Here is a 72089-nt window from a genome sequence, read left to right on the forward strand (position 1 = left end):
CTCAGCCTAAAGCTTAACCTCCCCAAAGCTTGAATCGAAGAAGAGAATTCCAAAGCCAAAATCAGTCACTGCTGATTACATACATTCTCTTAGACCTTAGGCAAACCACTGTTTACCCAGAAGCCAAGGTCAAACTTGCTACAAAGAACTTGTTCTTTGCAGTATAGTTGGCACTCGTTCAAACCTCCTTTTCCAAAAGAAAGATTTGAGTGTTTTGAGTGATTCAGAGGTCAGAAGGGTTTTCTATCTCTGAGAGTCTTAGTGCGGGTTGTGCTAAGCAAGAGAAATCCGACACGAGTGAAGCGTGGGTACTGAAGAAGGGTTTTCTTCAGTGGTACGGTTGTGTGCACCCGGCAAGCACACGGTTTGGTTTGCAGTGCACCTGTTAAGCACTTACGGAGTGGATTGTTGGTCTAATCAACCGACTGTGGATGTAGGAAAGGGTTTTTCCGAACCACGTAAAAGTCTATGTGTTGTTTACTGCTTTCAGTTTTACATTCCTACTTGTGTTAATTCAATTGATAAACTGAATACTGATTAACGGCAAAGAGAAACCTAAGACCAACAACGTGCTCTACCGAAGCTATTGCGAAACTAAGTTTAATTTCCACTGCGTATGATATCAGTCTGACTGATCTATCTTTTGATAGTCAGGAAGAGTGTTATCATCTCTGTTTTAGCAAACTCGACTGAAGCCCATAAGTGCATCAGTTAAGTTACAGAAGCTTAACTGATAACTCCTTACTGAAGAGCGTTCAGTATCAGTCGTCAACCCTGTTTGGTCAAAACTGTTTTCAGTCAACATGTGTCTTTGTTTGCGTGCAAAGTTTCGTTTAGATCTCTATCTTGAGATCCCACTGATTGAGGATTTTGTGAAAATAGCCCATAGGTGTATTCCCCCCCCCATACACCTATTCGAGACCCCCCGGGACCTAACACCCCTTATTGCCCCAGGTCGCCGATAAGTACCGGGGACGTACTGTCGCGGTGCTCCCCAAAAATCGCATCGATCTGGCCCTTATTCATCCGCGCTGCGGATGCTCTAATTGGAGTATCATGTAGCGAGTGATTTCTCGTTTAAGATTGGTATATGTATAAATTATCTAGTTATAACACATTAACAAAAGAGCTGGTCTTGGGTACAATCGGTTGTACCGTATAATCGGGTTGCACCCTGACTCAAACTTGCATCTTGATTCGAATCGTGTAAATGCACTATTCGGTTATACAAATAACACTGCCTGTAATTGACACTATTCGGTTATACAAATGACATTGCGTATAAATGACATTATAACATTGTAAATGACACTGTGTATAATTGAAACTATTTGGTTATACAAATGACACTATTTGATTATACAAATGGCATTACCTATGTTAACACTATTCGGTTATACAAATGACACTATAACATTTTAAAATATCTTAGTGTCATTTTTATAACCGAATATTGTCAATTATAGACAATATCATTTGTATAACCGAATTGTGTCAATTAAAGACAATGTCATTTGTATAACCGAATAGTGTCATTTACACGATTTGAGTCATGATGTGGGCTCGGGTCAGAATGTAGGGTGCAATCCAGTTGTACTCAAGTTTTTGTGTTAACGGGAAAGAATTGTAAAATACCACTTTAAATCTCAATATTTGAACATTTCTACAAACGAGGAGGTTAAAATAAAAATGTAGTTTAAATTATAAAGTAATCATTTTTAACTTTTAAATTATAAAAATTTATATTAAATTCATCACTTTGATGAATAAATTCGTATCCTAAATTTAAATTTTATATAAAATAAATTTTTATTCTTTTAAGTTCATCATAATCTCATCATTCGTGAGTTCTTATTTTAAAATAAACTTGTAATCTATAACCACCTCTAAGGTTGTCTAATTGGTTATCGGGTTTTGGATAAACCATTAACCGAACCGAAATTCTCAGGTTCCGGTATCCAATTTTGGTTATTGGATAGGTTTCGATTATCACTTTTTTTAAAAATTCGGGTATCGGTTAACCCGATAACCGATTTGGGTTAACCGAATAACCAAAAATTATTTAATAAATTATTTATATATATTATATATATTTTAATTATTAATTAAAAAAAATGGTTTTTAGATAAAATAAAATTATGTTATATTTAAAGTACAAGAATGAGCTTTTGTTTAATGGATAAGTTGCTCTGTGTATTTTTTTGAGACCAAGGTTCAAATCCTCTTACTAGAATTATTGTGAGTTTTAATTTTTTAAATGGGTATACGGATACCCAAATAACCGAATTGGTTAATCGAAGCGGTTATTGGGTAACCGAACAGCTAAAACGGTTCGGGAACAGTTAGTGAAATATGACATATTTCGGGTTCGGGTAATCGAAAATTTGAGTATGGGTAACCGAACCCGAACCGATCGGCAGCCCTAACCACCTCATATATCCTAATATATTCAAAATTACAAATTCATAGACATGCGTGTCTATGATTAAATGATTTTTTCAGCCCTTATATCCTAACCGTAGATCTTGATTAAATGTATTTTTTTTGTTAATTGAGATTTGGGATTTGGGGGAGTTCGATGAACACCCGGCGGAGTTTCGGTGTATGTATGTGTGTCTTTTTTTTTTCTTCAAGAAATCAAAAAACCATTGCACAAAACTTGGATTTCGGCGCTATCTGACGGAGTGACGAATATTTGTGCAAACCTTCGATTTTCGGTGCTATCCGGTGTGTATGTATGTCTCTTTTAAAGGTTTACTTTTTGACAATCAACGGATTTGGTGCGTGTATCTGTATTTATTCTATATTTTTTTTTTCACAAATCGATAAAATTGCTTGAATGTACAATGTTTGTGTCATCATCATTTTAAGTTATACAAGAAGGTTCATGGATTATGAATGTATGTGAAGTTGGTGTTATTCAACGATTTTATTATGTTGTTCATAGGGCTGCCAATGGCCAACCGGAACTGACGGTTCGACCCTAAACCGGCGCTGTGGTCAACGGTTTCGGCCCAGACCGTTGACCACCGGGTCGGTTCGGGGCCGAACCGCCGGTAGTTAAGGGCCGGTTTAGGTTCAAGCATTTGTCGACCCTGAACCGCCGGTTCGGGCTCGTAGGCCACTCAATTTTAATATTTATATTAAAATTGAGCTCAAGCCCTTAATTATTACTCCCTTCGTCCACTAATTCAAGGACTTCTTTCCTTTTTGGGATGTCCACCACCTTAAGGCCTACCTATTTTTAGTAAAAAATTATTTATATTTTAATTCAAAAAAGTCAAGCTGTCTTTTAATCAAACAACTTAATTAATCTAATTAAACCCACCGAAATCCATTAAACCCACCTGATGAGGACTGTAATACTCATCAGCGCTGTGCTTAGCAATACCAGAGCAGACCCCAGCTCTGCCGGGGAGCCAGAGCAGAGCTAACCGCCCTGCCAGAGCAGAGCTCAACCCGCCTCGCCAGAGCAGAGTTGCCTGCCCTGCCAGAGTTACCAAAGAAAGTCTACCAGAATGCCTTCGCAAGGCCTAAGACCAGCAACGAAGGGACTTGGCAGCGCAGACGAAGGGACTTGGCAGCGCAGACTGCCCAAGCTACTTGCTAGCACAGACCCGTCTGCACAGCTCAAAGGAACTACTCAACATGGGCAACGAAGTACAGCGCAGATAGGTCAAATTAAGACTAAAGTTAAGTGTATTAAGGCATTAAAGGGCCTAAATCCAATTATTAGAGTTCATGGGCCTAAGGCCTTTAGAGCTCACTCTCACATCTATAAATAGAAGGTTTAGCATTAGCATTAGGGGATCATGGTTTATTTGGGAGCAACACACTTGTAAAATGTGATGATCTCAAAGCATAGTGGAAGAACTCGAAAACACCCGTGGATGTAGGTCTTGATGCCGAACCACGTAAATCCTGTCTCGATTATTGCTTTTTAGATTAGGTGTTGGTTTCATGATTCACCAACTGGCGCCGTCTGTGGGAAATGGGGGCTACGTCGTGAGTTCCAACGAGCCTCGAAAAATGGGAATTTGGGGATGCTGGGTGACAGTTCATCGGGAGTTACTATTCATCGGAGGAAGTTAATGTTCATCGGGGGTTACTGTTCACCGGAGGAGATTACTGTTCATCCAAAAAAAATGAAGGGGATTTTGGGTCTTGGTTTTTCCAGATTCCGGCGAAGGGAGGTTTCTTGGGAGAGATCAACTTCTTCACAATTTTGGCTTCATGTCTAAAGAATTACACACGGCCACTACAATCGCCACAACAGTTGTCACTTTCACCGTTTTTTGCCTTTCTCGATGGCTCTACCATCCGCGACTGCATAACTGGACGCCGTTCCTCCACTACCGGCGAATGGCCGCTCCTCTGCAGCCACGCAGAGCTCGATCTGACCTCCTACTCCACTATCGATTAAAATAACCGTCGCCTTTCTAAGATCCAGAATCCACCGCCGTGTTTCAGAGGCCCCCCATTCAGCTGGGTTCGCACCTCACGAACAAAGTCGGGGTCGATTGTTCCAATTTGGGGCAAAGGAGTACCTGGGTCTCATGGAGAAACTACAACAAAAGCTAAGTCCCTCTGAATTTGCAATTATTTCTTTGAACGCATTTGGGATTGGGTGAATTTTGTGATTCGTTCCCTCAATCTTCAACGAACCTAGAATCACCTTAAATTTGTCTCTCTTAAATTCCAGAAAATTCGCAGATCTCAATCGCTACTATGCTTAGCCCCATCTCCAATGGAAGATATCAAATTTAAATAACAAAAATATCCACCCTCTTTCCGACGAAGGGGATGGCCGCACGAGCTCTTTCAATCAGGATAGTTCTGATTCAAAATCTTGGTTTACTCAAGCTCTCGTGAAACTTGCATCCATGCCGACGACGGTATGCCTAATTCATCTGCTAAAAATTGTCGCAGCCCAATTCCCGACACTAGTGATAGTGGGGTACGAGTATCGATACGACTATTTTTAAAAGAATAAAAGATAAGAAGAATAGGTCGAACATCAAGCGGAAGCTCGCATCAAAAGGTGTCAAGGAAATTGTCATAAATGCACCCAAGGGTAAGATCGTCTATGTCGTTATAACTTTTTAATTATCAGGAATTTCACGAACAAGGAATCATAATATGCAGAGTATCGCAGCAAAAGGCGAACCGATTATATGTATGAAGACATATAACCGTGAGTACATTGCTTAAATTCAAAAGAAAATCAAAGTATATCAATCATCAAGACTTTATCGTCAAAATGGAAATACGATAAAGTAAATACATCCTTCAACAATTTCCCCACCAGCACCAGACCAATCTCGCTCCTCGCTTAGCCTGCACATTTAGAAATACATGCAGGGCGTGAGTACATCATACTCAGTGGGCAAACGCCGAAAAACAAGAATGGTGCTCTTAGAGCTATAGGTTTGAAACTTGCCACATCTCAGCAATACACAGAAATAAAGTTAGCGTAAATGAATCTGTGCATGCAGTTTTCATAATCATGATATCATAAAGAAACGATAGCGCTATCAAAGTACTCATCATGCATGTACCACATCTACAACTCATCATCATCAAAGGTACTGAGAAGTAGGCCTCCCTCTCAAGTACCATGACCGGCCGACCCGAAGACGGCTCGCAGTCACCTCTGTGCACAAAATCTCGCTTGTGGCAGGACCCAATTCGTCTCATCTCATCAGTAGAGGGTAACATACAAGCTCAACCTCAAAATTTGGCAAGTCAAACAGTTCTCAAATATCATTTATCTCGAAACATTTGTTAAACTCATAACATCATTAAACAATTTTAGAAAGCTCGAATGATATACGTATACTCAAAATATTGCCCACCTGAAGTCCTTTGCTAATCCTGGAAAGAAATCAGGCAACTTACTTCTTTGTCTCGCTCGGGCCTTCATATGTCATCATCACATCGTCATCGTCATCGAAGGTTCATGTGATAAAACAAACCTTAGTCAGAACTCAATTCTAAATCCAATCTCATCTTAACTATAACTTCTCACTCAACGTCTATTTACCCGTTAAAACTCGATCCCTAGGTATACTCGGCTTCTAAGGATTCACACGTCCTATTATCGACTTAACTCTCAACTCGGCTCAAATTCATAGCAATCAAGCATATAAACAAGTATAAACACTTAAGCATATTAAAAACACACATAAACAAGTCAAAAACAAACTTTACTCTGCACTGACTCAACTTTAAAATCTCACCAGACTCTATACAGAACTCTCCTGGGGTCGTAACTTATACCAAAAGAAACCTCTTCGAGTCTAGTTTCATTTAAAAAAACGTAGGATCAAAAACTCCAAGTATTTTAGGAGATATGACTGTTTTACTACAGTCTACCATATTCGGCAGTTTTTAGCAACCGAAAAGTTTGATTTTTGAAAAATAGTAAACGTTGTCAAAACGGTCTGAAATTTTGTGGGTACTTAGCTAAGACACTCAGGTATCAACCATAAAAATTTGGGTTCCAGAATGCTAAGGAAAGATACTGTAAACGATGACTCTATTAGCTACTCACCGAACAATTCGGCAGAACGTAGCAGTTTTAGTTTTACATTTTATAAAAATAGCAAACGAAGTCCAAATGACTTGATATTTTACCGGTGTGCTCAAGACTCTCAAATATACTTATCATACAATTTTCAGAGTGTTTGGGTATCAAGAACCCCTCGAAAACAGTAAGTCAGTGCGTCGTGAAAAACGACTCCGAAACATACACACAAGCAAACATGCTCAACTCAACATTTATACAAAGCAAACTCATCAAAGCTCATTTTAAGCACTTATAGCACTTAAAAACATTCAAATACAACAAAATACTCATAATACTCAATCTCAACTCTTTTCTTTCATCATCAACTCAAATCTCATAGAAAACACTTCAACGAATTCATCAAACAAATTCTCTTTTCAATCTCATGCTCGAAATTACTCAAATATGATCATTTACATCATATAACTCCTTATTCACATATTCATTCTCTTTTTATCATAAAAACTATATTTTAATAAAAATCCATGTATCAACATAAAACTCTTAGCAAAACATGGATAAAATTCTCATAAGGATCATAGAGCAAATTGACCTCATTTTATCAAGCATCAAACTCACATCATACAAAACTCAAAACTCATACAAACTAAACTAATCCAAAATTTTATTTAGCCTACAATAGACTTAATCAAACATGCAAAGACACTACTATCATGCTTAAAGACATATATTTTAAGCAAAATCACTTAAATAACACATAGATCAAAAAGTCCTAATTTTTACTAAACTAACTCCTTGAAATTTATAAACACATATGAATCTTTAATCTATTCATATATCTTTCATTTTTAACCAATTAATCTCACAAAAAAAAACCATCAATTTACATATAAGGGCATATATACACATATCCCTAATTTTAGTAAACTAACTCACATCAAAAACTCCAATGGACATCATATACTCAAATTACTCCATCAATCATCATCATATACATCTCATAGACTCATTTACACCATCAATTTATCTATTAACTCATTGACTCAAAATTTCCCATTTTTGGGTAAACTAACTTCCATCGAAATTTGAATCTCAAAGCATAGCTTTTCAAAACACACATCAATCATCACCAAACATATCATAGATCACTTTTCTCACCCCAATTCAAGGAAAGAAAAAGAAAAATTTTTGAAGGGTATGAGACCCATATTTTCGAAAATTGTGAAGAATAAGAGAGGGGGTGATTTCTTGCTTCAATCCTTCAAATATACTCATATATACCATCATACAAGTTATATCTATGAATTTAAAGCTCACTTACCCAAACTTACACCCAAAACCAAACTTTCTCTTTCTAACTTTGAAGATCAAACTCCAAAGATCTTCTTGGATTCAAGGAGGTGGAAGTGTTTAGTGTAAGATTTAGAGGGTGATTTGAGTTTTGGTATGAATTTGTGAAGCTCCCAAGGTCTCGTTAATGGTTGTCAATGGTGGAAATGTGAGAGAGAGGAGAGAGAGGTGGTGGTCGAAAGTTTGGAGTGAAGGAGAGAGAGAATTTCTCTAGCAAGATATGAATTGATCTTGGAAATCTTAGGATAGATTTGTGATCTTTAAAGAGGATTAATCTTGAGAATATTTGGAAAGATTTGAAAATCTTTAAAGAATATTGGCAATTAATGTCTTGCTCTCTCTCTCTCTAATCTCTACACTCTCAATCTCTACTCTCTCAATCTCTACACTTGGCAATATGTGGGAATTAATCATATGGTAGAGAAATTAAAATAAAGTGTGAGAAGGGTGATCAATTAATAATCACAATAATTATGGAAAAATTACTCATTAATAAAATACCATATCATAATTATTCATGTGATCAAATAAAATAATTATAGCACTAATATTAGTGCACTCACTCAATTATAATATTCCTCATCATAGGAAAAATAATTTAAAAATATTATGCTTGGAAAAATTTTCCATAAACCGGCATCATTCGATTTCCCGGTAAAAATAAACTGCACTTGCTTTGCAAACTTAATAAAAATTCCAAGTGCTAAAGTCTCAAATAAAAATCATAATAACTTGGTTAAAATGACTCACGTAACAAAATCACATAATCAATCAGTCACGTAAATTCACATATCATCACATCAAAGTAGTCGGCAAACACAAACAGACTAAACGTCTCTCAGACCGACTCTATTTATCAAGGTTTCTCACTCTTTCTTCCTCGACTCTATTTCCAACTCATTATTCCCATTTTCTTAATAGGACAGTCAATCTCTGATAACTCGGTATCCGGTAACTCTATTCCCGGTAGTTGGAAATAAAATAAAATCTCAGCTCAATTCAATCAGCATCTCTATCTCAACTCATTTCTCAAATCTCATCACTCTAATTCCATCATTGGTTTATTCACTCGTATTTCTATTTAAAAGACAATCTGTCTTATCTGCTCATAAAAAAAAAATAGTCTCGTATTTCGACATCTCAGTACTCTCAATAGTGTTAAGACACTATCTCACAACATGAGGAAAAGTACGGGGTGTTACAAAAATTCAGTTAAAGGATCTATAGGTGGGGCTCTGGTCGTATTCTGACTTCGGGGACGACAACCTCCATTCCCTCGTGTGTTTCACATCTGAATCCTCAATCGGGTGGACAAGCTGCTCTGTCGCGCTTAATTTATGTACATTTGGGAAGATGGTCGAGCCAGGGAGTGGATACTTTTCCAAGGGAGAATACTTTTTAGAGAGCAGCGCAAGAAGGTGATCGGGGAGAAGGAAGATTCAGTATTGCTGCTTAGCCCGGGAAGAAACTCTAAATATTCAGCGCGGGTTCATGGGTTCATGGAGACGCACGAGAGGGCAGCCTATGAAAAGCTGCGCAGCCAGCTCTGGCCCGCCCTTCTCCTCTATTGTTGCTCAGTTGCACGGATCTCCCTGATCAAGTTCAAGCGATCTGCGTAGCCACCCTGACTAAGTTCTCGGTGAAGACACCAAGGCAGCACAGGTACTTCATGCGGGTGGAGTACTCCTTCTCGTCTTCAGGGTCGACATGGAAGCTGACTGCAGCGCAGTTGCGAGATATACTTCTGCATGGAACATGAAGGCATTGGGGAGTGACGAGAGAAAGAAACACCATTAATTTCTTTGAATATCCGATATGATTGGAAGACCTACAGGTTGCGCTGATCATGTACATTGAACTCAATTCATGATTCGGGTACTGTTGTATCACTCTTTAACTTCCTGAGTTGTTTTTACTTTTATTGGGAATATCATCTTTTGCATGTGCAACCACAATGGGGGATTGAATAAAACGGGTTCTGAACTTTAATGACTGTATTGGGGATTGTGCTATTAAGTTTAAGAAGCTTTGATAACCTTTATTTGAAAATATTGATCGGACGAAATGTTTGGGAACCGATTGATAATCTAGTTCGCTTGACTAATCTCATCCACGAATTCAATCAGACAATGTGTATATAAAATATATATTTGAAACATGAATTAAAGCATGATATGCTATTTGATGAAAATGATTTCCTTGTTCATAAATATGAATTCTTGGCCAAGTATGACGTTGAGAAATGAGTTCTTTAGTCTTGTATGATTTACTTGGCGGAATAAATGCCTAGGGCAGCGCCGTCGTTCGGGGAAAATAAAGTATATAACTTTTTCAGTAATGTGATTATAGCCCTGTTTCAAGGGGCTCTCATGTTGTACTAATCTTTTTGCTCAAGAGTTCCTACAGCGCAGGTTAAACATATTTTGGGAGAAGCTTAAACAAATATGATGAACATGCTATGTGGGAACGAGGGTCATGAAGTTGACCATGTATTCAAGCCCGACAGCTGAAATATTTATAGGATTATTTGAGAACATGATGCCACCGTCTTGCCTTTATTAATGGGAATTTGACACACAATAGTTGAACTTGAGATTGCTTGGTATAACGGGGACTTTCAGCGCTGCAATTACTCTCGGGATGAGGGAGACTTGAGTAACAAGATTCAGCCATGTTTGGGTCTTTTCGCGCTATAGGTTTCCAGCTCTTTTCGGGTCTTTCCCCGCGATGATTATTCACTTTATTCGAGCAAAGAGGACAAATATCATAACATGAAAAGCTAAACCACTAACTAGTGGTGGTCCAGGTACTTCGCAGAACTAAAACTTGTCATTACACGATCTTAGTTATTTCATCGAAGCATGAAAGCATGATTGCGATTTGGAAAATGTTATATCTTAGCTTTAGAGCATAAGCGTAACTTATATTATCTATGCTGGGATTTATGCAATAATAACTATGTCTTGGAAGCTGCACAACTTCTGCATATGTGCCTAAACTTGAAATATAGATTGACTAAGTACATGAAGGGACTTGAAACATAATTTGAATAACTTACTTCGGGACTATAGTCATGCCAGCGCTGCCACTAGCATCACATGTAAGGACACCAAGCACATATATAGTCGAATCATGCACATGTTACTAAGGCGGGGAGTGGAGTATGTGCCACCATGTGTATTTTCTCGAAAAACTTAGCAGGATATTTGAGCCTTAACGGCAACTCAGCCGCGTAGCGGATATTAAAACCTTAAATGGTAACTTAGCCACGATCTGGAACTGTAAGCCTCAGAATGTATCTGAGCTTTCTCAGCGCAGTCAGGACAGGTTATTTCAGCCTACGCAGCTATCTCAGTTATTTCAGTTATCTGGGCTGGTGGAACTATCTCAGTACAATCAGTGCTCAAATTATCAGCGTGACTATCTCAGTCATCTCAGCCTATGCAGTCATCTTCATATAAGTCATCTGCAACGCAGATTGCATAAATCATCTCAGCGCAGGCAGTGCGGCTATCTCGGCGCAGCCAGTGCAATTATCTCAGCGCAGCCAGTGCGGCTATCTCAGCGCAGCCAGTGCGATTAACCAGTGCAGTCAGTGCGATTGTATCAGCGCAGCCAGGGCGATTGTATTAGCACAGCCAGTGCGATTGTATCAGCGCAGCCATTGCTTTTATCTTAGCGTAGTTAGGGTGATTGTCTCATCTAAGCTACCACAGATTACCTAAGTCTCAACCAGGGGGCTTAGCCCACTGGCCACCGGGTCCTCACTTAAGTGAAGTAACCCGGGTTCGATCCCTCTTGGGAGCGAATTGGAGATTGGAGATATAAGGTGGATTTGGTGAATGGAGATATAAGGTGGTTCTTGGAGTGGATGGGGAACTAATTACTAACATCTAACATGACTTTGCTCGATCAAAAAAAAAAAAAGATTACCTAAGTCACATTCGACGCAGATCATCTAAGTCATCTTAACTAAGGCATTAGTTGCAAACTCAGGGGCATTAATTGCAAACTCAGGGGCATTAATTGCAAAACTCAGGCATTAATTGCACGACGAAGGCATTAATTGCAAACTTAGGGGCATTAATTGCAAAACTAAGGCATTAATTGCAAACTCAGGGGCATTAATTGCAAAACTCAGGCATTAATTGCACGACGAATGCATAAATTGCAAACTCAGGAGCATTGATTGCAAAACTCAGGGGCATTAATTGCAAACTCAGGGGCATTAATTGCAAAACTTAGGCCTTCATGGTAGCGCAGGCCCCAAATGTCTATGCTCCGCACAGAAATGTCGTAAGCCGCAAAAGTTAGATAGGGGATGAGTCTTAAGTGGCAACTCAGCCGCTCTCCCGGGTCACTCCTCGGCACCAGCTTTTCAGTCCTACTCAGGTGCATTCTCAGCTCTTCCAGGTCTTCAACAATCGTGTTTGACTTCTAAAGTACGCGCACGACATTGGGGGGAGTAGGGGGTGTATACCCCCGTCACCTCTTATATACTATTTTTTAGGGATAAAAAATTCAAAATCTAAGGGAAAGGGGCTGTTCGTTGACACGGCTGTAATAGTCAAATATTTAGACCTGCCTAAGCGCAAAGCTCCCAGAGCTGCCTTAGCGCGAACACAATGATAATAATCAAAAAGTGGCTCAATGAGCACGTTAGAAAGGGAGTTTCTTCATTCTTGTTATTATTGTTGTTATTCCAAATATTTTGACAGGGTTGGGATATTTTTGTGTTGACAAATTGGCAGGGATGTAACATTCTATCATTGATTATTTTACAAACTTACAAGTATTCGATTTGGGATAAGTTGCAGGGCTGCAGGGCTAAAAAACACTTGGACCCTACTCGGGAGAGCAGCACAACGCTGACTCTATATCACACACCACTGGTTGAACACGAAGAAGACACGGTTCAACCAGACTAGGGGGAGTAGCTGATGAGGACTGTAATACTCATCAGCGCTATGCTTAGCAATACCAGAGCAGACCCCAGCTCTGCCGAGGAGCTAGAGCAGAGCTAACCACCCTGCCAGAGCAGAGCTCAACCCGTCTCGCCAAAGCAGAGCTGCCTGCCCTGCCAGAGTTACCAAAGATAGTCTACCAGAATACCTTCGCAAGGCCTGAGACCAGCAACGAAGGGACTTGACAGCGCAGACGAAGGGACTTGGCGGCGCAGACTGCCCAAGCTACTTGCCAGCACAGACCCGCCTGCACAGCTCAAGGGAACTACTCCACACGGGCAACGAAGGACAGCGCAGATGGGTCAAATCAAGACTAAAGTTAAGTGTATTAAGGCATTAAAGGGCCTAAATCCAATTATTATAGTTCATGGGCCTAAGGCTTTTAGAGCTCACTCTCACATCTATAAATAGAAGGTTTAGCATTAGCATTAGGGGATCATGGTTTATTTGGGAGCAACACACTTGTAAAATGTAATGATCTCAAAGCATAGTGGAAGAACTCGAAAACACCCGTGGATATAGGTCTTGATGGCCGAACCACGTAAATCCTGTCTCGATTATTACTTTTTAGATTAGGTGTTGGTTTCATGATTCACCACCACCTAAATTCATTTAACCTACCTACCCAAATTAAATCCACCTACACTACATTAATCAAAAACACCTGATTCTCATTCTTATCAAACCCTAGCCGCCTCTTACTTCTCTCCCATTCGACTGTTCTTAGCTTCATGATTCTCCCAAACCCTAACCGCCTCCTTCTCCATCTGCGATCTATGAAAATGTCTGAGTGGGATCACATTCCTACACTACCTAGTGTCGATTTCACTCTTGACGCTCCCTCCATCCATTCGACGTCTCCTGCTTACTCTTTTTCTTTCGATACACCCTCTGTGTTGTTGGGGGATTATGAACCCTCCTCTGATTCCAGCGAGTTTATACCTGAAACAAACATGCTAGACTCAAACGGAGTTGACGGAGTAGAGACGGTGGATCTCGCCGTTGATGAGAAAGAGACACCGATTGTTGTCGCCAATGGTTGTTGTCACCAGAGTAGCCCTGCAAGAATCTGAGGCTGAATCGAGCACCGGTGGACTCGCCGTTGACGGTGGAGAGACGCCTCCCTCCGCCAACCCACGGTCCTGGAAGTATGGTTTGAGTCAACCCCTTATCAACATCATGTTGATAATGTTTCTGGGCCTAAAAAATGTTTTCTAATCAGGTTTGTGTTGGTGTTTTTGTTGTGCGATCTGTGATCTTGTAAGTGTTCTCGGAGGTTCGTGTTAGTGTTCTTGTTGTGCGATCTGTGATATGCGATCTGCTCTTGTTCTTGTTCTTGGAGGTTTGTGTTGGTGTTCTTGTTCTTGGAGGTTCTGTGATATGCGATCTGCTCTAGTTCTTCTTCTGTGATCTTGTTTTTGTTCTTGTTCTTGGAGGATCTGTGATATGTGATCTGCTCTTGTTCTTGTTCTTGTTCTTATTCTTGTTCTTGGAGGTTTGTGTTGGTGTTCTTATTCTTGGAGGTTCTTTGATATGCGATTTGCTCTAGTTCTTGTTCTATGATCTTGTTCTTGTTCTTGTTATTGGAGGATCTGTGATATGTGATCTGCTCTTGTTCTTGTTCTTGTTCTTGTTCTTGGAGGTTTGTATTGGTGTTCTTGTTCTTGGAGGTTCTGTGATATGCGATCTGCTCTAGTTCTTGTTCTGTGATCTTGTTCTTGTTCTTGGAGGATTGAGTTGTTTCCACTATAACTTGTGCGATCTGTGCTTGTTCTTGTTCTTGCAGGCCTATGATGTGTTTTAGCTGAGGGCAGACTAGTTAAAAGCCACCACTAAGGCTTGTAAATCCCTAGTTCTTGGAGGTTTGTGTTGGTGTGATTGTTCTTGTTCTTGCAGCCCTATGATGTGTTGTACCTGAGGGCAGAGCAGTTAAAAGCCACCACTAGGTGTGTAAATCCCTAGTTCTTGGAGGTTTGTGTTGGTGGTGTTCTTGTTCTTGTGCAATCTGTGTTTGTTCTTGTTCTTGCAGCCCTATGATGTGTTGTACCTGAGGGCAGACCAGTTAAAAGCCACCATTAGGTGTGTAAATCCCTAGTTTTTGGAGGTTTATGTTGGTGTGATTGTTCTTGTGCAATTTGTGCTTGTTCTTGTTCTTGCAGCCCTATGATATGTTGGTATTGTTGGATGTTAAAGCCCTATGATGATTTATGTCTGAGGACTTAGATGAAAGCCACCATTAGAGCTTCATTCTCTAGTTCTTGGAGGTTTTCTGCAATATGTGATTTGTGTTATGTGGGTTTAGATGTGAAGCCACCACTAGGTGAGTAAATCCCTAATACTTGGAGGTTTAATAAATAGTCTATGATGCATAATCTTTACAAAAATAAAGGTTGAGATTAAAGCCTTATCTTTACATGATAAACAACCCTAGTGAGTTGATTCTACTGTAAATACCTAGGGATGTCAATCGGGCCAGCCCACCGGGTTTTCGGGCTAGCCCTATCGGGTTCCGGGTTAGTCGGGTGCGGGCTAATCGGGCTGGATGTTTTCTCGGGTTGCGATTTTTCAACCCTAACCCTCTAATTTTGTCGGGTTATTCGGGTCGGCCCACGGATTTCGGACTGCATTGACATCCCTGTAAATACCCACAAAATCAGTTCCAACAGCCCAATACTAACCCTTAGTTGCAGCCAAAATAAACCATAAGGGCCCCAATGTCGTAACTTGTGCCTGCATCCTTTTCAAATTGCAGCACATGTTGTAGGCTGTCCTTGAGTAGTCCTTCATCCACTTCTATGCATTCAGGCAGCATTCCCAATCTCAAGAGCCTAGCTTTGTTTATGTGTGGAATCTTGTAGTCATTACTTCCTTTAGCTTGCATAATCTCATTAGACACCCTTGCAATGTCAAGAAGACATTGTTTAGGGTAACTGAAGAAAGCTCTTGGAAACTTGTCACTACATTCTGCACTAAGCCTTCAACTGTTGTTGCCATCTTGTCATCCTGCAATGATTGTATACCCTGAAAAAACCTAAGTCATTCACATTTAGGTCAGGGGAGTTGGCTGGTTGGCAGATTAGGTCTATCTTTAACCCATCACTGTTGGCAGCAGCAATAAAATCTGGATCATCTTTATTGAAATGTGGCCTTGCATTATCCTGTTGAATGATGACATGCTTAATGCCAACTGATTTTGGTCATTTCTCTTTGATTGCTGGTATAACCTGAAATAGGAGTCTAACTATATGATGAACCTGTTGTTTATGGTCTGATAGTTGAAATAAAACATGTTATGTGAGCATTATCTGTTTGATAATGCATTCTATGGTAACCTCTTTGGTTATTGACTGAATTGGCTTCACTTCTAAGACTCCATTTGCATTTTTTTTCTCTTAGTTGGCTCAATTGTAGTAAATGGAAAGATCTCAATCTTTCCATCAAACAACTCTTGCCAATCTGCTGAAAATTGTGGCCTGGTGACAGCACACATAAACATCACTTTTGTGATGAAACGTTTAGACTTTGTTGCTCTATATGGTTCTGTCTCATCAGGGAGTAGGTAATATCTGTCCGACGTCTTGGTCATATAGAACCATTTCTCGTCTATATGAACAACGTTGTGCATGCTTTGATAACTGTACCTTGCCATTGTTGCATCATACACAACATTGCTTAAGCAATACTTCATCCTTGCTATCTTGTTCACATCAGTTAACAGAGGTTTGATTGCATTTGTATGTGGTCGTAGTTCCTTTCGTTTGATCCAATTCCCAGGTAAGCTCTTGCTAACTCCTAGCTTGATAGCCATTTTTCGTATGGTTGACCTCTCTAGAATGGACAATGATTTAACCTTCTCAACATCTACCTGCATCCTATCTTTATGTATCACTCCTTTGCGACTTGAACTGAATATAACAGGTGCACCTGATTGGATTTTCTCTTTTGTTTTGCTCCAGAAATGGCGAACCGTTCGGCGCCCTATTCCAAACATAGAAGCTGCCTCCTTTTGTGCTTCGTCATTGCATCTCTCGTTGCTGCTATTTGCGAGAAGCCAATGAGCCAAAGCATGTTGTTCTTCAGAATTTAGGATTTTCTTTTTGCTTATGAACTCCATTTGTGTAAATTTTCTGTTTTGATTGTAGGCTTGAATAGTGCTGTAAAGGATCTGAAAATTGTGTTTAAATAGGTGTTGTCCTTCAAAAATTTGGAGGGAACCGAAATGAAATTGGTCTTAGCACTTTTTTAATTTTTGTGTATCAGCATTTGCTTTAGTATTCTGTAAATTTATGGTGGGACCCTTTGCTTTATTGAAAACCGGCTGCCTTTATTAACATGAGAGAGAAATCAACAAATTTAATCAATTCTCTAATGGGTTTGACTTTAATAAAATGTGGGTCCCTTTCTCCACTCAACTAATAAAAATACACTTTTTCTTAAAACTCATGTTTTGCTCCTTAGGTCATGAATTAGCGGGCGGATGGAGTATTATTTTTCCCCCCTTTTAGACAACTCTCTTTCGGAATTATTATAATGAATTAGTTATTTAGTTAGTATTAGTTAGTTTACTTATTCAATTTTGAAGATTGTAATTTGTATCCTTGTAATATTTTTTTTACATAGAATAAATTGAATAAAGATATCATTTTTTATGTATTATTTTGATTGTCAATGTGTTAGAATTATTTTTCTTTTATTGTATTTCAATTTTCAACACAAGTCATTTAATTTAAAAAAATATTTTGATTGTCAACTTTATAAGTTTTTAACTTGTTATAAATTTAAAAAAATGACATGATATTAATTAAGATGACACAAGTATTACTTAAGAATTAAGATGACATAAAAAAATATTATTTAAAAAATATATTAATTGTCATGTTTATAAATTTTCAACACGTCATTTAATTTAAAAATATGACATAAAAAATATTTGTTTATATTTTCAATTTCAACACATGTTTATATTTTATATTTTAAGTTGAATAAAAATTTTGAAATTTCATCACAAATCATTTAATTTCATAAAAAAGAATACAAAAAAAATTAAAAAAGAAAAAAAGCCCGGGAACCGCCGGTTTTTGGCCCGACCTGGAACCGGCGGTTCAGGGTCCGAAAATCGGCCCTCAAATTTTAGGCGGGCCGGTTCAGGTTCATGAAATTTTTGAACCTGAACCGCCGGTTCGGGCCCGGAACCGGGGGTTCCTGAACCGGTGGCAGCCCTAGTTGCTCACCACCTTTAGGGGGGTGTATTCGTTGTGGAATTTGATGGATTTCTATAGATTTTAAAAGTCTGGGTGTATTCGTTCAAGACTTTTAAAAGTCTGCAGAAATTTAGGTGTATTCGTTCAAGACTTTTAAAAGTTCATATAAATATGGGTGTATTCGTTCAAGACTTTTTAAAATCCATACAAATCTAGGTGTATTCGTTATTCCATTGACTTAAAATCCAGAATGACTTTCATGAATTTCATCCAAAAAATACACACGATGAAATCCGGCCAAGAACCACGAGAATTGAAATCCATGAAGTTTTAAGTGAGCGCTGAGTTCCAGCGCCCGCGGCCAAGAAGCCAGCGAGCGCTGGAACTCAGCAATCGTTGAGAGTGTCCAGCGAGCGCTGGGTGTGCGCGGGCGCTGGGTTCCCAGCTGCCGCTGGGTTGCCGCGGTCGCTGGGCCCAGGCAGCCCAGCCACCCACGCTTTTTAAATACAACTCTTCGGTTTTTTTTTCCTCATTCCACAGAAGCCTACTCCAAAAATATACCACAGAAGCAGACTTTGGTTTTCCAGCGCTCGCTGAAACTCAGCGGTCGCTGGGTTTCCAGCGGTTGCTGGGACTCCGCGGGTGCTGGTTTCATGGAATTCAATTCCAAAATTATCCCATAAAGTCTTCGAAAATCAGTGAAAATTGGGGTGAAATCCAACCACGAATTCTTTGAAAGTCGTCTGGAATCTATGTGAATTCCATGGAATTTAAATTCCATGGACTTTTTAAAGTCTGTGGAAATCCACAACGAATACACCCCCCTTAATGTCTTGTTCATGGGTTATGAATGCATATAGGATAGATGTTATTCATCTGTATATTGTGTTTGTTCATATGTGTGATGAGCTATTCAGATATTAGTTTAACATCGTTGTTCACGTGTTACCAATGTATATATTCATGTATGTTTGGATAGATTGTTCGTGTCTAGCTTGGTACCTAATATTTTTTAATCTGCATGTAATTAAGTTATTTCATTTATCAGATTTGGTGCGTGTATGTGTGTTTATTCTATGTTTTTTTCACAAATCAAAGAAATTGCTCGAATACAATGTTTGTGTTAGGTCCTGAGGGTCTCGAATAGGTGTATGGGGGGGGAATACACCTATGGGCTATTTTTGCAACTCCTCAATCAGAGGGATCTCAGTCAGAGATCAAAACGAAACTTTACACGCAAACACAGACTCCTGTTTTACTGAAAACAGTTTTGACCAAACAGGGTTGACGACTGATACTGAAAGCTCTTCAGTAAAGAGTTATCAGTTAAGTTACTGGAACTTAACTGATACAAATAAAGGCTTCAGTCGGGTTTGCTAAAACAGAGATGATAACACTCTTCCTGACTATCACAAGATAGATCAGTCAGACTGATATCATACGCAGCGGAAATTAAACTTAGTTTCGCAATAGCCTCGGTGGAGCACGTTGTTGGTCTTTAGGTTTCTCTTTGCAGTTAATCAGTGTTCAGTTTATCAATTGAAATAACACAAGTAAGAATGTAAAACTGAAAGCTGTAAACAACACAGAGACTTTTACGTGGTTCGGAAAAATCCTTTCCTACATCCACGGTCGGTTGATCAGACCAACAATCCACTCCGCAAGTGCTTAACAGGTGCACTGCAAACCAAACTGTGTGCTTGCCGGGTGCACACAACCGTACCACTGAAGAAAACCCTTCTTCAGTACCCACACTTCACTCGTGTCGGATTTCTCTGCTCAGCACAACCCGTGCTAAGACTTCTCACTCAAAGTCAGAGTACCTTCCTGAACTCCGAATCACTCAAACACTCTTTTGGGGGGGAGGTTTGAACGAGTGCCAACTATACTACAAAGAACAAGTTCTTTGAAGCAAGTTTGACCTTTGGCTTCTGGGTAAACAGAGGTTCGCCTAAGGTCTAAGAGAATATGTGTAATCAGCAGTGACTGATTTTGGCTTTGGAATTCTCTTCTTCGATTCAAGCTTTGGGGAGGTTAAGCTTTAGGCTGAGTAGCAATTTCAGCAGAGCTTCAGCTTATGTCGTTGAATCGGTGAAGGTTGAAGTGGTCCTCGAGCGCTATTTGTAGGAGAACTCTTGAATAGATCCGTTGGCGTAGAACGTCATCAAGATTTCTTCCGTTGGAGAGCAATTCGAATTTGGGCTGAGGCTTCAATCTTCGAGGTTTCTTGTCTGGGTGGAAACGGCTCTCTTGATGGACAGGAGATGTGACGTCTCTGAAAAGTATCCACCAGATAGGAATGACCTCTGCAGAGATAAGATCCTAAGATCTCTGCATTTAATGCGGCTGTACTTTGTGAGTACGTGGCTTCCTCTGAACGTTGGAAGATCAGTCCTAGGAGGAATGTTCAACTGATACTTGACTTTAGTATCAGTCCATTGCGCGCATTAAGTAATCAGTTCCTAACTGATTCTTCAACTGATACTTCAGTTGGTATCTACAGTCTTCAGTCTTCAGTCCTTCGTTCTTCAGTCTTCAGTCTTCGACACCGCAAGCTAAACTAGAACCGAACTCTAACACTTGAGTTCAAAACAATTCTAGTCTATTACAAATACGACCTATGAATTTTGGTATCATCAAAACAAGGATTAGGATATTCTACAAGATTCCCAACAGTTTGTGTTCATTCGTGTCGTCATCATTTTAAGTTATACAAAAAGGTTTATCTGATTTTATTATGGCGTTCATGGATTATGGATGTATGTGAAGTTGGTGTTATTCAATGATTTTATTATGTTGTTCACCACCTTTAATGTCTTGTTCATGGATTACGAATGCATGTGGGATTGATGTTATTCATCTGTATATTGCGTTTGTTCATATGTGTGATGAGTTATTCAGTTAATTAGTTTAACATTGTTGTTCACGTTACCAATGGATATATTCATGTATGTTTAAATAGATTGTTCGTGTCTGGTTTGGTACCTCTCACAAAATATTGGAGTTCTCACATGATCCTCTCCATATATATATATATATATATATATATATATATATATATATATATATATATATATATATAGGGTTAGTATCTAGTGTAAATTTAATCTAATTGTGAAACTTAGGAACCATTCTAGTCCATAGATTATTCCAGATCTAACGATGGATATTTAATTCTGCATTTAATTAATTTTCCCCTTTAAAATGAACAGAAAATCGCATAGTAATATTAAGGGGCATTTTCGTGAACAAATATACAGTCATTTTTAACAGATATACCAAATCCCTTAATTACCGTTCATGCATTTAATTACTCAAAATCTTTTCACCTACCAACCTCTTTTATCCCACCCATCGCCGTCTTTCTCATTTTGAACCCTCGAACATACGATTTCCGACGCCTTCCACACAGTGAACGGATTTTTTTTGTCCCCGTTGCTTTGTTCATCCATCACAAGAACCTTGTTTATAATCCTTCATATTCTTCATTTGCTACAGTGCTCTCCATCAGCTGGTTCGCCTGCTGTGAACTGGTATGGTTTTTACCTTTTTTTTTGTTAATCTGTTTATCCCTTCCATGATTAGACATTCTCACCACTAATGTTCTTCATATGCACAAGTGTAATTTTTTAAACTTTTTTTTGTTTAATTTGTTAATGCAGTTCGTTTTGATACTCTCAACTTTCGACTTTCGACTTTCAACTTTCGAACCTTCATTCCGTATTTTTTTCTTTTACCAGAAGTTGGGCTTCGGAGATGCATATTATTGCTAAGATACTTGTAGATATGCATTAATTCTTTTTTATAAACATATGTTCTGACAATTCTAAAAAGGTTCTAATTTGTTTGGCCCTTTTTTTAGTAATTTTTGTGTTTGTTCATTTATTAAATTTCGAATTTATTCATCTAGTATTGAGCTTGGTTCAATATTGCATTTGAAAGATTTTGACTGTAATTTCTCGCCTTCATCTAATGTCAATTTGTTGTAGTTGTTGAGCTTATGTGCTTGTTCATCAAATATTGAGCTTGTTCATTCAGTGTATAGCTATGTTCATCAAAACTCGATCTTGTTCATTTACTTTTGGACTTTGTTGGTTTAACAGTGCGTTTAAACGTTTTATAACTTAATTCGTTGTTCATCTAATATCGAGTATGCATAATCCTTCATCTAATGTTAGTTTGTTGTAGTTGCTGAGCTTATGTGCTTGTTCATCAAATGTTGAGATTGTTCATTCAGTGTATAGCTATGTTCATAAAACGTCGATCTTGTTCATTTAGTTTTGTACTTTGTTGGTTTAACAGTGAGTTTAAACGTTTTATAACAGGAGATGAACAAAGGCGAAGGCGCTACACAAGGGACGAGAAATGAAAGGGTGTTAAGAAGCATGATACGTTTTCTTTGTGTTAATTAATATATAACATTGTTTTTCGTTTCTTGATTTTGATTTTGTGAATATTTTGCTGCATAGAAGATGCCGTTGAAGAGCCAATAAAATATGTTTCATTCTTCGAGCGAATAAGGAGAGAGGTCGAGGAAGACAACATTGCAAATAATGCGGATGTACCTATGAAGGAAAATATCAAAAATCCAAATGATGTCAAGTGCAAACGCAGAGGTCGTTGGTCAGCTAAGCCGACAGGATCAGATAGTGCGCCGAACGACAAATTTCCAAAGCTGCATACACGAACAACCCCATCTACATTATTCGACAGTTTGAGAATGATGAATGATGTTAAGAAAGTTGTTGTTAAGAAGATTGGATTTTTATCAAACGATGTCTAGGTTGCAATGTAAAGGTTATTTCAGCCTACGTTGTTTCCACGTTGAATATTGGTGAATAACTAAACATATAATACAGTAATAATTTCTCCACAACTTTTTTAATATTAAAATTAAAATAGATGATACAATTTGTGGTGGAAAAATATAATGATGTATGTCACAATGAACATTATGGATGAAAATTGATATTGAATATTTGAACAATAGGCAATTCAACGTCGAACAAGGGCCTTCTAGAATTGAACATAATTAATTTAAACAAATAGATTTATTCATCGACGTTCACATAGGAAGTCTCAAATAATGGTGTCCTTTTGTAGTGTTAAAGCATTGATACTTGGTGAAATGAACATATCTTACCTGGCCATAATAATTGATGGAACTAAATTAAGATTGATCTCACACTAAAATAAGCAAACATTGTACATGCCATAGAAAATATTATTGTTGAACATTGATTTTGAACTTTTGAACAATACATAATTAACGTCGAACAAAGGCCTTCATAAATTGAACATAATTAATTTAAACAAATATTTGCACCAATGATAGTGAAATATGAAATTTTCATATTTCACACAATTGAATATGCGTATTTTTATCAAACGATATCTAGGTTGCAATGAAAATATTATTTCAGCCTACGTTGTTTCCACGTTGAATATTGGTGAATAACTAAACACATAATACAATGATGATTTCTCCACAACTTTTTTAATAGTTAAAATTGAAATAGATGATACAATTTGTGGTGAAAAAATCAATGATGTATGCCACAATGAACATTATGGATGAACATTGATATTGAATATTTGAATAATAGGCAATTCAACGTAGAACAAGGGCCTTCTAGAATTGAGCATAGTTAATTTAAACCAAAAATTTGTATCAGCCATCCGCATCGCCAACCGCCATCACCCTCCCTGCGCACAGCATCGCGCCTCCATTCCTTGCCACATGTATGATTCAAATCACATTAAATAACAAGTTCTATCGTGTATTCTTGTAATATTGTTTTATGCGGAAGAATCTCAAGCTATGATGCTAATGAAACATTTAAATACAACATGAATAAGAATTCAATTACTAACCTTCGACAGACATTCTACAACTCAAATCAAGAATGAAAAATTCAGTTTTTTTAATATATAATTTTTAAGAGTCTTCATCCTTAAATGAATAAAAATCTCTGAATTGGATACAAATATTCAAGCAAACAAAGTATCAACTGCCGATAAAGATCTTAAAACGTAACTTAGTGGGTGATTAGAAATAAAGCAATGAACGTGATTTGGTAAAATCCCACCTTCCTTAATTACAAAATTTGATCTTGCATGATTTTAGGAATAATACGGTTACACAAAATGATAAAATGACTAGATGATCCTTTTACACGTAAATAATGCTTGGGTAATTTGATAGATAATAACCGTTGGATGGAGATGATCAATGGCTATAATTAGTTCCTAGTTCTCACAAAAATATAGAGTTCTCACATGATCCTTCCCCTATATATATATATATATATATATATATATATATATATATATATATATATATAGGGAAAGGCTAAAATAAGAACGCTTCTTAAAATATAAATTAGGAACCATTTTCAGCCCTTAGATCATCAAGATCTACGGTTGATTCATCACCTTGTTGGATAAATTTATGGTCCTGAGTTCGAATCCCAAAGGTAGCAAAAAATTATTTTTCGCAATTCATGCCTTTATACAGTTTATTCATGCATGTTATACATAAAATTCATGCATTTTTGTTGGTTCGTAATTCTTAAAATAAGAGTGGTTTATTGAATAACCGCCCCCTATATATATATATATATATATATATATATATATATATATATATATATATCTCTTCCTATATAGGGGAAGGCTAAAATAAAAACGCTTCTTAAAATATAAATTAGGAACCATTTTCAGCCCTTAGATCATCAAGATCTACGGTTGATTCATCACCTTGTTGGATAAATTCATGGTCCTGAGTTCGAATCCCAAAGGTAGCAAAAAAATTATTTTTCGCAATTCATACCTTTATACAGTTTATTCATGCGTGTTATACATAAAATTCATGCATTTTTGCTGGTTCGTAATTCTTAAAATAAGGGTGGTTTATTGAATAACCGCCCCCTATATATATAAGTATAGTGAATTTTGAAAATAGTCAATTTGAAATAGTAAATTTAAAAATCAGCCATTAAAATAAAAAATTTAAAAATTGCCCACACTTACCATTTTACTCTTGCATATAAAAAATTTAAAAATTACCCGTGCATTCACAGTCAGTCGAATTCAAAACCAACATTCATTTTTTATTTGTGAATTCAAGTAGTCGTGAATTTGAATTTTGAAGTTTGAAATCACAACTAAAATACTGTTAGTCGTGAATTCAATTTTTAAAGCGTGAACTCACAACTATAAAATATTGTTAGTCGTGAATTCACAACTATAAATATTGTTAGTCGTGAATTCAAGTTTTAAAACTCAAATTCACGACTACTTGAATTCACAACTAGCAATAGAGTTGGTTGTGAATTCGAGATTTAAAACTCGAACTCACAACTAACACTAGCAATTCTGTTGTGAATTTATCAAGTTGGTTGTTAATTCGAGCTTTAAAACTCGAATCCACAACCAACACTAACGATTCAGTTGTGAATTCATCGAGTTGGTTGTGAATTCATAGATTTAGTTGTGAATTCAAGAACATTAAATTATAAATTCATAGATCTGATTGTGAATTTAAGAACATTAAAAATAAATACAAGAAAAATCAATGTTTAAAGATGCTTGCTTATTAGATTATCGTTTTAAATATAATTCAAATTTTAAAACCGTTGATCGATCAAAAAATATTTTATAAAAAAAAAAGTGCAAATTGCCAATAGAAAATGACAGATGCTCCTAAATTGAAAAGCACCTCACTCTCATGCAAAATGGCCATGAAATTGAAGGCAAGCTTGCTATCGAGAACAGTAACGATTATTCTAATCGTTAATTAAAGGCAAGCTTGCACAGATCTTTTCAACAGAAATAAATTAGGCCTACTCCCCCACGATTTGCAAACTTTGAAGCATCACTTATTAATAATGTCAAAGACCAATTAATTAAGATACCAGAAAACAGAAAATTAGAAATGAGAGAGAGAGAGAGGGAGAGACGGCGAACTATGGGCCACACAATTTCGCACTAGGTTGATATCATTACTGTGTTTTGAACATTACTTGGATCAGTCTTCTTAACTTTTCCATCATTTGTTGGCCGTATGCATGTTAGGAAATTATGTATGCATCTATGTGCAACGTGTGTGTGTGTTTGTATGAGAGAGAGCGAGAGAGAGGAGAGAGAGAGCTTACAGTTACAGAGAGAGGAGAGAGATCTGGTGTGATGATTTTTTTTGAAAATGTGTAGTGTATTTGTGAGGATGAATTTGTGGCTAATTTTTTAATTTTAATGTTAGGGATAGTTTAATATGCTGAAATAGAAATTGTATTAAAAAAAAAAGAAGCAAAAAACAGTGAAAAGAACCTACACCTTTGATAGCACTGGCGCAGACAAAGGGCTGAGCCTCATTAAAACCTCTTTAAGGTAAACCCAAAAGGAAAAATCTAAAAGAGGAAAAAGAGTGTTCGTCTAAAAAAAACACCAACAAAAACCGACATGAAGCGGAAGTGGGACAACCTCAGAGACTCCGACCGAATCATCGTCCCCAGGAAGCCCAGCTCACTCACTAGAAACAAAAAACAAGAGAGACAGACCAAAGAACCAAGATCAGAGAAACAAAGAAATGTTGAAAAGACAGCAGACACAAAAAACTAGGTATTATTTAAATTTTTTATTTGAGTGGATAGATTTTAAATTTACTATAAGAAATAAGTTAGTTTGATATAATTAAATAAGTCTCTGCATGCGGGACCTCTATATCACACAAAGGTAGGAAAATACAACATTGCACGCAAGCGTTGATTATAATTATTAGAACGTTATTGTTGAAAATTTAATACTAATAGACTAAAATTATTATGATATACTCTCTCCATTCCACTCTAATTAGCTAATTTTCCTTTTTGGAACGTCCCACTAGAATAGGCTTATTTTTTATTTTGAGTGAAAACTATGTTGGGTCCCGGAGAGGTCACTGAACAGGTGCATGGGGGAGGGGAGGGAATACACCAGTAGGCTATTTTTCAAAATTCTTTTGTAGTTAACTGAAATATTATCAACCGATACTGAAAGAGTTTGACTGATGTGAGCAGTTAAAGACAACTTCAGTTAAACGAAGGTGAGAGACTGATACTAAAGTAACTTCAGTATTTTGACTTCAGTTAAATTCAGTACTTTAACTGATATCCACAAAGGGTTTCAGTCTGATTTTGAAACAGATGAGTGTTATGAATCTTACTGATTATCTGAAGATTTATCAGTTAGACTAATAACACTAGCAGCAGAAAACTAAACTTAAGAAATAGCATTCGTGATTAGCACGTTGTCAGGATATAGTTTCACTTTGCAGTTAGTCAGTTTTAGTTAAATAGGCGTTTGTGCACAGATAAGAAAGTAAGGCTGAAAGCAATAAACGACAAATGATTTTTACGTGGTTCAGAACAAGATCTTACATCCATGGTCAGTTAAACACACTGACAATCACTCTGGGCTAGTGCTTGCGGGTGCACAGCAAACCTTTAACTGAAACAAGGTTTCAGCGCCAATACACTGGAATGGACTTCTCGTCTCCTTCTTAACTCGCAAAAGCATAGACTACACTTGTCTTGCGTGCAGGGGTTAAGAGCTCTTGAGTTCAGGCACTGGCTCGAACTCTCTCTCTCTCTCAAACTCTTTTTTCACTCAATTGAAAATGGTTCGAATTACCAACTAGATTATAGAGAACAGACTCGCTGTAATCGGGGACTTAGGCTTTGAATTTTACATAGTATTTGCCTAAGTAACTAAGAGAATGAAGGTAATCAGTAAACTGATTTAAGCTTTGAGTATTCTCTTCTTCGATTCAAGCTTTAAAGCAGTGAGTATGCTGAGTTGTAATTTTGGCAGAGGTTTAGCTTGTGTATTTGAATCGGTGAAGATTGTGGTGTTCCTCGAGCACTATTTATAGCCGAAGTCTTGAATAGATATGTTGGCAAGATGGTCTTCAAGAATTCGTCTGTTGTGAGAGTAATTTGAATTTGGCTGAGGCTTCAATCTTCGAGGTTCCTAAATTGGCGAAGAACGGCGTCTCAAGTACAAGAGGTAAGGCGCCCTCTACAGAGAAATGACGATCTTCAATATCTCTGCATTTAATGCGGTTGTACTTGAAAGTATGTGGCTTTCTTTTAACTCTGGAGTTTCAGTCCTAGGAAGAATGTCAACTGATACTTGACTTGAGTATCAGTCCGCTAAATCCACGTGACCAGCATTAATACTTTAGTCTCAACTGATCCTTCAGTGAGACTCTCGTCCAATCAAATCTTCAGTATTTGACTTTGTCTTTTCACAACTAACTTCAGTTGAGAGTTCTTTGAACTTCAGTCTTCAATCTTCTGGTCTTCAATCTTCTGTCTTCAGTACTTTATACTTCAGTCTTCAGTCTTCAGAACAGCAGTTAGACTAGAGAACATGAACTCTAACACTTGAGTTCGAGAAGTTCTAGTCTATAAACAGAAATTTTAAGAGTTTTGGTATCATCAAAACTAGGGCTAGGATATTTCATTAAGTTCCCAACAAAATATAATCAGTGTATACCACACCACTTTTCTACTAAAAAAGTAAGTTTCTTAATCTTTGTGTCTAAAATAAGTTAGCCTATTAGAATGGGATGAAATTAGTATATATATATATATATATATATATATATATATATATATAGGGAATCTGCATTCATCCAACAAGATGATGCATCCACCGTAGATCTTGATGATCGAATTGCTGAAAATGGTTCTCCGTTCTTCTTTTATTTAGTGGTTCTTTCTTGAACCTCTCCCTATATATATATATATATATATATATATATATATATATGGAAGGGCTACCGTGAAAACACTTCTTAAAATAAAAATAAAAACGTTTTTCAATGTACGAATTTTATGTAGAAACACGTATGAATTCATCCAACAAGGTTACGAATTGTAAAAAATAAATTTTTGCTACCTTTGAGATTCGAACTCAGAACCACGAATTCATTGAATAGGGTTACGAATCAACCATAGATCTCGATGATCTAAGGACTGAAAATTGTTTATATTTTATATTTTAAGAAGTGTTTATATATATATATATATATATATATATATATATATATATTGAAAGGGAAATTATTATGATATTTGATATATATAGTCTTCTGCTAGTTCATTTAGCCCAATATATTATTAGAGCATCTGTAGTGGCTTACTCGATGGGTCTTACTTGAGTAAACCCTCCATCGAGTAAGCTATTGTGGGAGGGTGGTTACTTGAGTTTTACTCGTTTAAACGAGTAAGACTCATTCCCTCTTAAATCATGCGCGTGTATTACACGCGCAAAATATATAAAAAAAGGGGAAATTCGGAAATTCAAATGATTCGACCGTTGCCTAGTTTTTGTTTTTTGGTTTTTTTTTCCTTCTTTTTTTTTATTTGACCGTTTGAATTTTTTTTCTTCTTATTTTCCTATTTGACCGTTGCCTTGTTTATTTATTTTTATTTTTTTTAAGTTTTCTTCTATAAATATGTACTTCGTCCACCATTTATTCACCCACACAATTATCTCCATCACCTCTCTCACACCATCTCAATTTTCTCTTCATCCTCTCTCAAACCCTTCAAAAAATGGATCAAAACAATCCCAACTACTATGACCCAAATTGGATTCCTGATCTCTCCGGCGACTATCGTCCCGATTTATCGGGATACAACTTGGGGGAGGAGACCCCACACGATGAGGAGGAGGTGCCGGCGGCCCACAATGCGTCGAAGCCGAAGAAAGACGGGCGGCGGAAGGCAATCGCCTACAAGGAGAATGCGCTGGCGCCGGTGATGGAGGAAGGGAGGGTCCCCCTCATACCTACACCCAAGAAGAGACGGACCTCATCGTCAGAATTTGGGCGGAGGAGACGAATGACGCCATCCGGGGTGTCGACCAAAAGGGGGAGTCCTATTGGCAACGCGTCCTTGACCGGGTGAACCCCCTCATCGGCGCCAACCTCGGCCACCGGAAAACAAAATCTCATTGGGCCTGGATGAGTTCAGAGGTGTAGTTGTGGGAGGTAATTTGGGTGGAGACGACTTCTAAGTGGCCTTCCGGCCATTCCGACGACATGCTTCGAGAGAAGGCCCAAAGTCTCTACCAAGCAAGGAGCAAAAGCAGCCCCTTCAAGATGTGGAACGCGTGGAAGCTCCTCCGGATCAACCGGAGGTTCAAATCTATGTACCTCGATGGAGACGTGCATTCCTCCAAGAGGACAAAGACTACTGAGAAGGGCGACTTCACCACCTCGGCGTCCAGCGAGGAAATCACGTCTTCCCGGCCGATTAGAAACAAAGCGGCGAGGGCGGCTAAGGGGAAAGGAAACGCAGCGTCGCAAAGCTCGAAGCCTCCTCCCGAATGTAAGGAGTACATGGAGAAGTTTGACACCAAGCTCGAACGAATGATGGAGCTGTACGACACAAAAAATGCCCTCAAGAGGGAAATCCACGATGATCGAATCATCTTCATGAGGACTTTCGACATGACTCCAGAGCAGCTAGAATGGCACAAGAAACGTGTGGCGGCGATTCTAGCTCGGAGAAGGGGGGTGAAAATAGATAGTTTTTTTTAAGCCTTTCTTTAATTATGTCTTTTTTTAATTATGTCTTTAGTTTTTTTTATGTAATTTGTAGGTTTTTTAAATTAATACAATTTTAATTTTAAATAATTGTGTTATTTAAATTTGTCCAATTAAAGTTAAATGAAAAATACAAAAATCAAAACTAAAATGATAGAGTAAGAGAATGAGTCATTCCATTGTGGGCTCCTTACTCATAAGTGGTCCCCCACTCTATAGAGTAAAGAGCTTACTCAACCACTGTGGATGCTTTTATTAGGGCTGGAGTTTCACTGTCACTGGCCTAAGCATTTCCTGAGCTCGCATGGTAGCATGGGCCTAATCACGTTTACCATTTAAATTGAACATTATTTTTTGGGTTAATAGTGTTTTATGTCCCGAACTTTCAGCATTTTTCATAAAATGTCCCGAACTTTCATTTTCTTCTAAAAAGTTCTGAACTTTTAACTTTTTCCATAAAATGTCCCGCAATACTAAATTTGGTGACCAAAAGATAACTTATCTCGAGCGGATGAAATACTTTGAAAATCTTCATTATTGAAAAACAATATTAGGAACCACTGTTGGTGGAAAATGTTGAAAGTTCGTGATTTTTTGTCATCTTTCCATCACCGAATTCTGTATAGCGGGACATTTTATGGAAAAAGTTAAAAGTTTGGGTCTTTTTAGGAGAAAATGAAAGTTCGAGACATTTTATAGAAAATGCTGAATGTTCGGGACATAAAACACTATTAACCCTTATTTTTTGTCTTTTTTTTCGAAAATAGTGATTTTTAATATTTTGACATCATATTAGTATTCGTAATATTTGGCAGGCTCCAAATATTTAAAGACAAAATTCATTTTTAAATAGGAATATATTATTGTCCAATGCCCAACTCAATAAATAAATAGATAATAGTAGTAAATTTTGATTTCTACATTGTCTTTTCACTGGAAGGAATCATGTTATGCTGCATCGGAAATACGAACTTGAATAGTTGAATCTCTACTCCAACACAAAGTGAAGTTGACTTGGTAATCTCTCCGCCTTCTTACTCACTTTCCATTTGTAAATATTCCTTTTTCAATTATCTCCTTTAATTCTGTGGTGTTGCTGATATTAATTGCAACAGAAAAACCCATACCATAGTGTTATGGAAGAATCTTGAGTTCTGGATTTTCTGCCGAATTTTGTACTCCCTCCGTCCCAGCTTAAATGTCCTGTTTCTTTTCGGCACGGAGATTAAGAAATGTGTATAAAGTAGATAAAGTGGGTTGGTGGAAATTATTTAAATATTAAGTATAGAGAGAGAGTGTATTGCCAAAAAAGGAAACAGGACATTTCAAGTGGGACAACCCAAAAAGGAAAGCAGGACATTTCAGCTGGGACAGAGGGAGTAATTCAGAAAGTTGGTTTTTATTCGGGTTAATTGCAATTTTTGGAATTTCTTGCTTATTCTTCGATGATTTTTCCCTTATGAGATGCTTTGTTTTGACAAAATTAGAAAAATATATTTGCTGAGAGCCTGAGAATTGGGAGTTTCTTATCGGATTTAACTGTTCTACATCACATTATGGTCATTTCATTTCATAAAAACTAATTCACTGGCTCTTTACTCCTAGATTTCTCGGTTAATATTGTAAAGGATAGAAATAATTAATGTGTAGTGAAAACTGGCTGTTTTTGAAAAGCAAGTTGTGATATCTCTTGCTTTCATCTTGTAAAACTTGTTTTCTGAGTGAAATGTGTGAAAAGTTCAGGTGAGGTGACAAACTGAACAGTAAAAAAATGAAGGATACTAAGCTGTGACTATTATTTTTATTGCTATTTTTATTTAAAGATGTTGATCAGATTGAATTGGACTGGATTGGATGTGAGGGTTATAATGGAAGAATGAATTGGCAAAAACTTGTGTGCATCCACCCAATTAGGGTTTAGTAATCCTAAATTGGAGTTTATTTATCACAATTAGGACTTAACTAGGGTGGATGCACCGGACTGTGGCTTTAGGAGAATTTGAGATGAGTTTATTACAAGCAAGCACCACTTTTATATGTGTATGGTTTTCCCCATTTATACCTGCTTAAGCCTTACCCTTCTAAATCTTTTGATTTGATGGATGGAGTTGAACATTGGGAATCAGTTTTTATTAGCATTTCTGATCTTTATGAACTCTTCATAGTTTCAACATTAATTATACTCGAGATAGTTCATGATTCCGTGACTTGAATGCATTCAGTATGTGAAATTCAAGGGTGAGAAATGGAAGGAAAAGCCCAAGCATATGTTGCTGATATTTCATCAATAAAAGCAGCACAAGATCGCATCAGCTCTCACGCGCACAAAACTCCAGTTTTATCCTCAGAGACTCTCGATTCTCTCTCTGGAAGAAAGCTTCACTTCAAATGTGAATGTTTCCAGAAAGGGTGAGATGCACGCCTCTTGTTGAATTTGTAAATGCAATTAAGATAGCTCGTATGTTATATTTTAAATTTGTAAATGCAAATAAGATAGCTCGTTTTGTTGTGACATCAGTGGAGCTTTCAAATTCAGAGGGGCCTGCAATGCTGTATTTTCGCTTACAAACGATGAGGCAGCTCGAGGGGTTGTGACACATAGCAGGTTCATTACGAGCTCACTGATATATCGTACTTAGCTTTGTGGACTACTTCTCCAAATTGATGCCTGATTCTATCTACAAACAATTAGTGGGAATCATGCTGCAGCGCTTTCTTTGGCTGCAAAACTACGAGGAATACCAGCACATATAGTCATTCCGAAAAATGCCCCAAAATGCAAAGTTGAGAATGTCATTCGTTATGGTGGTCAGGTTATTTGGAGTGAGGCAACGATACAATCTAGGGAGGAGGTCGCTGCAAAGGTCTTGAAAGATACCGGTGCTATTCTTATTCATCCGTATAATGATGGGCGTATCATAAGGTGATTTCTTGAAACACTGGATCTATTATGAGCTCGACATCTTCCTCATTTAGCACTGCTAAAGGATTATATTAACTCCTTTTAATCAATACAAAATATACTTATTCGCGTTAGGGTGGAAATCTGTATTCTTCTCTGAACATAAGGTCAAAAACTTTATATTGGTTAGGATTTAAATGTCAAAATGCCATTTATTTTTTCAGGTTTCCTGGTTTCACATAATCCCTTATCATACTCTCCATAAACATAACGAATAGATAATAAGTTAATAACATTCGTTCATGATAATGTCGATTTCTGCAAGCATAAAGATAAGACATCTTGATAGCATAAGAATGACTTAAACGCTGAATACACGAAACAAAAGCATTTGTACTAAAAGCGAACAGCTTGCAGTGGACAGGGAACCATATCTCTGGAGCTATTGGAACAGATTCCTCAAATCGACACCATAATAGTTCCAATAAGTGGTATGCTCTTATATTTCTCGACTCCATTTATTGCTTGCGTCACACATTCTATTTACATGCTTACATATTATAGGCTTTGTTTGTAGGAGGTGGTTTGATTTCAGGCGTGGCATTAGCTGCCAAGTCGATTAATCCCTCAATTCGAATACTGGCGGCAGAACCAAAGGGAGCAGACGATGCAGCTCAATCCAAAAAGGCAGGCACTATAATCACTCTACCTGAGACGAAGACCATAGCTGATGGTCTTCGAGCTTCTCTTGGAAGTTTCACGTGGTAAATGGTTATATCCCGGCATAATGTTTTTCTGGCTTGCTAATCCTTCCAGTGAAATGATTTCTTGCCCCTGCAATTCAACCACAGGCCTATCGTCCGAGATTTGGTGGACGACATCATTGTTGTCGAGGATAAAGAGATCATAGAAGCCACGCGATTGTGTTATGAGGTTCTGAAGGTTGCGGTGGAGCCAAGTGGAGCAATCGGCCTTGCTGCGGTTCTATCGGAGAGTTTCAGGAATAATCCCAGTTGGGAAGACTCCAAGAATGTGGGGATCATAGTTTCAGGAGGCAATGTTGATTTGGATGTGATGTGGGAATCCTTCAGCAAGAGAGTATGAGTTGCAAGAGCCCTTCCTCTCTCACAAGGTTAGCTAGTGATGAATTTGTGACATGTATTTTTTTATTGAGAAAAATCAATATTAAGTCCCAATGACATTGCATTTTAGCATATACATGGAGCAGAGATTGCCACTCTATCTTACGTTGAAACTCAAAATTGATTGAGGATTTTGAAGCCCATTTTATCTGGATTGTTCTCCAGTATAGTCAATTCTAAGTAATTGAGTTGCGAGCTGGTGCGGTGGAGCTAGAGCTTTCCTATGGATTGAATTGCTATTTCCGGCATCCATGATCCGACGACAAAATTGACAATACGGGAGGACAATTCAGACAATGATTTTCAATTGTCTTCAATCAATTTTGAGTTTCTAACCTAATATGATTTTCAAAATTTCAACTTCAACTACGTGCTAAAAAGTTAGAAGGTCTAATATGTTACAAATTGTAAAATTGAGCCTTAATTGCTGTTTGGCTTGAATTTGCAACAATATCCAAAATTTAGGATTTAATAAGTTATTATCTTTCTTTGATAAATGCTCTTATACAATAAATATTTTATACAATAAATTTATGCACCCACATTGTAATCACTCACAAACTAGTTCAATAAAAAAAATTTGACTATTTAATTTATGTTTTAAAATAAAAATAAATTTTAATTATTTTACTGTAGTATCTATAAATGTACCTTTTTTTAATTTATAGCATTTTTTATTTTTTTAAAAAAACAAAAAAGTTATAAAAAAATAACTACAATATGGGTAATACATTAAAATAACTAAATTTTATTTTTATTTGAAAAAAATAAATTAAAACATATATTTAATTAATTTGTGGGTTGATCATAATATGGTTGTTTAGCATCACCCTATTTTATATGCAGTGTATCGAAGAGAAAAGTTGAAATGGTAATTTTGGCACAGGTCCAATAATAGTATTCTATTTTAGTGAAACCTATATATATAAAATACCAATTTTTTTCCCGCCAATTTAATGACATTTTTACAATAACAATATTAATTGAGGATAATATTTTGGAAATTAAAAGAGAGGGGAGAGAGGAGAGAGAAAAGAAGAAATGTGAGAGAAGTTTCGCTTTTTTCTTCTACTGTACATTTTTTTAACATATTCTCTCTCCTCATTTTATCGCACATTCAGACGTCTTTTTTCTCAATCCCAAAACTTTTCTCTCTTCTATTCTATTTTTCATACTTCTATGTTTTTCTAAAAATCTTTAAATTTGATTTATAAAATTATATTCGATATGTATCTTAAATTAAAGATCGTGACAAGATCTTTAATTTGATGTAAAAGTCATTAAATACGAATTTGAAATAAATAAATTATTATAATTTAAAAAAATTTAAGTGATTATTTTTCTCTCGCCTCTTTCTTTTTCTATATTCTTTCATTTTTATCTATCTCTCTCCTATTCACCCTCAAGTTGTTATTATATTATCTCTATTTATCTGTATTTCTCCTACAAATTTATCTCTCTTCTCTTCTCGTTCAATAAAAATAAAAGAAATAGAACATCAAAATTAATTGTTGGATTATTTTATCAAGCATAACATAAAAATATTTAAATTAAAATTTTTAATTAAAAAATATGATGCACTATTATCAACAAATATCAAGACAATATTATAAAAATATTTATTAATTTTAATTTTTATAAAAAATAATAATCAAATAACAAAGAACTATCTCAAATTTGAGATAGAGTAGATACTATTTTTGAACTATATAAATTTTAAAATTTTAAAAAGTTCACCAAAATTTGTTAAGTTTGTGTTATGTATAATTTTTAAAATACAAGGTTTAGGGTGAGGTTTTAATATATACTCCCTTCGTCCACGAAAGAACTTCCTATCTTTCCTTTTTGGGACGTCCACAAAAGAACCTCCTACCTATTTTTGGACTATACCCCACCACTTATAATCCTCTTACTTTTCACTTTTCACAACTCTCAATATTAATTATAACACTTTTTCACCACTTCCAATACACTCAACTACCTTTTATCTACTCTCAATACACTCAACAATATTTTTTTCTTAAAATCCGTGCCACTCCCTCCTAGGAAGTTCTTTCATGGACGGAGGGAGTATATATATACACACACACATAATGAATGCACCGTAGATCTCCACGATCTAATGACTGAAAATATTTTCTATTTTATACTCTCTTTTCTTAAATGTATTTGAACCTCTACATTTTACTATCTTTCTCTCTCTAGATATATAATATTGAAAAAATAGAAAAATATCATTATAATATTTTTTTTTTGGTTAAGATTTGTCATGAAGTATATACATCTATATATAATACTTATAAAAGATGAGTTATTTTACCATCCAATTTTCTCTATATTCTTAATTTTTCTCCACCAAATTTTCTTTCTTTTTTTTTCTATTTTAATTCTTTCTAAAAAATTGTTAACTTCGATTCATGAAAAAATATTTAATATATATGTTAAATTAAAGATTACGAGAAGATTTTTAATTCGATGTAAAAGTTATAAGGATTAAGTACCAATTTTCCCCTTATCGATGGCGTCCCTATCGCGTACAGGGCCCTATAGTCAGGGTTAGAGCTGTTTACTACCTCAACGTGGCAAAATCGCACCAAATACCCCCTTGCGTTTTAACACCACTAAAAATAATAATAATAATAATAATAATAATTATTAAGATGGGTCATCTCTCTCTCTCTCTCTCCTCGAGCATCATTTCCCGGCGAGAGAACACTGCCCCTCCGCCGCGGTACCTAGGGCCCCCATTCAATTCCCCTCGGCGTGCCGCCAGTGAAGCTGAGACTCCCTCCCACTTCTGAATACACTGTCGGTATCTCCCCTTCCCCTCCCCTCCCCCAATGAACCTCCCCACCGCGAACTCAACAAATCTCTATCACTCGAGCTCCGCCACCACGACTTCCCTCCTAGAGAGAAGCCTCCGCCCGACCATCCATCTGCCTCTCCTTCACTGCTCCCTCGCCGGCGACGTGCGCTTCCTCTGACTCCCTCGACCTTTCTCACAAATTGACTCATTCCCCTGCTCCGGACAGAACGACGGTACAGTCGCCGCCGCCGAGCTTTTGATGCCCTGCTCACAGATTGACGGTGCCGCCCTGGCACCGCTTCTCTCTTCTTGGCAACGACAAAAACGTCGTCGTCTCCCTCTGTCTCAGGCGCCGCTGCCGTCCCTGCAACACCCCACCCTATTTTGTTATCTCCGGCCTCAGATCCGAGTTCGAAGGGGTCCGTGCACACTCCCTAGTGCGCCTCGGCGTCCACGTGGCACGCCTGGATCTGCACCGCCTTGTTCGCCGACAAGGATGCGAGAGAGAGAGAAAGAGAGGCCTGTCTTAATTTTAAAAAAATAACGGTGTTACGACGCAGGGAGGGGGGTATTTGATGCGATTTTGCCACGTTGAGGTAGTAAACAACTCTAACCCTGACTATAGGGTCATGTACGATATAGGAACGATATCGATAGGGGAAATTGGTACTTAACCCAAGTTATAAAAAAAATAAGTTTGAAATAAAAAAGTTATGATTGTAATTTTTGTTCGTTCTCATTTAACTCGAATATTGAACAACATACTCCTTTTTTATTTTATTTTCGTTTGTTGGCTAAAAAATAAGTAAATGCCTTTTTTTTCCTTGCAAAAAAGCTTACATTAAAAAAATTATAATTATTTTTAAATTATAGTAGTTGTTAATGCAATTAAGGAAAAGAAAATTTTAATATGAATTTGTACAAAAAATAGTTATATATCCTAAAATTAGAATTTAAAATATAATATAGATTTATTTAATTATATGTATGAATTATGTATTTGTTTATATAAACATATTTGTTGTCATATTTTCTTTTTTATTTTTTTTCGTATTTTTAAAAAAAAATTAGTTTTGAGCTATTTAAATATGAACTTTTAATAATAATACAGTTTGTACTTTTAAAAGCCCAAAATTATTATATGATTATATGATGGCTATTAATATTGTTATTGATGTTTTAGTGTTATTTGCTCAAAATGAGATTGACTTAGATTATTTGCTTGACAGTCTGTAAATTTAATTATTATTATACAATTCTCATTAAATTTAATATTATACTCCTACTTAGGGATGGCAGTGGATCTTGGACCCGGTCCAGATCCGTGGATCCAGATCCGTTTTGAAAACGACGGATCTCAATTTTTTGGACCCGACGGATCTGGATCTGGATCTCAGTTTTGAAAACGGATCTAGATCTGGATCTGGATCTGGATCTGGATCTTGAAATTGTAGATCCGGATCCGGCCCAGATCCGACCCGTGGATCCGTTTTATTTTATATATATATATTTTATATTTATATTTAGTTTACTAATAATATTAACTAAATTAAAAATAATAAATATATTATATTCAAAAGAATAAAAACTAAAAGTAATTAGATAAAAGTATTTTATGTTATATTTTTCATGATGGAAATTAGATATTGTTGATTTTGTAAATTTTTTTTAACTTAATTTAAAAATAGTAGATCCATGGATCTGGACCCGTGGACCCGCGGATCTGACGGATCTGGATCTGGATCCAAATTTTTCAGATCCACGGATCTGGATCTGGATCTAGTATATAAAAACGGATCTGGATCTGGTATTGGCCAGACCCGATCCAGATCCGGCCCGTTGCCATCCCTACCTACTCATTAAGTTGATAAAATTATCACTATACACTATTTTAAATCAAATACTAATTTTTAAATTAATATAAATTTTGAGTTAATATATAAAACTATCCACTTTCATATTGTAAAGATAAAAATTGTCTACCTATGTTGCATAGGTACGGGGGTGCGGATGCGGGGACGATACGATACGAGTACGGGGATACGGATTTTTAAAAATTATAGGGTGCGATTCGGCATGGATACATCTAATTATTAAAATTTTATGATATATAATGCTTATAAAATATATACAATTTAAATTTTCTTAAATTAATTATATGTAATTTACATTTTATTTTACCAAAAAGTTAAGCATTTTCAATTATATAAGTTAAATGAGCAACAATATAACGATTCAAATATTATTAGTCCAATATATAAGTCATAACTGAAAATAAAATTATCAAAATAACCTTGTGTAGGCCTTTCGTGCACGAGATACGTGAATTTCGCCTATGGAATTTGCGAATCCGGTTTATTTTTATAAATTGTTTTAAAAGATACGCCACGTGGCGAATCGGGTGCGAATCCGACGAGAATTCGAGAGAATCGCACCCTAAAAGAATCTGATTCGCCGTACATGCTAATTTTTGAAGAATCCGTGCATCATAGTTGTCTACTAACATAAAAATAATAAAAACTGTCCACATTTTGATTGAAAAGATGGAAATACCCTCCTTTAAAAATATGTACTCTCTCTTTCTCTCCAGGTACGCATTCTTTTTCTCCTCTCTCATTCTCTTCTCTCTCTCTCTCCACTCTCTTTCTATCTCTTCTCCCTCACGGTACACTCTCTTCCCCCTTCTCTCTCTCTCTCTCTCCCTCTCTCCCTTCGAGCTCAGATCGTCGGCGAAGCGCCGCCACCTCGGCCTCGTCGCCTCCGCCATCTCCTGCTTCGCCTCCCGCCGCGAAGCGCCGCCGCCCCCGGCCTCGTCGTCTCTGCCCTGGCCTCGTCGCCTCTGCCATCTTCTGCTTCACCCCACCGCCGCCCAGGCCTCGTCGTCTGCCCCGGCCTCGTCGCCTCCGCCATCTCCGACGCCAGGTATGGGCGGCTCTCATTCGGCTTCTTCTTCTCCTCTTCTTTCACGGTTCAGCATCGACTGCAATTTCTCTTCGTTTCGAGCCATTGCGGACGAATTGGGGAAGAATTAGGATTTTGAGCAGGGATGTACATTCTTCGTGCGGTTGTGGCGATTCCCCAGGGTGGAGGCGGTGTTGCTGAGGATGGTGTTTGTCGTCTGGCAGAGGCCGCCGGGAAGTGGTCTGGGCGGCGAGCGAAAATGCGCAGTGCAGTGCCGCCGCTCAGAGGCGACGCATTTTCCCAGGCAAAAAAAAATCGTAGTTCCATATCTGAGTAATTTTGGGGATTTTTGTCTTAATCCCTTGAAAAAAAGTTTAGATCTGAGACGTTTGTGAATTATTTTCGTTCCAAGATCTGTTGAGATTGTTGATTCGGAGATTGAATGCTGAGATTGTTGATTCGAAGGAATTGTTGTATTTTGATTGTAGATTGAATTGATTTGGATAATATTTTGTTGTATTTTGATTGTTGATTTAGAGGAATTGATGTATTTTCATGGTAGATTGAGTTGTTGTATTTTGGTGTTGTATAGCAATTTGATTGAGTTGTATAATTATTTTTTTAATGTTCTTAAATTCACAACCAAATTTATGAATTCACAGCTTAATGTTTTTGAATTCACAACCACATCTATGAATTCACAACTTAATATTCTTGAATTCACAACCACATCTATTAATTCACAACTAAAACTCGAATTCACAATCAAAATAAATTCTAGTTTTAGTTGTGAATTCAAACTTTAAAAACTCAAATTCACAACTACTTGAATTTACAACCAAAATAAATTCTGGTTGTGAATTCGCTAAAACTCGAATTCACAATCAAAATAATTTTTAGTTTTAGTTGTGAATTCAAACTTTAAAAACTCAAATTCAAAACTACTTGAATTCACAACCAAAATAAATTGTGGTTGTGAATTCGACTGGTTGTGAATTCACAACCAAAAAATTCTGGTTGTGAATTCACAACCAAAAAATTCTGGCTCTGAATTAAATTTTGGTTGTGAATTCGATTGTGTAGGGTTTAGAGTGGATTTAGGATTTAGGTTAGGTTTTAGGGTTTAGGATTTAGAGTGGGTTTAGGGTTTTGAGTGGATTTAGGATTTAGGGTTTAGGTTTTTGGGTTTAGGGTTTAGAGTGGGTTTACGGTTTAGGGTTTAGGTTTTAGGGTTTAAGGCTTACAGTGAATTAGGTTTTAGGATTTAGAGTGGGCTTAGGCTTGTCGATTCACAATCAAAAAATTCTTGTTGTGAGTTCGACTGTTTAAGGTTCAGGGTTTAGGGTTTAGGGTTTAGATAGGGTTTACGGTTGTGAATTAAATTTTCGTTGTGAATTCGACTGGTTTTGAATTCACAACCAAAGAATTCTTATTGTGAATTAAATTTAGGTTGTGAATTCACAACCAAAAAAATATGGTTGTGAATTAAATTTTGATTGTGAATTCGACTGATTGTGAATTCGCAAACAAAAAATTCTGGTTGTGAATTCACAATTCACAATCAGTGTGAATTCACAATTAAAAACTTTTGGTTATGAATTGCGGGATTTTTTAAAGGGGTGATGTAAAGTGGACATTTCTTTAATTTTTAATGTGAAGGGTATTTCGGTAACACTGTCTATTTTTTAATATTTTTATCTTAGTGAACAATTTTTAATTTTACAATTTAAAAGTGGCCATTTTAAAAGTCAACTCTAATTTTTTTGTTGTTAATTAATCTAACTCATAGATAATGATATATTTATTTAATTTAAAATTTTATAAATAAATAAATATATCGTGATTCGTACAACGTACCTTGCATGAGAAGGCGTACTAATTGAAATAAAAACACAATGTTAGTAGAGACGGTTGATGGCCCGATTCAAACCATTAATTCTCGTGTAATTATATAAAATTCATTGAAGTATCAAAAACAAATAGGTGCAACGCACATGAGCATCAAACAATTCAAGTTCAACGATCAACTCATTGATTGATCAATCACTTATCGTTAATTATTGCTTTCCATTTATAGAGGGCTCGATTACACACGCGCGCATATTTATATTAATACAATAAATGAAATTTGAAAAAAGATTTCCTAATGGTATATACAAGCATGTGATTTGCAAAAATATTCAAGCAATACTAATCCATACCTTCAAATACGTACGACTATTTCTTTTCATCATAATATATAACCACAATGGGATCCAAATAAATGCTATTAATTGCGCACAATAAACTGCAGTCTAGAAACATCATTGAAAAATCTAGTCGTTTTTGTGGATAAAGATATTTACCCATCAGGTTTTAGGAGGCAAAAAAAAATGTGCTATATGCTCTAATAAACTTGATGAACAGATGAAATACTTCATTTGTCAAATCGATCAATTTCTTTTTTAACACGAAATTTAAGAAATTAGTGATTAAAATGTGTTTGATGATAAAGTAAATAAGTGATTAGATGTTTTCTTGTTTATATTTATTGCATATAAGAAAATTGATCAACTTAGTTGGAACAATCCAAAACAAAATATTGATCAAATTAGTTGGGACGAAATGAGTATATGATATGTATCAGTTTGTTGGTGACTATTCAATGACTAAAGATTAAGAAAAAGGAAATCGTCCTTAGAATTTAAAATAAACGTAACTTTTATTATAAAATTTAAATTTTTTATCACAATATATTTCTTTGAAGCGGAACAACAATTCGAAATAAACGGTGCACGATGGCATAAGACTAGGGATGACAATCTACCCGCGGGTAACGGATATCCGCGAAAACCCGAACCTATTAGGGTGGGTTTGGATACCATTTAATATCCACGGATAGTTTCGTGGTTGCAATTCACTATCCATTTAGTTCGTGGGTATGGGTTCGGATACTTACTATCCATACCCGCGAAAAATACCCGCCAATTACCCGTCAAATATCTACAAAAAATTTCATAAAATATGGGCTTTGAATATATATTTTGAGATTATGGGCTAGCATATTATATCTTAAAATAGGCCCAAACAGAAACTGAACTAAGGCCCAAATTCTAATAGTCTAATTTAAATTTGAATTTTGTTGAGCAATTATAGAATTTTGTTGGATTTTATATTTTAGTTGATGAATTTGAATTTAAACATTGTTCTTTGTGGATTTCAACATATGGATTTGAACTATGTTATTTGTGTTGATTTTTTTTTTTTTCTATTAAATTTGTTGTAAATTTATATTTAAATTGTGTTTCATGAGTATCCGGCGAATAGTAGGTGGCGGGTATCCGGCGCATAGCGGGTGACGGATACCCGGCGGATAGCGGGTTCGTGGATACCCGACGGGTAGCGAGTATCTGCGGGTAATGGGTTTGGATATCATTTGATATCCATGGATAGTTTCGTGGTTAAAAACTACTATCCATTTAGTTCGTGGGTATGGGTATGGATAGTCACTATCCGTACCCGTCGTACCCGATTGCTATCCCTACATAAGACTATCCTAATGGTAACCCTGATGTAGGGTCACCAAAAAACAACAAAAACAATTAAAAAAAAATACAAAAGTCACGCCAAACACTTGACCAGCTTCTGATCCGCCTCGGAGGTTACCACTCTCTCTTCTTTCTTAAGCTGCCATGTGTCGATTTCGGAGTAATTTTTTAGATCTTTTTAAATAAAATTTAATTAATACATTTTTTTATAAAAAAAATATTAAATTTTTTATTAATTTTAGCTCTATAGATAGAATTTAATTTTTCTATATTCTCATATACAAACTATATCGCTCTCTTCCTCACAATTTCACGTTCTATAATTTCTGTTTTAGATTTTTCTTCATGGATTTTTTTTTTTCATTTTAAATTATGGATTCGAACCCAATTATTTTTATCCAAATTTGCAAGGTTATTCTAGCTCTCAAGATTCTGTAAATTTTACATCATATCCAACTCATCATTTTAAATTTTAAATATAATAAAAAAATATTATAGATACTAAATAATTGAAAATAAAGTGGAAAAAGGAAAAAAATATGTAGGTTAGGTTGGTGTCACTAAGAGCATCCCTAGTGGCAGTTGGATCAAGTCGAGCCGCTAGAGCCGCCCGCGTGCTGGAGAGCCGAAAGAGGTTCAAAGCAAAATGAGGGAGAACGCGCCAGAATTAAATGATAAAAAGATGAGTTTAAAATTATCCCCAACAGTCAGATTCGACAAAATTAAAAAAAAAATCTTTTACAGAATGTCGTTGAACGACATTATTCCTTATATATATATATATATATATATATAGGGTGTGGTTCTAGAGAGAACTACATTATTTGTGAGAACGGGAGAACCATCAAATCTAATGCATCCACTGTAAAAATTAATGCATTCGCTGTTAAAATTAATGCACTAAAAAAATAAAAAAAAAATGCTCCCTTCAGGATTCGAACCCAGGATCTGCATTCATCCAACAAGATGATGCATCCACCGTAGATCTTGATGATCGAATGGCTGAAAATGGTTCTCCGGTCTTCTTTTATTTATGGTTCTTTCTTGAACCTCTCCCTATATATATATATATATATATATATATATATATATATATATATATATATATATATATAGGGGAGGGCTAGAATAAAAACACTCTTAAGTGTATAAAATATAAATGATTTTCAGCCCTTAGATCATCAAGATCTACGGTTGATTCGTAACCCTGTTGGATGAATTCGTGGTCCTGGGTTCGAATCCCAAAGGTAGCAAAAAATTATTTTTCATAATTCGTAACTATGTTTGATGAATTCGTAACCATGTTGGATAAAATTCGTATATTAAAAAACGTTTATATTTATATTTTAAGAAGTATTTTTACCGTAGCCCTCCCCTATATATATATATATATATATATATATATATATATATATATATATCACATTCCAAGCCAACAACTCTTACTTCACGATGGGGTATTACTTTACCGACGACATCTACCCTGATTGGCCCACATTCGTGAAGAGTCATTCATTTTCGTTGGATGAGAAGAGTAGGAGATTCAAGTTAATGCAAGAAGCGGCTCGGAAGAACATCGAACGAACTTTCGGCGTCCTTCAATCGCCTTGGGCAATCGTCAAGGCTCAGCTCGTGTTTGGAAGAATGAGTAGCTGAGTGACATCATGTTTACGTGCATCATTTTGCACAACATGGTCATCGAATACGAAAGCGACTGCGGATCTAAATGGGAAGCGGAGGTCACCGATGAGCTTCAAGTAGCTCAGTCGCATCTCGTCCTCGCACTAGAGCTCCGCCAGAATTTCGACAATATTTGACTCAACCTTCACAATCGCCTCAACTCAAAATTAATCAAGCATATTTGGGCTCGTTTTGGTCTGATGGAGCCATAATTAAATTATTATAATTTTAATTATTATATTTTATTTTAATTAATGTAATGTTGAAATGTAATTTGATAGAAATGTTGAATTTTAAAATTTAAGAGTTAAGATGAGATAAAATGAAAAATGAAGAAATTAGAATCCCTTTTATAGAAACAATGCATTGAAGAGTGGAGGCTCTAAGGTGGGGACCACTTCCTTACCAGTTACGGCCCCTTTTTAGAGCCTCCCATTGAAGATGCTAGCTCTATTGGTAGTATAAATTATACTCCCTCTGTCCCAACTTTTAGTATCCATCTTTCATTTTTTGGTTGTCCCATATTTTGGTACTCATTTCTATTTTTAGTAAAAGTAGGTGAGACCCTTGCTCCACTTTAATTATTTTAACACTCACAACACACTAAACTACTTTATTAAAACTCATGTCACTTTCAAATTGATACTAAAAGTTGAGACGGAGGAAATATTAGGTTATTGATTGTGTATATGGATGAGAGAGAAATGAAAATTTCATTAAAAAGTTGAGTTAAGTTGGATTGGATGACTGGCGTCACGACTGTAGATAATTTGAGTGATCATAAACTTAAAATTCTTTCATTTTCAGACAATTTTCGGCCCTTATATTATCTTAGTTAATTTTTCTGGTTTGTTTCCTTTAGAATTTTGTTTCTTTTTCAAATTAAGATTGAGAAGGGAGCTTAATTTGATATATTTTTTTTGGTAATAATATTATCTTTCTCTTTCCCATACAAAGAGTATTTTTTTTCTACGTTATCATTCCATGTCTGTATAAATATTTAGAAAAAAATATTACTCCCTTCACCCCATTTTTAATAGTCTTCTATTTTTTTTTTGGAACGTTCAAATATATAGTTTTATTTTTTAAATTTAAATTACATTAATTTTTTTATTAAAATAATACTATTTAATGTTTGTGAAGATAATATGTGGAACAATAAATAAGGAGAAAATAGAATAATTACATATGAGTTACATTTTAAAGAAAATATTAATTGTATTTTCTGTATATATGTAAAAGATCATTTTGTGGATTATCTGAGTGGAACGGAGGGAGTATAGTTGAAATGAAATGGAAGTATTAGTTATATAGCTGAATTCTACAGCTTTTCCTTTGAGAATTTAATTTTGTTTAATCCTTCTACTATGACTATGAGATTGTTTCATAGTAGTAACATTTTTAATACCAAAAGTAAACTTCAAAAATATGGAGTATTAATGAATGATATGGACGAAAAAATGTTTGTTTTTATATGAAAACCGAACCAAGAAAATGTGCTAGTTACGATCTGTTGTGTTGACCATAGACATTAATATCACTGCCTACGAGGCTCTTTGTTAGCTAGCTTGATATATACACACAATTATGTCATATATATAATTATTATCCTCATTATTTAGGAATTGAACGACAATTCTTCTTCGTTTTCTTTTCTTGCATAGCGAATGAGGCTTAAAGACACCAGAATCAAACACCCAATTTTTTCCCTTTCTCTTTAAGTATTTATATCACATTTGAATCTCATTAGAGGTTAGAAGCCAATAAAAGAGGAGTGATACAACTAAAAGAATCCAACAACATTGCCAAAAATGTTGCTTCGATGAAAATAACAGCTGCGCAAACATAAGCAAGAAAAACAATATAAGGAATACATACATGAATTATATATATTTGTCTTGCGTTAGGTATTTATTTTAATAACCTAAGTAGATAGAAAAACAAAATAATATTTATCCAAGCAAAATAATAATAATAGATATACATTTATTATGATAATTAGTTGTACATATACATTTATTATGATAATTAACAAGGTCACAAATATAAATTTCTTATTTTATTAATACGTGTAATTTCACTACTAGAAAAGACCATTCAACAATCGAATTTTCTAAAATATAGTATTACCAACCGAAATTTCGGTCGTAAATATATTTTTATTTAAAATATATATTTTTTATTTTTTAACGACCGAATTTTGATCATTAATATTATATTTTTATTTTTTTTACGATAAAAAATTCGATCGTTAATAAAAACATAGATTATTTCTATTTTTTTATTTTTTACAACCGAAAATTCAGTTGTTAATATCAATTTTTTTAATATTTTTAAAATCATTCGTTAATTTGGTCATTAATATTAATTATTCTTAAATTTTTAATTATTTTTATATTTTATTCTTATTTTAAAATCATTGAGAATTTCTTAAAATCGGTCGTAATTTTTTAACAATGTTATTAACTTTTTCTTAAAAAAACTAACGATAATATTAATTTTTTTTTTATTTTAAAATCGATCATTATTTTTGTCGTCACTCTTTCGCCGGCACCACAACTCTTAGATATACTCTCGACATATTCTAAGATTATGCATGATTGACATTGTATATTGGAGAAAAGTTTAAATGAATAAATAATGTTGGTTATATCAATAATGCGCATGCTATGGTGACTACTCGAAAAAAAAAATTAAGTTAATCGCTTTTGACTTACAGCACTATTAGGATGAGTGATCTACTGAGAAATTCGTCAAAACGTATGCAATCATTACAAGTACCGAAATACTTGTGGGGCAAAAAGTTAGGTTATTAGATTAAAAAATAATTTTTTTTAACGATCTAATCTTTTATCGTTAAAAATAAAATTTCGATTGTTAAAAATAAAATAGCACAAAAAAGTACGGTTAAAATTAAAATTTATAATGATCAAATTGTCAGTCGTTAATTTTCAGAACAATCGATCAAATCCATGAGCGGATCTACATGGGAGCTGCACTGAGCTCCAGCCCAGTGCAAGCCCAAAATTTTGTCTTATATATATTAAATATATTTAGCCTAATATCTATATAGTTCAGTCTTAGCCCAGTCTAACTTAAAGAAAAAGATAAATGTACCTTTCAATATAGTAACAAAATTAAGTTTATTCTTGTAAAAGCTAGATTAAATTTTTTTTTTAAATATATAGCGGTAGTTTTTTATATGCTTTCAATGTATATGTTATTGAATCAACATAAAAAGAGTAATTCTTTATTATAGTAGGTGATCGAATTTTAATCCTAAGTCGATTAAAATTTTACTTGAACATAAAAATGAACTGTACGGACTGTCCGAAAATTTTGGATCCGCCCTTGATCAAATACCTTCAAGGACAGTCCTCCCTATCGGCAAATTCTGGATCCGCCCTTGATCAAATCAATCGTTAAAATGATCAATAATCGTGACGATCAAATTTTGAATCGTTAAAATTGCATTTAAATTTTGGTAGTGTTTTGAGGTTTGGGGACATATAATACCGGAGTGAGTATTGTATATTGAAGAATGAGCCTCGTTCGTAGAAAATAACTAATGATGTTCCAATGTTGAATAAATATATATTGAATTAAATAGGAGATGAAAACTAGTAGCAATGGTGGTGACCAGCCAACGGTCAGGTGCAGAGAGAGAGAGAGAGAGTTAGATGGCAATATGGCATTGCATGAGCCTTCCAAGTAGCGGCTAAGTCAAGCCAATTCGTTAAATACATGTCACTATTTGTCGGTTACTCTCTCTCTCCTCTCTCATGTGGTTTGGCAGGAAACATTGAGGAGACCTTTTGGAATGGCAACTTAGGGTCTTGACAGCAATCAAACAAAAATATAATCAGCTAATTATATGCTTCACTCTCCGCTAATTTTAGAAAGTATGTGAAAGAGACGCAATATGCTGCTTATTTTAACCTGCTTTCACTCGTACGTGATATGATCTTAACTAAAAGTGGGAGTATCACATGAGGGAGTGATGGCAAAATTTGTGTCTCTTTCATATTTAAATAATCTTTGATGGGGTTGGAGAAATTACACTGTCACACCCTTGTGAACTCTAAGGAAACCCCCAACAAATTAATGCCCCACCACGAACAACACTATATTAGATTGAATCACTACATAATTTCTCATATATCTTAGATTGCACCATTATGCTTGTCTTTTTACACCCAAATAGCTAGCTAACAACTATCAGTAATGGAGGCCACTATTCTTGGTGGCACCCCTCCAACTTCTATCTCTTCCCCTCTACATTTGAACTGATCCACTTATTTACTTTTAAAACAAACTCCTAATATAATATACATTCCTATATATACATTCATTTAAAAAAAGTTTAATTGCATAAAATTTACTCAACTTCCAAAAAAAATACTCCCTCCGTCCATCAATTAAAGGCCTATATGAAAAAACACGGGTTTTAAGAAAAAATGTATTTTTATTAGTTGAGTGGAGAAAGGGTCCCACTTTTTAAGAAAAAAGTGTATTTTTATTAGTTGAGTGGAGAAAGGGTCCCACTTTTTTGTAAAGAATTTTTGACTTTTTTGATTAAATAATGAATAAAAACTTACCAAAAATATGTAGGCCTTGTTTTTGTGGACGGACCAAAAAGGTAAGTAGGTCTTGAATTGGTGGACGGATGGAGTATTATTTTACACGCCGAAAGTAAAAATTGTATTAAAATAATTTAACTACTTAATTTTATCTCATTTTGCTATCTCACTCATTTTTCGGCCAAATTTAATGCTGAAGAGATCATCTAAAATTCATGTCCAAATTCACCTATTAATAAATAACGTTGATTTGCAAAGATAACAAAATGGGCAAGATAACATCATTTTGGATGTCAAATGGGTGAGATATCAAAAAGAACAAAATATTAAAATTAATGTACAGTATTCCATTCGTCTCAATTCAGAAAGGTCATATGTTTCATTATTTGGATGTCTCATTTCAAGGTCCATTCCTAAAATATAAAGTCAATGCATAATATGGCCACATAATTAATTCATTATTTACACAAAATATCATTGTGGCTCACACATAATTATCTCTCTTTTTATTTAAAAAATAGTATTTGCATTGCTCTCTCCTACTTTGGACAAATATATCCTCAAATAATTATTATAAACTATTCATTTCCTAACATCCGTGCCCAAATTATGTGACCTATTAAATTGAGAGGAAGGGAGTAATTTATATACTAACCGTTTAAAAAATTATATAAGTAATGTTAAAAAGAATATAGTACGTCCCGCGTAACATGAGTTGTTTCTTTTGAGCACGAGATTTAAGAAAGCATTTCATCCGTCTCATTATAAGTGAGATGTTTCTATAAATAGAAAATTTTAACCCTAAAAAAAGTGTAGACCCTACCACTTTCAATCAATTTACACATTTTCTTTAATTCTCATGCCAAAAAGTTTTAAGTCATTTATAATGGGACGAAAATAGTAGTATTTAATGTGTTAATATGTAAAAAAGTGAAAAGATGAATAAATAAATAAAAAAATGCCATATAAGAAAACGTAACAAATTTCGTTGGAGGGAAGTACACCTTCTTGATCTCCTTGGATTTGATTTGATGACTTGAACTTGAATTTGAATTTGATGTGTTTCTTAAAATCTTTGGAGGGAAGTTCGCATTCTTGATCTCCTTGGATTTGATTTGATGGCTTGAACTTGAATTTGTATTTGATGACGTCAATCCAGAGGACTTCCACCTTATTTCTGAATTAAACGTTGACTTTGATGAAGAACATGTTGACTTCCTTGTAGAACGCCTTGGACCTTGAGCTTTGGGCTTTATAACGTTGATGCAGAGGGCCTACGCCTTATTTCTGGATCGAGCGTTGGATTTGACTTGAGCTTTTGGATTGCTTCCACGAAGAATGCCTTGATTGTTGGAGATGACTTCGTTGTAGTGAATTACTCCTTCAATGCTTGAGCTCTCAAATGATTTGTGTGTGTTTAGAACTGATATGATGACCCCTATTTATAGTTGTAGGAAGAGTCAAGCTTTGGGCCAGAGCCCACATGATTATGGGCTTAGGGCTGACGTGGCACGATCCTATTGGTTCTTGAAGATTGATATATATCAATATTAGATTTGACTTGCTGCCAAAGAAATTGATCTCTATCTTTGAAATATGGTAAGATCTTTATCATATTTAATCTTGGATTTCATAAGATTCCAAAATAAACAAAGATATAAAATTAATAAAATATTTTTTATATTCTATAATTTCGCGTGCCTACAAATGCCCCCTCGAGACTTGTTCATGGACGACTTGTCGTGGAAATGAACGAGTCTCGACAGTTTTGAATTATTAGATAGTTTATACTCATATCAAGGAGTTCTTGGATTCAAATTTGTGAATAGTTTATACTTATATCAAGGAGTTCTTGGATTTAAATTTGTGAATAGTTTATACTCAAATTCAAGAGTTTTTCAATTTGAAATAGTTTATGCTCGTATCAAGGATTCTTCAACTTGAATTTGTAGACATTTTATACTCGTGTCAAGGAGTCTTCACTTGATTTTGAATTTGTAGATATTTTATACTCGTGTCAAGGAGTCTTCACTTGATTTTGAATTTGTAGATATTTTATACTTGTGTCAAGGAGTCTTCACTTTATTTTGAATTTGTAGACATTTTATACTCATGTCGAGGAGTCTTCAACTTGAATTTGAGTTTGTAGACATTTTATACTCGTGTCAACGAGTCTTCACTTGAACTTGAATTTGTAGATATTTTATACTCGTGTCAAGGAGTCTTCACTTAAATTTGAATTTGTAGACATTTTATACTCGTGTCATGGAGTATTCAACTTGAATGATCATTTTGCTCATGTTTGGGGGCTTCGTTGATAGTTTAGGCTCTTCTCAAGGAGCATAATTGATAGTTTAGGCTCTTCTCAAGGAGCATAATTGATAGTTTAGGCTCTTACCAAGGAGCATAATTGATAGTTTAGACTCTTACCAAGGAGCATTTGACTTTATGAATTTCAACTTGAAGATTGACTTGTGGTTACATTTGAAGTTTCTTCATCATCTTCACTTGGGATTTCTTCAAGAGATTTGCTCCCATGACTTGCTTCTTCGTCTTCTTGAAAGTCGTCTGACATTTGCATGTGTAGATCATCAACTTTATTTGCGATCATGCTTAACTCCATGTCATGAGCTCTAGTAGTCAACTCTTCAAACGTATTTGGTCGAATTCCTTTTAAGATGTATTGAAGGCTCCAATGCATGCCTTGAATGCACATCTCAATTGCTGAAGCTTCAAATAGTCGATCTTTACAATTTAAGTTCAAGTCCCTCCATCAGTTGATGTAGTCGATGAATGACTCTTCTTTCCATTGTTTTGAGTTTGTAAGCTCAACTATGCTCACTGTTCTTTGAGTGCTATAGAAATGATTGAGGAACTCCTTTTGTATTTGCCCTCAACTATCAATGGAATTTGGCTCTAAGTTGATATACCAATCAAATGCATTGTCTTTCAAGGAACGAACAGATTGCTTCATCAAGTAATCTCCATATGTTCCTGCATCATTTCATGTCTCTATAAAGTGAGCCATATGTTGCTTTGGATTGCCTTTGCCATCAAATTGTTGAAACTTTGGAGGCCGGTAACCTATTGGCATCTTCAATGAGTCAATCCTTGTAGTATATAGCTTGCTATAAGTCCATGCTAATTTCGAGGTCTCTTTGAACTTGTCTTTGACCGTTCCTATGATGAAGTCTTTGAGTTGATTGATGTGAATGAAGCCATCGGCAGAGACTTCGATGTTCTTAGGAGGCGTCTTTTCTTCATGGTACTTCTCGAATGACTCTGAATCATCGCTTTTTTCATCTTTTTCGTCATTCACTCGACTTCCTTCTCCTTTCTCTAAGATGAACTTTGAGATCTTGGCGTCTTGCTCAAATATACGCGTGTTCATACTTTCAAGAAGCTTAGCTATGCTAGCAACTTGTTCCTCCAGAGTAGAAGCGTTTGTCACCATGACAAGAGCTTTAAGATAGTAGCTCGCGGTTGAATGCACTTCCATTGCTGAAGCAGACTTGAAAATCTCCTCCAATTGCATAGCTTTGCCTCGAGTGATAACACCAATGTTCTCCAAAGTGATGTTTAGGGCAGCACTTAAAGCTTTGTTCTCCATTTGAATTTGCTTGAGTTGTTGTTGGTGAAGAGGAAAGATGAGAGGTAGAGATGTCCCACCGGGCGTGCCAAAATTTATAAACACAAATTTTATTGTATTCAAATTAATGAAATACAAAAATGTGTACAAATCCAAAATATATGGATTGAGATGAATTTGTTGCGGGTTGCGAATCTCCACTTGATCCTCTGATTATCCTCTTCAAATGTTACTTGAAATCTTTGGAGGGAAGTACACCTTCTTGATCTCCTTGGATTTGATTTGATGACTTGAACTTGAATTTGAATTTGATGTGTTTCTTAAAATCTTTGGAAGAAAGTTCGCCTTCTTGATCTCCTTGGATTTGATTTGATGGCTTGAACTTGAATTCGTATTTGATGACGTCAATCCAGAGGACTTCCACCTTATTTCTGAATTAAACGTTGACTTTGATGAAGAACATGTTGACTTCCTTGTAGAACGCCTTGGACCTTGAGCTTTGGGCTTTATAACGTTGATGCAGAGGGCCTACGCCTTATTTCTGGATCGAGCGTTGGATTTGACTTGAGCTTTTGGATTGCTTCCAAGAAGAATGCCTTGATTGTTGGAGATGACTTCGTTGTAGTGAATTACTCCTTCAATGCTTGAGCTCTCAAATGATTTGTGTGTGTTTATAACTGATATGATGACCCTTATTTATAGTTGTAGGAAGAGTCAAGCTTTGGGCCAGAGCCCACATGATTATGGGCTTAGGGCTGACGTGGCACGATCCTATTGGTTCTTGAAAATTGATATATATCAATATTAGATTTGACTTGCTGTCAAAGAAATTGATCCCTATCTTTGAAATATGGTAAGATCTTTATCATATTTAATCTTTGATTTCATAAGATTCCAAAATAAACAAAGATATAAAATTAATAAAATATTTTTTATATTCTATAATTTCGCGTACCTACAACACACACTTAACTAGTTAATCTCATTGGATAAAAAACTCAACTCCCGTGAACAAACCCCACAAAAAAATTATACTCCAATATATGAAATTCAAGTGTGATAGTAGTTCCAAATATTCATTCCACCACTAGATCATCAACGATGACACAGAAATAAATGATAGTAAATCCTATTAAGCAACCAAATAGTGAACTCGGTCCGACATTAAAACCGCAGCTTACACATAAACACAGTTGACATAAAGAGTGATTAATTAATTGTGGTTGATTAGTTAGATAAAGATAGAGAATTAGTAGCGGCAGGAAGATGCGACGTGGGGCCTGAGGCAAGAAGCAAGACGATGAAGTAAAACGTAGAGAGTAGATAAGAAGAGTAAGAGCAGAGAAGATGAAGAGTAATTAACTTAGCAGTAATACCAAGAAAGAATAGAAGAAGCAGATGAAATAAAGAAGGACCAGTACAACTACAACTGCCAAAGCTCAGGGGTTCCTTGCTTGGAGTAGCATTAAAGTAACATCTTCTTCTCCTCCACTCCCACCCTTCATAAACTAATAACCTCCCATTTCTCCACCAATTTATTACACCATTCATTTTTACACACAAAAAAAAAAAGAAAAACAAAAATGGGTCATCATCTTTCCCACATGATTCTCATCATCATTGTTTTCTTCCTCATCTCTTTCCACACTCTGATCTCAATCGATTACACCAATCATGGCGCTCGCAAAAGTTTTGTTAATCACCACTCCAAAAGGGTCTTTTTGTTCGAGAAATTCAGGGTCTTGCTCGGCCTCAAGCCCAGAAACGGAGACCTCTCGCATTTCTCTGCATCGCCGGCGCCGGCGCCGGGGCCCGGCATTGCCCCGGCACCTTCTCCGGCGGCGAGGCGGCGCCCGCACACGCCGCTGCGCCACCGCCACCCGCTCCCGCAGGCCCACAAGGTGCGGAAGGAGGAGGAGCGAGGGAGAGGGAAAAGAGTTATGACTGCGGTTCTTGCATCCGTCGGAGTCACCTCGGCCCTGTGCGCGGCGGCGATGCTTGTCGGCTGCCGGAAATTGAAGAAACGGCGGAGGAAACAGAGGAGGAGAGGTTTGTCCAAGTTTGTAAGCTCTCAAAGCTCAGTGAAGAAGGTAACCTCCGATCCCGGCCCTGATCTTTTCTACCTCAATTCCTTGGAATCTGCTCTTGAACCAGACAAATGCTGCCTGAAACTGAACTCCGCCGCCGCAACAATCTGCTCCGGCGAGAATGCATTTGATGAGAGAGAAGTGAAACCCGCAGATTCGGTGGGAGAGAGTGGGAGGTTTTCTTCGTTTGGAGAGATTACTACTGTGCATGAGATTTCGGAGTGCGTCGACGGCTCTTCTTCTTCCTGCGGCGAACGAATCATTCCCGAGGAAATTCACAAATTTGAAGATAAAATTATTTGCGGCGAAGCCAATTCATTTACTGCTGATAACGATGACGACGACGATGATGAATCTTTTCACTCCTTTTGTGATTCGCAAACGAGGCTTTCCAATGCTTCAGCTTCTACCGTAGGCGAAAATATGTCGCACGAAGAAGTTAAGGAAACACACTCGTCTACTTCCACGGCCGCCTCAAAAATTCCACCGCCTCCTCCACCGCCTCCGCCGCCTGCATCGAAAACTCTCAGCTCATCCACATTGCTAAGTAGGTTACCGGCGCCATCCTCTGCTCCGCCTCCTCCTCCTCCTCCTCCACCGGGGGTTCCTCCTCCGCCGTGTCCGCCTCCACTTTCCAACGGTAATGGTAAAGCGCCGCCGCCGCCGCCGCCGCCGTTGGGTAAAGATGGGTCTCCGTTGCCGAAGCTGAAGCCACTGCACTGGGACAAAGTGAGAGCCGCCCCAAATCGGTCGACGGTGTGGGATAAGATGCGGTCTAGTTCATTCGAGTAAGATTTTGCATTTTAATTAGCCTATCATCATTCATCACATCACAACTCGGTTGCTCTTGATAAACTATGTTGCAGATTTGATGAGGAAATGATCGAATCACTTTTCGGTTACAACCTCCAAAACTCGATGAAGAATGAGGAAGCCAAGAGCAAAACTCCATCTCCCAGCAAGCACGTGCTCGAGCCCAAGAGACTGCACAACATCACCATCCTCTCCAAGGCCCTGAACGTCACCTCAGAACAAGTCTGCGGCGCGTTAATCCGAGGTAGAATACTCGTTCTAGCCCAAGCGGCAAAGCTGAGGCACCAAAGTAAAATTCTCCCGTATGTCTTAGTTGGTTAATTATCTGCAACAGGGGAAGGCTTGTCACTGCAAGATTTGGAAGCGCTGTCGAAGATGGTGCCGACCAAGGAGGAGGAGGCGAAGCTCGCGAGCTACAAAGGCGACGTACTCGAATTGGGGTCGGCGGAGAAGCTGGTTAAGGCTATGATCCAGATCCCTTTTGCTTTTGCAAGAATCGAAGCAATGCTGTATAGGGAAACATTCGAAGACGAAGTTCTTCATCTCAAGAAATCATTCTCAATACTCGAGGTGAGTATGACTATTTTCATGAGAAAGGAGAATAACGAATAAGTGAGTATATAATGTTGAATAAGTAGGTTGTAATATGTGAATAGTCGCAGTTGAGTTAATTTGGTGATGATATGCATTACCAGCAGTTTATTGAATTGGTTGGGTGCAGGAAGCGTGCAAGGAGCTGAGATCGAGCCGGCTGTTCCTGAAGCTTCTGGAGGCGGTGCTGAAGACGGGGAACAGGATGAACATCGGGACGATAAGAGGAGGGGCGAAGGCGTTCAAGCTGGACGCCCTCCTGAAGCTGTCGGACGTGAAGGGGACGGATGGGAAGACGACGCTCCTCCACTTCGTGGTGCAGGAGATGATCCGGTCGGAAGGGGTGCGGGTGTCGGAGAGCATCATGGGCAAGATCGGACAGAGGGGCAAGAATGAGGATAAGGAGGAGGGGTACAGGAGGATGGGGCTGGATCTGGTGTCCGGATTGACCACGGAGCTATGCAACGCCAAGAAGACGGCCACCATTGATCTGGACGTGCTGGCGAGCTCCGTGGCCAATCTGAGGGAGGGGATGGGCAGGGTGCAGAGCCTGGCCAGGAGGGAGGCGGGCGGGGGGTTCGGGGCGTCCATGAGGGCGTTCCTCGTGGACGGGGAGAGGAAGCTGAGGGAGCTGCAGGGGGATGAGGATAGAGTGCTGCTGCATGTGAGGGAGATCACAGAGTATTTTCATGGCGATGTGAGCAAGGATGAGTCCAATCCGCTTAGGATTTTTGTCATCGTCAGGGATTTCTTGAGCATGTTGGACAATGTGTGCAAGGAGCTGCGGAGCTCCAAAGCGCCGCGCTGTCCGAATCCCTTCAGATAGGTTTTAATTTGTTTATGTATAGTGTTGCTCCTTCATTTCTTGGATCAAATATTTGAGTTTTTGGCTGATGATGCATGCATTTTTAAGATATCATGTAGGAACATTCTTTTCCTTAATTTGAGCAAAAACAAAATATGTAAGATGCAGTGTTCAATGAATTCAAAGGGATAAGTCAAGATTTGACTTTCAAACTGTGATGCCACGTGTGGGGTAATTAGTTTTTCACATGGCATCGCTTATAGTTATACTACTTCACAGCCTAGGCCTCTACTAATTCTCCTGATGCCAATAAATGCATTTATTTATCCACTGCAAATCCCATATTTAAATGGAACAGCTGTAACTTAATTCAACCTTCATACTACTATTTAATGCTTGAGCTTCAGTTGCTAAATTAATAATTTAATGAATTAATTGCTTCTAAATACACAAATTATATCTAAATTTTAGTTTTTAATCATATGTATTTTTTTTGTCACAAAATACATATATTTTTAAGTTTTTGGAATTTAACCATACTCCAAAAGTTCGTTGATCGATAACTTAATTATCTGAAGTCTGATGGACAATCTGAAGGTACCGTTAGAAAGCTATTGGCATTATCTTTCTAATGATGCTTAGAGCATTCATAATGGGGTTACTTGATAGCTTACTTGATAGAAGGGGACAGTAATGAGTAAGGAGGTCACAGTGGGATGACTTGATAGCTTACTTGATTTTTTTTTAATTTTGATTTTTATGTTTTTCATTCAAATTTAATTGCATAAATTTCAATAACACAATTTATTTCAAATTTAAATTGCATTAATTTTAAAATCCTAAAACTTACATAAAACTTAATAATGTTCTTTGAAATTTTAAAATTGCATTAATAATGGTGCAATCATTTTAAAATTCACAACTATATATGATATCAGTAATAATGAAATCGGAATAAAATTCACAACTATAAATGATATCCACGTAAATATTAATTCAAGTGAAAGAACATTATTCAATTTGGACTTGGGACTATGATATACACGTAATTGCATTGATGTAATCATTTTAAAATTGCATTCAAAATCAGAATTTTAATTTTTTTTTTTTTTGAAAAATGGGAGATCGGGCAAAATGGATAAGCCTCGAGTAGGCGAAGGCTGCATTGGGCCACTCGATCGCTACCTTACTCGAGTAGAGGCAATCGAGTAGCCCCAATGTGGGTGCTCTTATATTGTTAGGTTTTGATCACCGAAAGTGATCGAAAAAAAGAAAAAATATAGAGTTTCGTGACTTCAACTTTCATGCTATTTTTTTACTACTACCGGTTATCAAAACTCAACAATATAAGTATCATAAGAAAGATAACATTAAACGTTTTCCAATGGTACCTTCGGATTACCCATCAGAATTCAAACAATCAATTTATTAGACAGTGAACTTTCGGTTCAGTTCAAATTTTAAAAATATAAAAATTTACGTTTTTTTTACCAAAAAAATAGTTTAGTCAAAAACTAAAATTTGAATATAGTTCATGTATTTATTATTGATAATTAACTCTAATTAAAAATCCTAATGCTAATACCCACTTTATCTATAATATAAAATTCAAGTACTTGAGATATTACCAATTTAAATTACGAAAATCCAACAAAAGTAAGGTGCGAGGTGGCGTATTTGCCTAAGGAAGTGACACAATTTCACTTCATCACTGTCAAAAACTTCTCTTTGTGACAAGTGATGTAGCTACTTGGATTGTTTTTTAAAGACCCATATACTTGGATTTTTTATTTTTTTTAAATAACATATACTTGGATTTTAACTAGAACATTATATTATTACTCTGTGACAGCTACAATGTATGTTTCTTTTTTCTTGCAGATTTGACGTTTCAATCTTCGAATTTTGTTTATCGACAATTGTACATCACACACCCCTTGGCCCTTGCCATATTATTTGAGTGAATTTTCTTTTTACATCAGATTTGTTTATGGTCCACTCATAATTTAATTCTCGTCTTTTAACATAAGTAGCAGCCGACATCTTAGGTGGTCTCAGTACTTTAAATGGGTGTCTTTCTTTTCTTAAGACAACAATGCATAGCTATGGCCTATGGGTAATGTAGTTAATTTTTTTGGCCCGTTTAGTTAACACGGTATCTATTTTGGAAAAGTATTAAATTCAATACCGATCGCAGAAATGAGAAGATATTCAAAAACTTTAATACCGATCGCGGAAAATATCATGGAGAGTATTAAATTTTGTTCATGAAAATGGTTGAAATCACATTATTCATCATATTTTTATGCCTTTCTGTATAAGTGGAGTTCACATCCTATCGACTGTATACCGACAAATCTTCAATTTCTTCTTTCTTTTTGCTATTACACTGTTGGAGATGTCATTTTTATGAGTACTGGTACTCTGTTTGCTGGAATGAGAATTTTGTTATTACATTTCAAAAAAAAAAAATCTATTTTGGAAAACTAATTTCATTTTAAATTTTAAAATTTTGTTTTAGTTGAATTTTTATTGATTAAAAAGTAGTAATAATTTTTTTTAAATAAATAAAGTAGCTTACGTTTTTATAATTTTAATTCTTAATTTTTTTTAACGTATTTTTATCTCATTCCAGCATCCTTATATATTTGTATATTTAATTATAGTAAATTGTATTTAGCAGTGTTTTGCATTGTATTATTATTATTATTATTATTATTATTATTATTATTATTATTATTATTATCTCAATTAATAGTTTAATTCAGTTTAATTTTAATTTAATTTTAGTTAGGAATACAAATTTTGAGTGGAAATTTTTTATGTCCACATTGGTTAAGTTGAAATTAAAAATGCCCACTATTATTTAAAAAAAAAAAATTGATCCTATGCCCAAAATACCTAAATTAACCTTAATGTCTGCATCACATTTGTATTTAGAAGATAAAATTCTTACACAACCTTAAACATTTGTACGCTTTCACCGATTCAAGTGAGAATGATTATATTTTTTTACACTTTATGAATTAATAAATTGGTAACACACGGTTCATTTAAATTTATATAAATAAAGGCGATGATAAATTGGAACACTTTATAATGAGGTAGCACACGTCTACCTCTTAATTGAAGGGTTCGGCTACCTCAAGATAGCATACTGTAGTAAATGTGACTACACATTCATGTGAATTTTAAAAGTAAGAAAACTACAGAAATGTTGTACTATATATGAAGTAATTGCATTAATTTTGAGAAAATCGGATGTTGCTGCCCGGTGGCAACCTCAACCGCCGGTCGGCAAGCTAGTTTGCCACCTGACAAATTATATTATATTTTAGAATATTTACTTTCCAGTCGAACCATGTATTTTGTTTTATTTTCTCATTAATAATGAATTAATTCGAGATTTTAAACTATAAATTCATGTTATGCATTATTGTACTAAATTCATTGTAGTAAATGCAACTATACATTCATGATTAATGGTAAAAACCTGCATAAATTGTGTGCTATAAAGTAATTGCATTCATTTTTAAAAATTTGGAGGTTGCAACCCGACAACAACCTATACTATGTTGTAGCATATTTAATTTTCAGTCGAACTATGTATTTTTTTTTTTCATAAATAATTGATTAATTCAAGATTTTACACTATAGTTTGATAATGAAGAAAAAAACTCTCAAATATTACTTGATCAAGAACCAACATCAACATTAAAATAATAATAAAAAAAAAATACTACCTGCCATTCAAACACTTAACGGAATCTTACACAATAATTATCAACTTTTCTTATACAATTATACTTGTGTAAGAAAAGTGTAAGACATTTATAAAAAAATAATGACAACTCATCAATATCCAATGGCTTATTAGGAAGTTTACTCTAATTTGAGCATAGGATGATATTTTTTTTATAAAGATGAGCATTTTTAATTACAAAATAGCAATGTGGACACTTTTATGTATTAACACATTTAGAATAGGAGATGTATTCAATTAAGATTTTAAAAGAATTTTTTGTAGTTCGAAAGTCCATAGGTATTCAATTCAGATTTTAAAAAATCCTTAAAAATCTGTTGGTATTCAATTATGATACTGAAAATTTGTAGAATTCTAATATGTCATGGATTCTACAGGATTTTAATGCCCTAATATAAATACAAAATACCCACAAATCTCACCTCTACGCAAGAGATTTTAACATTCTCTCTCCATCGCCAACGTAGCAACAAAATTCTGGGTTCTGCGCAAGCACTTGCAACAATGTGTTCTCGTGTAGGGATGACAACGGGCCGGATTTGGACCGGATCTCATCAATACCATATCCAGATCCATTTTTATCTATCAGATCCAGATTCGGATCCAGATCCGCTGATCTGAAAATTTTTTATCCAGATCCAGATCCGTCAGATCTGCGGGTCCAAATCCATAGATCTACTGTTTTTAAATTAAATTAAAAAAAAATCACAAAATCAACAACATCTAATTTTCATCATGAAAAACTAGAAAGTAGGAGTGGTCCGAGAATGTGGCCGGCGAACTGGAGAGGGAGTGGAAGTGAGGCGGCGGGTTCGCGAGTGAGGGATCGAGAGGGGGAAAGTAGAAACTAGAAACTAGGGTTCGCAAAGTAATTCTAATTTGTCTATTATTTTTTATTTTTAATATATCTAATATTATTAATATAATAAATATAATAAATAAATAATATATATTAAATAAAACGGATCCACGGATCAAATTTGGGTCGGATCCAAATTTCAAATTTCAAGATTCAGATCCAGATTCGTTTTAAAAAATGAGATCCAGATCCAGGTCCATTGTCATCCCTATTCTCGTGCCCATCTTTAGCTACAACCAATGTTTTATCTTCATTCAGGATCCTCTTAGCTTCATCTAAATATTTTCCAAAAATAATATAGTATTTGAAAAAAGAAAAAGAAGTGTTGGATTAAATTCTTAATCCAATTAGTGGGCAAATATATATAAATATAATTAATATAAATAAATACTACTCCCTCCGTCCCAATGAAGATGCTACATATTCCTTTTTGGGTCGTCCCAATGAAGATGCTACATTTCTAAATACGAAAAAAATAAGGGATTTTAATTGTAGAATTACAACTAATTAATCACTCCCTTATTACGTTCTCTTTTATACTTTATCACTTTATTACCTTCTCTATCTTACTTTATCACTTTTATACTACATACTTAAAACACTAATCTATAACTCCTTAAATCTCGTGCCGAAAAAAATGAATCATCTTGGCTGGGACGTAGGGAGTATTATATTATGTACTATATTAAATGTTCTATTTATTATTTGTTGATGGACCAAATAATAAATATGGATAATTTGAGAAGTTATATATATGGGGTCTAGTCCTCGGGAAACATTATCGATTTTGTATTCTTTTACCATCAAAGAAATACGCTAAACACGAAGATACTGTATTCCTGGAAAATCAAATCTTCATACAAAATTCGTCATGGCTTCAGGTTAGTGATTCTGAATTAAATATTTTCAGATTATCATCATAAAATTTAAGTAATTATGTGAATTACTTTTAACAAGAAGTAATTAATTAATAGGCCAATTCCATAGAGCTCGGATTCGATTGCTGACGTCAACAAGTTGATTTTTTGTTGGCGAGTCCAAGATTCGACATGAGAGTAATTGTAGAGAAATTGAACCATTTAAGCAAATCCTTGCAATGCAGCCATATAGAGGGGCATAACCCTTCCCCCTCCCCCTCTCCATCCCCCCATTTTTTACTTGGGGAGTTGGGGAGGGGGAGCAGTGGAGTTTGAACTTGGGACCTCACTGTTCACACACAGGAGGTCGCACCGTTCGGTGTCCCCTTGGAGACAGTGGCATAACCCCTTATTCACCCTTAATTGTTGCCAAATTTGAATTTCTTTCCAATAAACATTCTAATGTATTTCTTTAATTACATTCACATTTTGGAATACAACGTGTTTGCATTTTTCATTATTGTTTTAGAAAATTTAAATTTGGATTATGGAGTTTGGATATCTAATTTTATTTACAAGAATGTTGCATATATATTTTAGGGTTAATGGTAGTCTTTACCCTATTTAAAAGACAAAAACAAAAATATACCCACTATAAAATAAATGTATAAAATGTACCCTTTTTGGGGTTGAAAGGACTAAGATACCCTTAAAACAAAAAGAAAATACCAAACAAATCCCCTACTCCCCCCCCCCCCCAAATCCCTAAATCGCAGACACTCTTCTCTCTCTCTCTCTCCACTGTGCCTCCACCGCGGCCTCCAGCACCTCCACGCCGCCGGTGCCTATAATTGGTAGTGAATATATCTCTGCAACTTCAACATCAAACACAAAACGAAACAATTTTGAAATATTCATGTTCAAAACCCCAAAAGCTTCTTCAATTGTGGGTTTCTTCGATTCGATCATAATCCAGTGGTTTGAAAGGTATATTGAGGTCTTCTATACATGAGTTACTGTTATTTAAAACTATTTTATGGTTTATGAAAAATATTTTTGAATTGAGTTGATATATTTCGAAGATTCGCGTGTTTTTCTATAGTGCTCGATTCACGAACTTCGTGCGGCATGCTCGACACTTAATGTCGAGCAATAGTTCAAATTTGAACTATTGCTCGCCACACTCGATATCTCCGCCTTGCTCGACAGTTCAATGCTCGACGCTCGATGCCTTCGCCTCGCTCGACAGTTCTTAGTTGCTCGACACTCGATGCTCGAGGTGTTGAGCAATAGTTCAATTTGAACTATTGCTCGCCTTGCTCGATAGTTCAATGCTCGACGCTTGGCGTACAGTTCTTAGTTGCTTGACACTTGATGCTCGACAGTTCAATGCTCGACGCTCGACACTTGAGTGCTCGACGCTTCAGTGTCGATCAATGCGCGAATTACACATAAGGGTAAAAATATCCTAAGTGGGTAGATTTTATTATTTTGAAAAAAAGTGGGTATATTTTATATTTCATCTTTAAAAAAGGGTATATTCCATTTTGCCTCTATATTTTATTGCGTAAGATCTTATTTCCATTTGTATATATTATATTATATATTTTTTTGATAGACATTTTTTTGATAGACATTTTTTTTTATAACAATCTATAGACTTATAAGTCTATAAAATTAGAGATAAAATAATCTAACATAATCTACTAAATTCTACATAGAATTAAAACAATCCATTAAATAAACATATTATAAAAAAATCTGTCAAAATCTTTTAAAATCTTAATTGAATACACTTAGAATCATAACAATTTATTTTTTTTAACGTAGAATAATGAATCTACTAAGAATGATTTTCCACATAATTATTTTTCTAAGAATTACATTATAAATTAATATTATTTTATTGTCAAGCAAACGATATTATGAGATTCTAATAAATTAAACCTTGTCAAATGTAATTCCCAAAAAAATTATAATTATCCCACCTTTTTAAGTCCATCAATCAGCTAGCATTACTTCCTTAACCCATAACTATACATATATAAATGTAGGGTAAGATCAAGTGCTAATTTTCTTCCCCGTAAGGCTTTAATAATATAGGAATTATGGTTCATCATATTATAATAATGTTTCTTTTCTCATGTGATTTGTGTATATATTAAATAATACATATTTTAGGACAATCACATATCATATTGATATTAATAATCGTTCTAGATATTTTTAATATAGAGCATATATATTATATTATATTATGGAGAGGTTCAAGTAAGAACCACTAAATAAAATAAAGAAGCGAACCACTTTATTTACGGTAGATGCATCATCTTAGTGGATAAAAAACAACTCTTGGTTTCAAATCCTGAAGAAAGTGAATTTTTTTATTTTTTTTGGAGTGCAGTAAATTTAGCAGCGAATGCATTAATTTTTATAGGTGATGTAATAATTTCAATGGTTCTCACGCTTTTACAAAAATTGTAATTTTCAAATATTTAGCATTTTTGTTTAATCTCTCTCTCTCTCTCTCTCTCTCTCTATATATATATATATATAGGGGAAGACTAAAATAAGAACGCTTCTTAAAATATAAATTAGGAACCATTTTCAGCCCTTAGATCATCAAGATCTACGGTTGATTCATCACCTTGTTGGATAAATTCATGGTCCTGAGTTCGAATCCCAAAGGTAGCAAAAAATTATTTTTCGCAATTCATGCCTTTATACAGTTTATTCATGCGTGTTATACATAAAATTCATGCATTTTTGCTGGTTCGTAATTCTTAAAATAAGGGTGGTTTATTGAATAACGGCCCCATATATATATATATATATATATATATATATATATGTGTGTGTGTGTGTATTCCTATTTTGAAAATAATTCTATCTCTGAATCAATGTTATATTTCAAAATTTTATGTAAATATGATGACAAAATGTCAAACTACCAATTTTACCTTCGTTTTATCACCATTGTCAGAGTTTTCGTATTCCACATAATAATTGGGGGAGAAGTACAATTGCCCATTTCATTAGTATGTACTTATTTGATGATGGATGATGGAGGAAGCATATGTATGCACACATAAATACAATTAGAATGAAAAGATGCTCCTATCCAATGTACAACATCACGTATGCGTCAAAATAGAGAAGAAAACAAATATGTTGTGAAAATCATAACCAATTGAAATACACACAAATATATGTCCCTTTTATCCTCTGAAATCCGGTCGTCACGCTGTCTAATTGCATTTGTCGCCTATGTCCAAACTGCAAAAGCGTCTAAAATCACTCTAATTTTGATGCATTTATCCGAAAGCGAGTGGTGCTCAAGATATGTATGGGACTCATTCTTGTAAAAATTGTCTCTACTTTTCCACTTGCTATATCAAGAAAGAATATTGTATAATGATTGCACAACAGAGTTATGCGCAGGGGATGGCGGTCTTGCAAGGGGGAAGAGCAGCGTCAGATGTTTTAGCGAGAAAGAGGGGGGAATTTGGGCACGACTTCTGTTCGCATCGGACTGAGTTTGAATCCGTTCTTGAGAGTGAGGTAGAATTGGAGAATGGTGGAACGACGATCTGCCTCACCGGAGAAGGTCCACAGCGACGGGTAGGGGTGGTTGAAGAAGATAGCCGTGTCGAAGCGGATCTCTCTAGTGGAGTCGTTGAGCTGGACGAAAAAAAAAATTAAATTAAATTAGTTAATGATGTTAACTCACCGTCTAACGCAGGAGATAAATTGCTCAATTTACTGGACGTTAAGGTGCGAACAAGGACAAACGTTTCCTTAGGGTGTTGAACGCGATAATGGGGTCAACGCTGGGGGAAATTGGTACTTTACCCTATAGAGAATAATATAAAGTACTCTATCATGAAGAGTGAGGACTAAAAACCTATATTTATAGAGAGATGTAAAGCTATAGTTTAGAGTTTGGTCATCTTCTATAATAAGAAAGATATATGTATATAATTATCATCTACGTGTTAGTTTTTGGTAATGAAATTCTCGGCCTAAGACACTGTAGGCACGAAAATTTTATAAGAAAATAATGATATCTTATTGATTTTATATCTTTGTTTATTTTGGAATTTTGTGAAATCCAAGACTAAATATGATATATTATTACTAAAGATATTGCCATATTTCAAAGATAGAGATTAATTTCTTTAGCAGCAAGTCAAATATAATATTGATATATATCAATCTTCAAGAGCCAATAAGATCGTGCCACGTCAGCCCTAAGCCCATAATCATGTGGGCTTTGGGCCAAAGCCTGACTCTTCCTACAACTATAAATATGGGTCCACATATCAGTTCTAAACACACCAAAAATTATATTCAATAGCTCAAGAGTTGAAGATAAATTCTCTACGAATTCTCTCCAACATTCAAGGCATTCTTCAAGGTGTCCCGACGAAGTTCTTCGATGGAATCTTCTTACAATTGGCGTTGATCCGGAAACAATGCAAGAGTCATCCACGTAGGCGTTATAAAGCTCGAAGCTCGACGCATACTTTGGAAGCAAGGCGAAGTCCTCTACACCGACATATACTTTGGAAGCAAGGTGTAAGTCCTCCACGTCGGCATATACTTTGGAAGCAAGGCGAAGTCCTCTACACCGACATATACTTTGGAAGCAAGGTGTAAGTCCTCCACGTAGGCGTTATAAAGCTTGAAGCTCGACGCATACTTTGGAAGCAAGGCGAAGCCCTCCACATCGGCGTATACTTGGGAAGCAAGACAAAGTCCTCCATGTCAACGTCATAAAGCTCAAAGATCAAGTCCAAGAAGATCGGAGGCATATTTCTCCAACAAATCTCAAGGACTACTCAAAGACCATCAAGAATCAAATTGAAGAGAAGAATCATAGGAACAAATAGAGATAGCAACCCGCACAAATACATTTGATCTACAAATATTGAAGTTGTACGCAATTTTGTATTAAATTTGTGTTTACAGACACCTCCATGTATATATTACTCACTTTGTCCCATTATAAATGCTCATTACTTTTGGACACGGATATTAAGAAATGTGTCAAAAATAGATAAAATGAGTTTATTGAAATTATTTAAATATTAGGTATAGAGAAAGAATATATATTGCTAAAAAAAGAATGAGACATCCCATTATGAAAAGTGAGACATTTGTAATGGGACGAGGGGAGTAACATTTTAGGTGACATTTAGAGCATCCACAGTGGGTGTGCGCACCGGGAACGCACGCACCACCCACCAATGCCGCGCCCACCCCGCCCACATCCACATCCCCCTCCGCTCCCGGTGCGCAATGCACATCGATTGGGCACGTGTTTTACACGGCCCAATCAAAAAAATAGGACGATTAAAAAAATAAAAATAAAAAATTCAAAAATTAGAGATGATTATTTTCTTTATTTATCTTGTTTCTTCTATATAATCATTTGGGCTTTGGGCCAAAGCCTGACTCTTCCTACAACTATAAATATGGGTCCACATATCAGTTCTAAACACACCAAAAATTATATTCAAGAGCTCAAGAGTTGAAGATAAATTCTCTACGAATTCTCTCCAACATTCAAGGCATTCTTCAAGGTGTCCCGACGAAGTTCTTCGATGGAATCTTCTTACAATTGGCGTTGATCCGGAAACAATGCAAGAGTCATCCACGTAGGCGTTATAAAGCTCGAAGCTCGACGCATACTTTGGAAGCAAGGCGAAGTCCTCTACACCGACATATACTTTGGAAGCAAGGTGTAAGTCCTCCACGTCGGCATATACTTTGGAAGCAAGGCGAAGTCCTCTACACCGACATATACTTTGGAAGCAAGGTGTAAGTCCTCCACGTAGGCGTTATAAAGCTTGAAGCTCGACGCATACTTTGGAAGCAAGGCGAAGCCCTCCACATCGGCGTATACTTGGGAAGCAAGACAAAGTCCTCCATGTCAACGTCATAAAGCTCAAAGATCAAGTCCAAGAAGATCGGAGGCATATTTCTCCAACAAATCTCAAGGACTACTCAAAGACCATCAAGAATCAAATTGAAGAGAAGAATCATAGGAACAAATAGAGATAGCAACCCGCACAAATACATTTGATCTACAAATATTGAAGTTGTACGCAATTTTGTATTAAATTTGTGTTTACAGACACCTCCATGTATATATTACTCACTTTGTCCCATTATAAATGCTCATTACTTTTGGACACGGATATTAAGAAATGTGTCAAAAATAGATAAAATGAGTTTATTGAAATTATTTAAATATTAGGTATAGAGAAAGAATATATATTGCTAAAAAAAGAATGAGACATCCCATTATGAAAAGTGAGACATTTGTAATGGGACGAGGGGAGTAACATTTTAGGTGACATTTAGAGCATCCACAGTGGGTGTGCGCACCGGGAACGCACGCACCACCCACCAATGCCGCGCCCACCCCGCCCACATCCACATCCCCCTCCGCTCCCGGTGCGCAATGCACATCGATTGGGCACGTGTTTTACACGGCCCAATCAAAAAAATAGGACGATTAAAAAAATAAAAATAAAAAATTCAAAAATTAGAGATGATTATTTTCTTTATTTATCTTGTTTCTTCTATATAATCATTCATCTTCTCATTCAACTTCACACACAATCCTCATGCTTCTTCATCTTCTTTCTTTCATAATATTTTGTGCTAAAAAATGGATGAGAGTTGGAAAAGTTATTGGAGCAACCGCCCCCAAAATCTCTCTCCCAGCAATGTAAATTCATATGGCCAAGAAATCTCGTCATTCTCTCAAAAATCAAACATCGTTCCAACGACGGGTCTTGAGGGAATTAATTTGAACGCCCAATTTGCGGCAACGACTGAGCCCGAGGTGGAGGAGATAGCAACGATGCCCGTGACCACCAAACAACGAGGTGGCTACACTTTGGTCGAGACGACACTCGTCTACTGTTTGTATGCGAAGGCAACATGCAACTCCGTCAAAGGAGCCGACCAAGATAGAGCGATGTATTGAGGCGCTATTGTCACCAAATACAACGCGCAATGGCCCCAAGGCATCATACCACGTGACGTGAAGCAAATCAAGTCACACTTTCAACGCGTCCAAAGGGACGTGAAGTTATGGGAGGTCATCTACAACAAGTGTTGGGCGAATTAGGCCTCCTGCATGAGCGATGAGCAAATCATCGCTCAAGCACAACAATTGAATGTTGCCTAGCATGGTAGTGTGTTCATGTGCTTCGCGAATGTAAAAAATTCGCGTCTATTGGTGAGGATGTGCACTCTGCCAAATGTTTCAAGGGCTCGGATGATCGCTACACAATGACTTATAGCGAGCAAAGTATCTCCACAAAACCCCAAGGCACCAAGGCGGCGAAGAAAGACAAAGAAAAAGGCAAGAAAAAGGCGGAGTCATCCGGCAAGCAAACTCGAGCTCTCGAGGCCATGGAGAACATGGTCAAGGTCATGGAAATTTTCTCCCAAACCCAACGCGACCTCGTGGACGACATCATCTTGGGTAGGACACCTCTGCTATGAATCCTGACGAGTTGGTGTTTCACTTGAAGAAGGTGGATGAAATCAAAAAACGCGATGGTCTTTAAATTTTTTAATTGAAGGTTTTTTTTATGTTTTTTTTTTATTTTAATTAATTTAGTACTTTATTTTTATTGTAATGCAATTTTTATTTTCAATCAATGTAGTGTTACATTTTAATTTCAATGAAATTTAAGTTGTTAAATTTAATGTTAATTTTAATTAAAAATAAAGATAAAAAGAAAATCAAATTTTAATAGTTGGGGGTGTTGGTAGGGGTGAGCAGAAACCGAACCGACAGTCAAAACCGAACCGAACCGAACCGTGTTGGTGCGGTTCGGTTCCAATTCTACTGGTTGTCGGTTCGGTTCGGTTTCAAAAATTAAAAACCGAAAAATTTCGGTTCGGTGTCGGTTCTGAGTTTTTGGTTCGGTTTTAAACCGAACCGAACCGACGAATATTAATATTTTATTAAATATTTATATTTTATAATATATATTTAATTTTCTAATATTAACCTAAAGAAACCCTAAGTGAATTTGAAAATCTGACTCCCATTCTACTCTAGCGAGCAGCGCCGCTCCTCTCTCCAATCTCCAATTTCCAAGTTTCGCTTCCAGCCCGTCGTCCGCCCGTCTGCTCGTCGCCGACTCCAGCCCAGACCATCCGTCCGCGTCGCCAACTCCAGCCCAGACCGCCGTCCGCGTCGCCAACTCCAGTCCAGACCTTCCGAGTTCCGCCGTTCCGCGACTCGCCTGCCTCTGCCAGTCCGAGTCACCGCGGCTCGGCTTCCAATTTCCAGCGGCAACAACGACGTCCCTCTTCTGGCGGCAGCCCAGTCGACTGCCCAGAGTCCCTCTTCCAGTCGACACAGCGGCATCATAAGCAACTTTTGCTGCTCTTTTTCACCAAACTTTCTGATTAGATCTCGCTCTCATGTACGCATATGTATTGACTGTATGTGTGCATATGTTTCTCGTGTTTGGTTTTATTATAACAAAATGACTACTAATTGGTTGTCTGAGTG

At 36.2% G+C, this 72089-nt stretch overlaps 2 protein-coding genes and 1 long non-coding RNA gene across 4 annotated transcripts; 2 read left to right on the forward strand and 1 right to left on the reverse strand.

Moving 5' to 3' along the window:
- Positions 1-5126: 5126 nt before the first annotated feature.
- On the reverse strand, positions 5127-8088 carry LOC130996898 (uncharacterized). The gene is made up of 3 exons (XR_009092873.1): positions 7851-8088; positions 5856-5917; positions 5127-5337 (listed from the first exon to the last, which is right to left on the reverse strand). It is a non-coding gene; the product is annotated as an uncharacterized LOC130996898 (long non-coding RNA).
- Positions 8089-31511: 23423 nt separating this feature from the next.
- LOC130996871 (serine racemase) lies at positions 31512-34737 on the forward strand. 2 transcript variants are annotated; one of them, XM_057922146.1, is made up of 7 exons: positions 31512-31656; positions 32862-33048; positions 33158-33244; positions 33332-33562; positions 33959-34032; positions 34119-34305; positions 34393-34737. In XM_057922146.1, exons 2-7 carry the CDS (start codon positions 32885-32887, stop codon positions 34643-34645), a joined length of 996 nt encoding a protein of 331 aa, XP_057778129.1. In that variant the 5' UTR covers positions 31512-31656; positions 32862-32884; the 3' UTR covers positions 34646-34737. The 2 variants fall into 2 exon arrangements, with proteins under 2 accessions (XP_057778129.1, XP_057778130.1); XM_057922147.1 differs by lacking the exon at positions 31512-31656 and having other exon boundaries at positions 32016-33048.
- A 20340-nt stretch (positions 34738-55077) lies between these two features.
- Positions 55078-58274, forward strand: LOC130996909 (formin-like protein 11). The gene is made up of 4 exons (XM_057922175.1): positions 55078-56641; positions 56720-56910; positions 57001-57236; positions 57388-58274. The coding sequence occupies exons 1-4, from the start codon at positions 55350-55352 to the stop codon at positions 58081-58083; spliced, it is 2415 nt and encodes an 804-aa protein (XP_057778158.1). The 5' UTR covers positions 55078-55349; the 3' UTR covers positions 58084-58274.
- Positions 58275-72089: the final 13815 nt, after the last annotated feature.

This window comes from Salvia miltiorrhiza, chromosome 8, assembly GCF_028751815.1.
Source record: "Salvia miltiorrhiza cultivar Shanhuang (shh) chromosome 8, IMPLAD_Smil_shh, whole genome shotgun sequence".
In the NCBI taxonomy this organism is placed as follows: domain Eukaryota; kingdom Viridiplantae; phylum Streptophyta; class Magnoliopsida; order Lamiales; family Lamiaceae; genus Salvia; species Salvia miltiorrhiza.

Bases quoted from the DNA above. Each gene is read 5' to 3' on its own strand.
- LOC130996909 (XM_057922175.1), top strand. From the start codon at position 55,350: ATGGGTCATCATCTTTCCCACATGATTCTCATCATCATTGTTTTCTTC. The intron at 56,642-56,719 runs GTAAGATTTTGC...ACTATGTTGCAG, and splicing joins ATGCGGTCTAGTTCATTCGA to ATTTGATGAGGAAATGATCG. The intron at 57,237-57,387 runs GTGAGTATGACT...GGTTGGGTGCAG, and splicing joins AATCATTCTCAATACTCGAG to GAAGCGTGCAAGGAGCTGAG.
- LOC130996871 (XM_057922146.1), top strand. From the start codon at position 32,885: ATGGAAGGAAAAGCCCAAGCATATGTTGCTGATATTTCATCAATAAAA. The intron at 33,049-33,157 runs GTGAGATGCACG...TTGTGACATCAG, and splicing joins TGTGAATGTTTCCAGAAAGG to TGGAGCTTTCAAATTCAGAG. The intron at 34,306-34,392 runs GTAAATGGTTAT...ATTCAACCACAG, and splicing joins TCTCTTGGAAGTTTCACGTG to GCCTATCGTCCGAGATTTGG.